The following is a 72,089-nucleotide window of genomic DNA, read 5'->3' as shown; positions in this document are numbered from 1 at the left end:
GGAGCCGCGTGACCGCTACGGTCGCAGGTTCGAATCCTGCCTCGGGCATAGATGTGTGTGATGTCCTTAGGTTAGGTTTAAGTAGTTCTAAGTTCTAGGGGACGATGATCTCAGATGTTAAGTCCCATAGGGCTCAGAGCCAATTTGTTCTATAGATTATTATGGAACGTGTCAGGTTAACATAAGTTTTCTTTACGCAATATAATATTTTTTCTTTCTTTTTACATTTACTATTTCATATCTAAAAAATTCATCTATTCAGACTTTACCTTCCATATGTCGTCAACCATGCATCTACAATCTGTACTCGTATACCCATTACGTATATCCCCGTACACGTGAGAAATTTTACTTGGAAGTGGCTTGCTCGGTGTCAGCGGATAAATACGATATTTCAGTGCCTAAGGAAGTTCGCTTCGTAATGCAGAATAACGCAGGAACTTCTGTATCGTATTTATGCGCCGACAGTGGGCAAGCGTCAGTCAAGCAAAATATCTCACCTGTGCGGGAATATGGATAATGGATGGACTAGTACAAGTTGCATACGCTTGGTAGACAACATAAGGAAGTTTGGGTCTAACAGTGAATCGTGCACGGAAAGGCAAATAGTAAAGCGAGCGCTCACGATTAAGGGGACATCCGGATTCGAGTCGTGGTCTGGCACAAATTGCGTTGTCGTCATTCCATTCTACGGGTGATGGTTGTCCATATGTGCAACTGAAAATACGTTTAATGTATTTCATAACGGCTGTAGTCAACGCTGGACATGCATACGCGCATGTCCAAAGGAATTTTGCAACGTAATTGAGAATGGCACAGGTACTGTTACGGCAGTATCGTAGATGCGACGGTTGCCGCATACATACAGAAGAACTTCATCCATTGTGCGGAACTTGGATGCGAGGTCTGCGTGTGAAACAGTGGACCGAGTTAAAGAGATGCAGGAGAGTGCGGTGGGGACGTTCACGTCAGAGTTGTGCTGGTAGAACTTCGTCAGCAGTCACGTTGCAATAGGTGCTAGTAAACAACAACAAAGCATTTATCCTCTAATGCGCAGTTCCAGAAAGAATCAGCAATATCAGTATGAACACGTTGCCGAGGACCGCCATGTCGAGGCTACTAGAAAAATTCTTGGCGCAGTTCTGCTTGGTTGTCGGCGTATGCGCGACAGCGGGTGCTATATCCAGTCCGAGCATTGTGCAAACGCTGGCGCGTTAACTGCTTTGCTCTAACTATCCCCTATGTAATAGTTTCAGCACATGATGTTGCATAGATGAAACAGTCAGTATTTGAATTTCTTCATTAGTGGTATGCAATGAAATTACAGCATTCCGAAGAGAAAGTCTGTTGTATTGTACATGGTATTTGCGAACTAACAAGGGGAGGCCGCCAATTGTGAAATTCAGATTCGATTCATACTGCGCATAATAAAAGCTCATGGCCAGAGGTGTAATGTGGCAAAGCACCAAGATGCACTTCTCAGCCGTTGTCGAGAAAATCGACAGTTAAAAGAAACCGTTGCGTTGAAATACTCTCTACGCTTAATATTTTTCTACAGCGTCATGGCGCAGCGGTAAGCGCTCGGGATGGAGGTCGCCGGATCGAATCTCGTGCCATGCCACTTTTTTTTATTATTTGTTTTTTTGTAATTCAAATGTGTATACACACACACACACACACACACACACACACACACACACATATATATATATATATATATATATATATATATATATATATATATATATCGGCAGTCAGTTGCAGCAATTATGCATATAATAAGTTGAAAGTCGTTTGTCGTGGAAAAATATTGCCGGCCGCGGTGGTCTAGCGGTTCTAGGCGCTCAGTCCGAAGCCGCGCGACTGCTACGGTCGCAGATTCGAATCCTGCCTCGGGCATGGATGGGTGTGATGTCTTTAGGTTAGGTTAGGTTTAAGTAGTTCTAAGTTCTAGGGGACTGATGACCATAGATGTTAAGTCCCATAGTGCTCAGAGCCATTTGAACCATTCGTGGGAAGATAAAACTTGAAATAAAACACAGTATCACAAATAATATTCAAGTGGATACAATTTATTGATAAGTTCGGTATACACTCGCTCATAATTAAAAATTTGTGACCTGAAGTAGCTAGAGTAGAGCACGAACCAGAATGATAGTTATCATAGAAACATGGAAAGCAGAAAACAGCACGACATCGAGCACATCTGATAAACGAGGCGTTTTTACAAGAACAATTGTTTTTTTTAAATTATCTGTTGGGAAACACACCTGATTGACATTCCGAAAAATTGTTCTATCGTTCGTCAGGTTTGATGAATACCACGCGTATCGTATCATATCGGCAAAAATCGGAGAAGGCAATTGGTGGTGGACGATGGATTGGATTTACTTCATATATTTGAATTACAAAAAAAAAAAACAAATAAAAAATAAGTTGCTTGGCGCGAGATTCGATCCGGCGACCCTCGGATTACGAACCCGAGCGCTTACCGCTGCGCCACGACGCTGTAGAATATTATTAAGCGTAGAGTGTATTTCACGGCAACGGTTTCTTTTAACTGTCGATTTTCTCGACAACGGCTGAGAAGTGCATCTTGGCGCTTTGCCACATTACACCTCTGGCCATGAGCTTTTATTATGCACAGTATGAATCGAATCTGAATTTCATAATTGGCGGCCTCCCCTTGTAAGATTGAGTTCAGATTATTAGGCGAATGACAGTGACTGAATGTGTTAAGTGCCTTTGCGATATGCTGTGAATGAATGGGGAAAGCTTATAGTGTCTGCAAATCAGAATGATCAATTTCAAGACAATAAACTTCTGAACCGTCGATTATGGACTAATTCCCATAGGGATGCGGGACACTGCGTTTGCCTACTGTGCCATAAGCTGATAAAGAATTTCTTATTGACAGTTGGAAAGAAGTACTGACCAACGTTGCAGCTTGTGTGCTGTACGATCAGGTACTTGCTTCACCTGATGACCGTCTGACCAGGACTGTGCTTGCAGTAGTAGTTAACAATCGACACATTATTGACTTATATGGCTCTTAGCACTATGGCACTTAACATCTGAGATCATCGTCCCCTAGAACTTAGAACTACTTAAACCTAACTAACCTAAGGACATCACACACATCCATGCCCGAGGCAGGATTCGAACGTGCGACCGTAGTGGTAATGCGGTTCCAGACTGAAGCGCCTAGAACCGCACGGCCACACCGGCCGGCTATTGACTTTTAATGGGAAGAGTTATGTGCCCAGTACTGATACCTGTGGGTGCCTCATCTAAATTCATCCATTGTGATCTATTTGCTCCGATTATGACACACTATTGTCGGGATGGCGAGGTATGAGTTGACCCACTGTACACCATCAGAAGAAAAATTCTCACATTTGAGCATAACAAGTTGAATATCAAAGTCGACAGTGCCGTAATATTTGCTGAAGTCCAATAAGTGCCCAATCATCACCCTTTGTTTGTCTATAGCTTGTTTCAGTTCATTACTTTTATAATATAATTTTCCGGGAAACCTGACTATTGAACGAAAGTCAGATCAAATCATAAACGAGAAATATGAGCGCGAAATACGGGAGTTGCTACACTCCCATCTCCACGGAGCACAAACCGAAGCACGTGTTACAAAGGCGTGTTTCTACGGAGCCCAACAGTGACCAAAGGAAGCTGCCGTTTCGGCCTCTGTGTGAAAACGAGAAATGAAAGTGTTGGCTCCCCGAACTCTCAGACGCTATTGCACTTAAGAAAATGACTCTCACTGGCGCCAGCTTTAAGCGCATTGTCCTCTTCTATTCAGTAGTGAGCAGGGCGTCGTTTCATTTGTTCGAATTCACTCAGTGATAGGGATTTCTCATCTACAATATCCCGCATTAGTAACCACACAAACAGCGCTCCCGGATCTGAAGGAAGTGGAATAAGATGTTTCACATACGGACTTGAGAGGAAAATTACTCATACACACACGAATCTTCGGTGTGTTTCAAAACCAAATGGAGCTGATGACAGATACATTAGTTAATACACAAACAGCAATAGCATATCCAAAGGAAGTGAACTAAGATTTTCGACATTCAGAGATGAGTGATAAATTACTAGTACAAACACTTAATCTTCAGTACATTTGAAAAGCAAGTGGAAGTGTTGATAGATACGTAAGATATAAAGGGAAGTCAAACGGTAATGATACAGAGTGAAATAAGTAAGGGAACTTTTTTTTAATCCAAAAGTTATCCCACTGTGAGACAAGACGGTCAGGGCCTTCATTGAAAAATATTTGCGCTTGTCTGTAGAACCAGGGTTGTACTCAAAAATTCAACTATTCCTCGGCAGCAGACGGATAGCCACGAAAGTTTTTCCTCAGAGCTCTAAAAATATGGAAATCCCATGGAGAAATATCGCTACTCTATGGAGAATATACAATATCTGCTGCGTAATCGACACATGCCCAAGAATGCCCGCCCACAAGCTGTCGAAGTTGTATCTAGTACGCTGCAGAAATTTCGCTGGATCGCTCTTACGCATCTTCCATACAGTCCCGATCTCTGCCTATCGAGTAGAACAGAAGTGATACATGGCGTTACGCAAGGTGGTGTCATAGGCCCTCTGCTGTTCCTGATATACATAAATGATCTAGGTGATAATCTGAGCAGCCTCCTTAAATTGTTTACAGATGACCCTGTAATGTACCGTCTAGTAAAATCATCAGACGATCAATTCCAATTACAAAATGATCTAGAGAGAATTTCAGTATGGTGCGGAAAGTGGCAGTGGCACTAAAAAAGGAAAGTGCGAGTCATCCACATGGGTACTATAAGAAATCCGACAAATTGCGGGTATACGATAAATCTCACAAATCTAAGTGCTGTCAGTTCGACTGAATGCCTAGGAATTAAAATTGCGAGTAACTTAAATTGGGAAGACCACATAGATAATATTGTGGGGAAGGCGAAACAAAGGCTGCCCTTTGTTGGCAGAGCAGTTAGAATATGCGACAAACCCACTAAGAGAGAGCCTACATTACACTTGTCCGTCCTCTGCTGGAATATTGCTGCGCGGTGGGGGATCCTTATCAGGTAGGATTGACGGAGGACATTGAAAAAGTGCAAAGAAGAGCAGCTAGTTTCGTGTTATAGCGCAATAGGGGGAGAGTGTCACTGATATGATACGCGAGTTGTGGTGGCAGTTACTGTAACAAAGGTGGTTTTCTTTGCGGCGGGATCTATTTACGAAATTTCTATCACCAACTTTCTATTCCGAATGCGAAAATATTTTGTTGACACCCACCTACGATGGGGAGAAATGATCATTATGATAAAATAAGAGAAATCAGGGTTCGAACGGAAAAATTTAGGTGTTCCTTTTTCCCACCCACCATTCGAGATTGGAATGGTAGACAAGTAGTATGAAAATGGTTCGATGAACCCTCTGCCAGGCACTTAACTGTGAATTGCAAAGTAACTATGGAGATGTAGATGCATGTAGATGTAGATGCGATTTCCTTATTTTTAGATATTCATGATCAGCGGTTCTCTTCAAATGAAGACGTGCATGCCTGGATGCAATTGTGGTCTCGTAGCAACAGTAAATATTTTTTTCACCAAGGCTCTGGCTGTCTTCTCTTGGAGTGGAATAAACGTATTAACATTTGTGGTGATTACTTTTTAACTAATATCTGTTTACTTACTTTTATCCGTGTATCTCTTCTTCATTTGACTGCCCCTTACAAAAGGTGCATGCGAAAATACTTGGATTTGTTCATCAAAACGGAAAACGTAGCAGATTATACGTGTTTCGTCAAATCCATTTTATGACAGAAGTTTATCGCGGAATGAGGAGCAGTGGTTAGCAACGTCGCTTCCGTATGTAATGACATTTGTTTTCTGGGTTTCGCTACATAGCTTGAGGCAAATGCCACTAAGGTTCCAAATGGTTCAAATGGCTCTGAGCACTATCGCCTTAACATCTGAGGTCATCAGTCCCCTAGAACTTACAACCACTTCAACCTAAGTAACCTAATGACATCACACACATCCATGCCCGAGGCAGGATTCGAACCTGAGACCGTAGCAGTCGCGCGGTTCCGGACTGAAGCACCTAGAACCGCTCGGCCACCAAGGCCGGCCACTAAGGTTCCATTGTGAAAGTCACGGTTGGTTTCCTTACCCATCCTTTTCTCTGTCTGACGTTGTGTTCAGTCTTTTAATAACTAGTCGTCTACGGAGCATTGTACCTTCATATTGCTTATGAATTTTTGCTAAGACGGAAGGCATGAAAAGTTTGGTGCATCCGTTCTTGGTTTGCTGAATGGAAGGAAAACAGCCGACTTGTGTGTTCAAAAAATGGTTCAAATGGCTCTGAGCACTATGGGACTCAACTGCTGAGGTCATTAGTCCCCTAGAACTTAGAACTAGTTAAACCTAACTAACCTAAGGACATCACAAACATCCATGCCCGAGGCAGGATTCAAACCTGCGACCGTAGCGGTCTTGCGGTTCCAGACTGCAGCGCCTTTAACCGCACGGCAACTTCGGCCGGCCACTTGTGTGTTAAAAGTATATAGAACATCACCAGCCGCAAATTCATCTCCAATTAATTTTACAGGCTATCTGTTTCGATGATACAATACTCCAACGTAAGGCCCTCTATACTAAATAGTGGTTGAACTTTCCGATGACGTATGGATGCCGTGTGTAAAAATAAGCAGTGTTCGCACCAGAATCGAAGCAGTTGAGATGTTGTGCTACAGACGAATTTTTAAATTTACGTGGGCTAATAATGTGAGGAATGAGGAGGTTCTGCGCAGAATCGGAGAGGAAATGAATATGGGGAAAACACTAACAAAGAGAAGAGACGGGATGATAGGGCATGTGTTAACACATCAGGGAATTACTTTTACGGTACTACAGGGAGATACAGAGGGTAAAACTGTAGAGGAAGACAGAAATTGGAATATATCAAGCAAATAATTGAGGACATAGGTTGAAAGTGCTACTCTGACATGAAGAGGTTGGTACAGGAGAGGAATTCGTGGCGGGCTGCACGAAACCTGTCAGATGACGAATGTCTCAAAAAATAAATAAAACTGGCCTGTACAACTTAAATCTTCCACACCGCAGGCGGGATCACTGTTGACGAGAATCGAAGAATCGTGCATGACATAAGCTTCGGGTCAGTCTTATTTTTATAGTTGCTGGTAAACCTTTCGGGACATGAGGTCGTGGTCCACGAAACTCTTCTGTTCCTGATGTTTCGTCCAGGACTGCGTTGGACATCCTCACAGGAGATCCTCCACTGAGGCTTGCCTTCATTCTATGATCAGTCTCATTTTGCCTACCTGGTGTACTGGATAAGAAAATGGAAGCATATGAACAGCCATCATACAAAAAAATGCAAGAAATAGAGAAGTTAATTAAAGAAAAAAGAAATGATGCAAGGCATTAGTGGCCGGCAGTCCACACCTGTGTAGGATCGACTTCCCAGTTGCATGTCTATTTATTTGACGTCGCACTGGGCAACTTGCGTGTCGATGGTGATGAAATAATTCTGAACACAACACAACAGCCTGTCTCGAAGCGGAGAAAATCTCAGACCCGGCTGTGAACCGAACCGGGGCCCTTTGCATGGCAATCACACGCACTCTCCTCTCAGCTTACAGGGCGGACAAAAAATTAATTATTACCAAAAGAGTTTACAAGGAAAACCATTTTCAGACGAATGAAAGTAAGGTTATTAATGCAAAAAATTCGTCAACTTTCTTGCCTCAGCCGGCCGCGGTGGCCGTGCAGTTCTAGGCGCTTCAGTCCGGAACCCCGCGACTGCTACGGTCGCAGGTTCGAATCCTGCCTCGGGCATGGATGACGTCCTTAGGTTAGTTAGGTTTAAGTTATTCTAAGTTCTAGGGGACTGATGACCTCAGATGTTAAGTCCCATAGTGCTCAGAGCCATTTGAACCACTCGAACCATTTCTTGCCTCTACCTGTTACTCTAGTATCAATCATTATAATACTGGATTCTGCGGGTTGTTTACATCTGTGTTCTTCGATGTTGGTTACTGATGTTCATTGCTTCTTTGTAATGGAACATGCATTATAAGTGTTTTCATCCAATTGCCTCGCTCGACTATCAACATGCATTCTTATCGGTGTAATTTGATTTCATTTAACTTTCCTCTCTTACATTACATTATATTCAAACTGACAAGCGCTATCTCGAGCACTTCGTAGGAAACACAAAGACAAGCTGCAGTAACCGAATGACGCTGCATGCCGTTGCCCGTACCATGTTGGAAGTGGCATATCGGCTTTAACAATCTAAAGAGGTTCGAGATAGTTACTTGAAAGAGTTGCGTTAGTGCCATCCGTTCATAGAGATACTTAAACACTGAAGGTGCTTCTTTACTCAGCATTTTAATTTTCCTGACAATGTATCACGTTTTTTGTATATCGCGATACTTGCATTTGCCATATCCGCTACGAATTGCTGTAAACAGATTCAGTCAATCGATGGAATGTCTGTAGCAAACTCTTGCTTTGTCATTGTGACGACCTTCGACCTTTGGGAGTGCGTTTTGCTTTCGGCCAATAGGATTCGCCTGCAGGTCTGAGAAAATGATGTTCTGGCTCTTTAAACGAGAACTTTACGTTACTGTTCTGGAGAAGTCGAAGAGGCACTGTGGGGATCTGTGCCTTTGTTTGGAGGAGGCTGATGCTTTTATGCTGATGCAAATGAGGAATCGAGTGAGATTATTACATTTTATGTGGTACTAGCCTTTTATCGACTGCCTCACCGACAGATGCTATGTCACATATATATCACATATGATTTTCAGCACTTTATGCCGACCAACCCCCTGGATTTGAATTATCTGTTGTATTCAGCCATGAAACTTAATCTTTCATCCTTCCTCGAACTGCCTCATTAGGACCTGTCCCAGATAGCTCCCCACAACTTCTGTCCGTCTTTCAGCTGCTCCCTACATCCCTTTCAAATTCCACTTCTCACATCATCTCCTCTTCCACCTCACACCCTCTGCCTTCTGCCTCTTTGAACCATCTATTTCTACCCATCCACCACCACTCTAAATCCTCCCCCTGACTCCTACACCTCACCCTCCTTCACAGTACTATGGTAATCTCCTACCCCATCTCAGTCCAACCATTGAAGAAATTGAATCTATTCGACACCATCAATTTGTTGTCATTAAACCACCAGCATCCACCCTCATATGAGCAACAGAAGAGAAAGCAGTCAATGACTTTGAATCCACCTGATGAGAACAAATAATTCCATCAATAACCCCTTTTCTTTATCCACTTCTCGCTATTCTCGTGTCCATTTCCTCCTTCACCTCTTTCTGTCCCTCTCCACCTCCTCCCCACCTCTCTCTATCTCTTTCTCCCTATTTCTGTTAATCTCCTGCCTCCTTTCTGTCTCATTCCATCTCCTCCCACCTCTCTCTATCTCCTCACCCTTCTCTGACCGTTTCCTCCTGCCCCTCTCTCTTTTGGACCATCTCATATGCCCAACTCTAACTGTTCATTCCCTCCTTCTATGCTCCCTCCACGTCCTTCTCCTTCCCTTTCCTCTCTGTCCTCCTCCTACTTCCGCCTCTGTCAGTGGATCTCCTCCTCTCCCTGTCTCTGGTTAGCCATGCCCATCTGCACTTACACACACTAGAATAGCCGGCCGCGGTGGTCTCGCGGTTCTAGGCGCGCAGTCCGGAACCGCTCGACTGCTACGGTCGCAGGTTCGAATCCTGCCTCGGGCATGGATGTGTGTGATGTCCTTAGGTTAGTTAGGTTTAACTAGTTCTAAGTCCTAGGGGACTGATGACCTAAGATGTTAAGTCCCATAGTGGTCAGAGCCATTTGAACAACACTAGAATATATTCCGATATTACTCGTAAAGCACGCCTGTAATGCAGGGCAGCATACGTGTCAGGCATCAACAGTTCTTCAGCTGTCCGCCATGATAGCTAAGTGGTCACCTCGACGGAATGCCATGCAAAGGGGCCCAGGCCGATTCCTGGCTGGGTCGTAGATTTTCCCCACTCAGGGACTGGGTGTTGTGTTGTCATCATCATCATCATCATCTCATCCACATCGACGGCCAAGTCACCGAAGTGGGGTCAACTCAAAAGACTTGCACCAGGCGACTGGTCTACCCAACAAGAGGTCCTAGCCACATGGCATTTCATTTCCTTTCAGTTCTTCATTCCTCTCCCATCTATAGGGAAATTAGATGGTTCTTGTAGGAGTTTAACACACTCAGTCATTGATATATATATATATATATATATATATATATATATATATATATATATATATATATATACTCTCCTGGAAATTGAAATAATAACACCGTGAATTCATTGTCCCAGGAAGGGGAAACTTTATTGACACATTCCTGGGGTCAGATACATCACATGATCACACTGACAGAACCACAGGCACATAGACACAGGCAACAGAGCATGCACAATGTCAGCACTAGTACAGTGTATATCCACCTTTCGCAGCAATGCAGGCTGCTATTCTCCCATGGAGACGATCGTAGAGATGCTGGATGTAGTCCTGTGGAACGGCTTGCCATGCCATTTCCACCTGGCGCCTCAGTTGGACCAGCGTTCGTGCTGGACGTGCAGACCGCGTGAGACGACGCTTCATCCAGTCCCAAACATGCTCAATGGGGGACAGATCCGGAGATCTTGCTGGCCAGGGTAGTTGACTTACACCTTCTAGAGTACGTTGGGTGGCACGGGATACATGCGGACGTGCATTGTCCTGTTGGAACAGCAAGTTGCCTTGCCGGTCTAGGAATGGTAGAACGATGGGTTCGATGACGGTTTGGATGTAACGTGCACTATTCAGTGTCCCCTCGACGATCACCAGTGGTGTACGGCCAGTGTAGGAGATCGCTCCCCACACCATGATGCCAGGTGTTGGCCCTGTGTGCCTCGGTCGTATGCAGTCCTGATTGTGGCGCTCACCTGCACGGCGCCAAACACGCATACGACCATCATTGGCACCAAGGCAGAAGCGACTCTCATCGCTGAAGACGACACGTCTCCATTCGTCCCTCCATTCACGCCTGTCGCGACACCACTGGAGGCGGGCTGCACGATGTTGGGGCGTGAGCGGAAGACGGCCTAACGGTGTGCGGGACCGTAGCCCAGCTTCATGGAGACGGTTGCGAATGGTCCTCGCCGATACCCCAGGAGCAACAGTGTCCCTAATTTGCTGGGAAGTGGCGGTGCGGTCCCCTACGGCACTGCGTAGGATCCTACGGTCTTGGCGTGCATCCGTGCGTCGCTGCGGTCCGGTCCCAGGTCGACGGGCACGTGCACCTTCCGCCGACCACTGGCGACAACATCGATGTACTGTGGAGACCTCACGCCCCACGTGTTAAGCAATTCGGCGGTACGTCCACCCGGCCTCCCGCATGCCCACTATACGCCCTTGCTCAAAGTCCGTCAACTGCACATACGGTTCACGTCCACGCTGTCGCGGCATGCTACCAGTGTTAAAGACTGCGATGGAGCTCCGTATGCCACGGCAAACTGGCTGACACTGACGGCGGCGGTGCACAAATGCTGCGCAGCTAGCGCCATTCGACGGCCAACACCGCGGTTCCTGGTGTGTCCGCTGTGCCGTGCGTGGGATCATTGCTTGTACAGCCCTCTCGCAGTGTCCGGAGCAAGTATGGTGGGTCTGACACACCGGTGTCAATGTGTTCTTTTTTCCATTTCCAGGCGTATATATATATATATATATGTGTGTGTGGGTGGGGGGGGGTGTGCCTCATAAACCCACACACTGTAATATTTGGAAGCTGGTTACTGCATCTCACATGCATTATTCTGCTTCATGATACCGTAAATTTAAAGACATTAACCTCCACTGAAATGTATGTGCGCCACAGTGTTTGGTCACCATATTGTTGTGTTATGGGAGATAACTTCACGATCCGTAAGTACTCTTATGAACAGGCACTCATCTGTGAAACTGACACCAAACAATATTAATAACAAGCAGTGTTCTCTGCGTACGATGAGGCTTCAGGAGCTGTTGAAGGAAGGTCGACGTGTACCGCGTTGGTGACGGCTGTTTATGAATAACTGTGCCACGTAAAGTCATTCACTGATGACTTTCTGTAGGAAGGAGGGTCAGGATTTAAAACTTCGTTTGGTGATTGACTACTCTAGTATATGGAAACTATACTCAAAGTCATTAAGAGATACTCTTAATGCACAGCTGGACCCTAAAAGCAAAGGAACACATATTCAATAACATCCATTGCCTTAAAGAGTTAATATGTTCGCCGTGCAATATTAGACATGCAGACCAATTTCTTTCGTTTCTCTAAACGGGCACCAGTGGCCTTTAGGTATCAGTAAACAAATAACAGCTCCTTAAAATAACAACTCCTTAAAAACAATAAGACGTAATGGATGTTACAAATGTATCTATTTAATTAATTTTAAGAAAAATAATTTCTTTAATTAAGGAATATAGCTCAAGAAAGGTAGCCGATGAAGGAAATGTCTCGCGAGTGTAAGGACAGGTTACAGGGATGGATGGATCCCCAAAAAAGAGTGTAAAAAATGGAAAAAGGAAGAAAGGAGGGAAAGAAAGGGGAGTAGCGTTTCTGATTAGTAATTAAAATTTCCTCGGTTAAAATTTTGCATTAAAATCATCATCAATGGCAGCTGAAGACTTCCCGCCTAGCGGACAGAGTTCAGGGCACTCTATTGTCCTTGGGGTATGAAACTGCCAGTAAAGGCTGCAGAATCAGCAGTGATCAACGGCATATAGATGCAGAAGGTAACAGAAACCACTGAATTAGTTACATAATGTGTATCCACAGGGCATGTGGACTGTTACTGACAAGTGTCGTGATAATCTCTGCGCTGTCAAAAACTTCCGAACTAGTCCACTATTCACATCTCCGGGAGGAGACTGCCAAGGGGCAGGTGACTCTGAAGAAAAGACTGAATAAACTACCAAACGATAATGTTCTACGAGTCGCCGAGTGGAATACCAGAAGTTTGAAATTGCTAGAAACGCTAGAGAAAACCAGAAAAGCGAAATTCTAAGGCTCATTCTATAGTTCGGGCCTGTGACGTGAAATGGGAAGAAGCTAAGGATTTCTGGTCAGATGAGTTTAGGGTAATATCAACAGCAGCAGAAAATAATATAACGGTAGTAGGATTCGTTATGAGTAGGAAGTCAGGGAGATAGATTGCTGGGAAGATTCCAGGGATGATTTTGTTCTTATAAAAATCTACAGCAAACCAACTCTGACAACAGTTTTCAGGTATACATGCCGACGTCGCAACCTGAAGATAGATAGATACAGGAAGTATAAGAAGATTTGGAACGGCTAATTCAGTGCGTGAAGGGAGTTGAAACTCTAACAGTCATGGGCGCCTGGAATGCGATTGTGTGGGAAGGAGCAGAAGAACGGGTTACAAGAGAGTATAGTCTTTTCACTGGGAATGAGGAAGTAGAAAGACTGATTATTGCATTAAATTTCAGCTAGTAAAAGCGAATACTCTGTTAAGGACTCACAAGAGGAGATCAGCTAAACAGCTCATGCAGTGTAGTTACTGACAAGAATAATACACAGAAGGACGAAAGAGAAGATTCAGGATGTGTTAGACGACGGTCAGTTTGGCTTTAGGAAAGCAATTCTGATGCTGCTGCCTATGATGGAAACAAGACTAAAGAAAAATTTTGAAACGTTCATAGGATTTTTCGACCTGGAAAAAGCGTTCGACACTGTCAAATGGTGCAAGCTGTTCGAGATTCTGAGAAAATGGGGGTAAGCTATAGGCAAAGACGTATGATAAACAGTATGTACAAGAACCAAGAGGGGATAATAAGAGTGGAAGACCAAAAAGCGTGTAAGATAGGAAGTAGTCCTTCGTCCCTTCCGTTCAATCCACACATCGAAGAATCAATGACGGATTTAGAGAAAAGGTTAGAGAGTGGATTTAAAATTCAAGGTGAAAGGATATAAATAATAAGATTCGCTAATGACACTGCTATCCGCATTGAAAATGGAGACGAATTACAGGATCTGCTGAATCGGATGAACATTCTAATGAGGACAGAATGCGGATTTAGAGTAAATCGAAGAAAAGAGATCAGCGAGATATTTAAGTTCAGGATTGGTGATCACGAAGTAGATGACGTTGCGGAATCCTGATACCTAGGCAGCAAAATATCCGTTGACGGTCGTGGTAAGGAGAACGTAAAAAGCACTATAGTACTGGTAAAAAGAACATTCCGGGGCAAGAGGAGTCTACTAATATCAAACATAGGCCAGAACGTGAGGAGAAATTTTCTGAGAAAGTGCGTTTGGAGTACAGCATTGTACGACAGTGAAACCAGGACTATAGAAAAACAAGAAGAGAATCGTAGAACTGGAGATGTACTGCTAAAAAACAATGTTGAAAATTAAATTGACTGAAGAGGCAAGGAATGAGGAAGTTCTCCAGAGGAGAAGAAAGGAATTTATTGAAAACACTGACAAGAAGAATGGATACGATAGTAGGACATCTGTTAACACATCACAGAGTAACGTCAGCAGTACTAGAGGGAGCGGCAGAGCGTAAAATCTGTAGAGGAAACCAGTGACTGGAATACATCTAGCAAGTAGTTGAGGACGTAAGTTGCAAGTGCTGCTCTGAAACGAAGAGATTGGTAAACGAGTGGAGTTGGTGGTGGGCCACATCAAACTAATCGGAAAATTGATGACTAAAAAAAAAAAAAGTAAAATAAACGGAAAAACTAGAAAATATGCATGAAATATGTGAGTTTTGAGAATATTTTCTGTTCGACACATAAGTCAGAGTGCGTTTCAAAATTGTTTCCGGGTAATCAGATTTACATATTCCGCCTGAAAGTGTCAGGACTTGATTATCCCAACTTTTCTGAATATTCTATGCTTTGCAATTCATATTTACAACTTTCAACGGTAAAGATAGACCAATTCAGTGGTTGCTGCTCACAGTCAGTTATGGAACTGGCTATTGGAGTCTATGCTCGATGAAAAGGCTGATACTGAAGTATTATTTTCTTTGTGTTGAACGTGGCTGCATGAGCTCGCAGAACATTCGATGTTCATGGACCTTTGCATGAAGTAAAACCAAGGGTTTGGAGTGCATTCAATGCAACACGATTTACTGGACCAATCGTTTGACACCAATCCCTTAATTCTGATGGGTATGTGAAGAACTTACTGCTATAAATTATGTGAACGAAATTTCTTTCATGTTGAACCATTTTTTCTAGTCGTGCACTTTCATTATTTGGTCAGTGTTGTTGAAAGAAGTGCACGTAAAGCCTTTAGGGAAAGAGTGGACAGAAAAATGATCATATGTTATTAGATAGCAAGAACAATGAACTTGTCCATGTAAGAAGGCATCTGACTGAATTAGTATGCCCCGCCATGTCTTTCTCTTTTTTGTCAATCACTTTACCACAGTGTAGCGGTTATACCCATTGTCTTCAATTGTATATGTTTGTTTCTCCTCCATAATTTTCATACTCTACCATTTCCTTCAGTACCGTGGAGATAATTCCCTGATGCGACATCTACAACAATATCTACCGCTCGCCCGGGGAAACAACCGTACCCGAAGACTGGAAAGTAGCACAGGTCACATCAATATTCAAGAACGGTAGTAGGAGTAATCCACTAAATTACAGCCCCATATCTTTAACGTCGATATGCAGCAGGATTCTGGGACATGTGTTGGAACATTACAAATTATCTCGAAGAGAACAATCTATTGACACATAGTAAACACGGATACAGAAAACATCGTTCTTGTGAAACACAACGACCTATTTACTCACACGAACTGTTGAGTGTTACTGACAAGGGATTTCTAATTCATTCTGTATTTCTAGATTTCTAGAAGGCTTTTCACACTGCCACACAAGCTGCTTGTAGTGAAATTGCGTCCTTACGGAATATCTTCTCAGTTATGTGATTTACTGTCAGAGAGGTCACAGTTCGTAGTAATTGAAGGAAAGTCGTCGAGTAAAACAGAAATGATTTTGGCGTTCCCCAAGGTAGTGATATAGGCTCTTCGCTGTCCCTTATCTATATAAACGATTTATGAGAGAATCTGAGCAGCCATCTTAGGCTGTTGGCAGATGATGATGTCGTTTATCGATTAGTAAATTCATCAGAAGATCAAAACAAACTGCAATACGATTTAGAAAAGGTATCTGTATGGTGCAAAACTCGGCAAATAAGAAAAAGTGTGAGGTCATCCACATGCTTGCTAAAACGAATCCGTTAAACTTCGGTTACATGATAAATCAGTCAAATCTAAAGACCGTAACATCAAACAAATACCTAGGAATTACAATTACGAACAAAAATTGGAAGAAACACATAGAAAAATTTGTGGTGAATGCTACATCTGCATCTACATCGACACTCTGCAAATCACATTTAAGTGCCTGCCAGAGGGTTCATCGAACCACCTTCACAATTCTCCGTTATTTCAATCTTGTACTGCGCGCGGAAAGAACGAACACCTATATCTTTCCGTACGCGCTCTGATTACCCTTATTTTATCGTGGTGATCGTTTCTCCCTATAAAGGTCGGTGTCAACAAAATATTTTCGCATTCGGAGGAGAAATTTGGCGATTGGTATTTCATGAGAAGATTCCATCGCAACGAAAAACGTCTTTCTTTTCATGATGTCCATCCCAAATCCTGAGTTATTTCATTCTCTCCCATATTTCGCGATAATACAAAACGTGCTGCCCTTCTTTGAACTTTTTCGATGAACTCCGTCAGTCCTATCTGGTAAGGATCTCACAACGCGCAGCAGTGTTTTAAAAGAGGACGGAGAAGCGTAATGGGAGTCTCCTTAGCAGATCTGCTACATTTTCTAAGTGTCCTGCAAATAACCGAAGACTGCATTTTATCGGCAGGACACTTAGAAAATGTAACGGATCTACTGAAGAGAGAGCTTACACTATTCTTGTCCATCCAATTTTAGAATACATCTGCGTGGTGTGGGATCCTTATCAGACAGGATTGACGGATTACTTTGAAAGAGTTCAATGAAGTACAGCATGTTTTGTACTATCGCGAAATATGCGAGAGAGCTCCACTGAAATGATACAGCATTTGGGCTGGACATCGTTAAAAGAAAGGCGTTTTTCGTTGCGGCCGAATCTTCTACGAAATTTCAAACACCAATCTTCTCCTCTGAATGCGAAAATATTTTGTCGACTCCGACCTACATAGGGAGAAACGATCATCTTAATGAAATACGGGAAATAAGAGCTAGCACGGAATGATATAGGTGTTCGTCCTTGCCGCGCGCTGTACGGGATTGGAATAATAGATAAATGTTGTGAAGGTGGTTCAATGAACCCTCTGCCAGGCAGTTAAATGTGATTTGCAGAGTATCCATGTAGATGCAGATCTATCTTACTATCCTGCCCCAACCTCAGGTCAATGACTTCCTGATAGTCCTTACGTAGCCGAATCCCCTTAGAATTTCCTCGATCCTCACTTTACCAGTCCACCCACTTGCAACACCCTTCCGTTTCTTCTCTTTCGGTATTCTCATAGTTCAGGATTAACTTACATGCAATGCCGTGTTCCAAACGTGCAATTTCTGAAACTTGTCCCTCAAATTAATTCCAGTGTTTGATGCAAATGAACGTCTTTTAGCAAGTAAACAGTGAAACATGAAATATGACAGGTTGTCGTAGGAATACCATGCGTCTTACGGAAGGAAGATCGATTCTTTCTATGCATTTTTCATACTGTATCTTTTTTCAGACTTCACCACACCAAATTCTTCTCTGGTCTGTCCTTTTATCCTCCATCCTACATATTATCCATTTATGTTTATTTAGAATGCCGATTACTTCTGATTGAATTCAATCTTCTTCGAGTATGGAATTGAGCATTCTGTCATCTGTAGTCTTCTCCATGTATCCCAATCCAAAGATACTCTGAGTTTCCGTAAATTAACTCTATTTCGCTTGTAATATATTAATTTTTTTCTTGTAATTTATGCACCAAGGCACCTCTCCGCCGGCCGGAGTGGCCGTGCGGTTAAAGGCGCTTCAGTCTGGAACCGCGTGACCGCTACGGTCGCAGGTTCGAATCCTGCCTCGGGCATGAATGTGTGTGATGTCCTTAGGTTAGTTAGGTTTAATTAGTTCTAAGTTCTAGGCGACTGATGACCTCAGAAGTTAAGTCGCATAGTGCTCAGAGCCAGCACCTCTCCACTTTTTTAACAAGGCTTCTCTCACAACGGTAGAGCGACTAATTTATTGTTTGAAAACCATGCACCTTTTCTTCGGGTGAAAAACCGTTTGAAAGCCTTTTTCTTACAGTCAGTATGGTTTAGGGACATTACAGTTCAGTTATCTATTTCGATGAGCAGAGTGTTGTTTGCTTCTGTACGAGCTGCCAACGTTCCCATTTGTATATTTTTTGTCTGACTGAATGTGCATCGACGTAAGCGTGCATACCCAATGTGTGTGTGTGTGTGTGTGTGTGTGTGTGTGTGTGTGTGTGTTTGTGTTTGTGTGTTTGTCTGAGAATATATCTTTCTTTTATACTGAATGGTGGAATGGGATTTGTGATAACCTTTAGTGATGGATGTTTCTTACATAACTGATCTGTGTAAACAGTGAGACATTAGTTATATTCAGCCGTTGGTCATTTAATAGCAGTTTCCTTTCTGTCTGTTATGTCTGTGTCATAATTTTCTTGTAATGTTAGCAGGTGCCTTTTCGTATCTTTCTCTCTTGTTGGCTTGTGATTCTTTTCTCTCAAATTTCCTATAAAAGTTGAATAGCTCGTCCCTTATTTCCAGGATCTGAAATGTTCTTTGTATCGGGAGTCAAATGTTATTCCAGTATGTCCTTCTTACCTACCATTACATGTGGCTTATAGTAGTTCGTATGTTCCTGCCTTCTGGTTGGTAACTATTTATTTTATGAAACTTCCTGGCAGTTTAAAACTGTGTGCCCGACCGAGACTCGAACTCGGGACCTTTGCCTTTCGCGGGCAAGTGCTCTACCAACTGAGCTACCGAAGCACGACTCACGCCCGGTACTCACAGCTTATTACTGGGAGAAGTAAAGCTGTGAGTACCGGCCGTGAGTCGTGCTTCGGTAGCTCAGTTGGTAGAGCACTTGCCCGCGAAAGGCAAAGGTCCCGAGTTCGAGTCTCGGTCGGGCACACAGTTTTAATCTGCCAGGAAGTTTCATATCAGCGCACACTCCGCTGCAGAGTGAAAATCTCATTCTGGAAATATTATTTTATGATAACTATTTATTTTATTGTTTCTGCAATGTTTTTTATGGACCTAGTTGTCTATTTTGAAAGTAATACTTATTCCTCATCTTTTCAGATTATTTTATTTTTATTGGTACTTTAGTCTTGTATGTCACTGTGTACCACGTTGAATGTTCTTTCCGCTTGTCATGTCATATATACTTTGTGTGGTTATTGTTCTCTCTTTGTGTGTGCTTGTGTGCGTGTGTGCGTGTGTGCGTGTGTGTGTGTGTGTGTGTGTGTGGAGTTTTGTTTTGTTTGTGGCTTTGTATGTATTGTGTTTTCTGACTGTATTTGTTGCTAGATTTTTTGTTTAATCTTGTGAAAATACTACTAGTGTACCCATTGTTTGTTGCTGTTTGTGTATGGATGTCTAGTTGTTTCTGCCATTTTTGTTTTCTGTGATGTAGCCAGTGTGTGACTGCAATTTGTTTCTGTGAGAGTGGCTCTCTTGATGTCTGATTTGCCATAGCTTTATGATAAATTTCAAAGTAATGGTGGTTGTTTCGTTTATTAATTCTTATATGGAAGACATACATTTGGTTTCAAGTACTTTTCCCTCTGTAAATCTTAAATTTCTCTTTCTTGTATTTAAGTCTGCACGAATTGTTTTTTTTTTTTTTTTTTTTTTTTTTTTTTTGGTTCATCGATTAAACAAAGGATATAATCCATGTATCGCACTCGGTATAATATGTTATATCAGTTTATTATAAAGCTTTTAAAAATAGTATTTTACCCACGGATTATGGGAATGTTTGATAGGGCACCTGACAATGGGAAGCCCACTGGTAGCCCACATTAGTTGTGTATAATATATCGTGTATACCTTTATCTCACTTGACTGTTATAAGTAATTCTCCAACCCCTTGCGTCCCTCGAATGCTCATACATTTATCGCCGGTATTTAAGTTCGAAGGCTGGTTATATTACTTTATACATTCGTTTGTGCTTCTGACCCATGTATACCAAATTTTCTTTGTTACTCTTCTGTTCCTTCAATATCCTTCAATATGCAAAATACGCACTATTTCTTGCTTTTCTACCTACTTTGATAATATCTTTCCTTTGTTTGAAAGGACCCCTAAATAACTGCTGCAGGCGACACCGTTAAATTATTTTCATTAGAGACCTGCTGGTCACATAGTTCTTCTAGCCTTGGAACTGAATACTGTGTTTCGTATCATTTTGAATTAATGTCCACTTTTTTCTCCATATGTTTGCATTATTTCATATGTTTCATAGTTTCTTACTTACATTTTTTCTTATATCTTTGTGTTCAAATTTTTTTGGAAATTTGGTAGTTTCTTACTTACAATGTTTTTAGAGTATTAACTAATGAAGTACAAGATTATAGCAACCAAATAAGGAAACTAGAAGAAAATAAGGAAGAAAAAAAGAAAACCCAGTTTTTAAAGGAGTCACTGTGGACGATAACAAATTTCTTATTGTTTTAAGCGCACCCACTTCTCGGAGGGCCGCGGTTCAGCAGCGGAGACCTCCCGGCAGGCAGCAGGCAACGCCGGCCCGCCGTGTATTGGATTACGGCGTTTCATCAGCCCATTGTCTGGGTCGCCATTAGCGTCGGCCGCGATTGAAGCCCAACTTTCCGTGTCCCGCGGCATTCAATTTATTTCCTCTCCGCTTTCCCGCCTCCGCCCCCGCCGCCGCCACTGCCGCCGCCTCCGCGCCTGCCCCCAGCCCACGCAAACGATCTCTGCAGGAGCGCAGCACAGTAGCAAAGTGGGTTTAGGCAGTGGCCCGCACCGCTTGAATCCCTTCTTTGATGTCAGGAAATACGCAGATCTCTGCGAATCTAACAGCAGTTTTGCTGCCGAACCGGCTGGTTGTTTAGCGGCGTACACTGTCTATCGCAGGCGTCTCCGCCTGCTTCTACCATGAGGCGTTCAGAAAAGAAATGTTCTTTTACTAACAATTTGGTGCCGTGATCGGGGGCTGTCGTAAGCTCGTTAGCATTTACACAGAAGATTATACAGATTTTCTTTATTATTACGGCTTCTTACTGCATTCAACAGTCAATTTGATTAATATCATCATTACATAGTTTTTTATTGTCATACGCTCACCCACACGCAAGTTAATTAGCCTCTGCTAACCCATAAGTAGAAAACCGAAGAGCCGCGCGGGATTAGCCGAGCGGTTTAGGGCGCTGCAGTCGTGGACTGTGCGGCTGGTCCCGGCCGAGGTTCGAGTCCTCCCTCGGGCATGGGTGTGTGTGTTTGTCTTTAGGATAATTTAGGTTAAGTAGTGTGTAAGCTTAGGGACTGATGACCTTAGCAGTTAAGTCCCATAAGATTCCACACTCATTTGAACATTTGAACAAAAACGAAGAAAGGGCCAGTAAGCCTGGAAGACCAAGAACGAAGTGCTCGGATTAATAAAGGTGTAAGACTGGAATGTCGTCTTTCGCCCCCAACTGCTCAGTCTACACATCTAAGAAGCAATAACCTAAGTAAAAGAAAGGTGCAATAGTTCCAAGGTGAAAGGATCTCTATCATAATAATCGCTGATGACATTGCTGTCCTCAGTGAAAGTCGGTAAGAATTGCAGTTAATCGAAGAAAATCGCAAATAATGAGAAGTAGCAGAAATGAGAACAGTGAGAAACTTAACATCAAATTTGGGGAATACGAAGCATACGAAGTTAACGAATTTTGCTGCCTAGACAGCAATATAACGCTTGATGGACGGAGCAAGGAGGACGTAAAAAACAGATAATCACGTGCAGAAATGACTTTCCTGGCAAAGAGAGGTCTACTAGTATCAAACATACGCCTTAATTTGAAGAAAAAATTTCCGAGAACGTACATTTGGAGCACAACTTTCTATGGTAGTGAAGCACGAGCAGTGGGGAAATCAGAACAGAAGGGAATCCAAGCATTTTAGATGTAGTGCTACAGAATAATATAGAAAAATAAGTGGACTGATTAGGTAAGAATGAGGTTCCCCTGCGAATCAGTGAGGAAGAAATATATGGAAAACACAGAAGGAAAGGACAGCATGATAGGACATCTGTCAAGACATCAGGGAATATCTTCTGTGCTACTAAATGGAACCGTAGAGGGGAAAGTCTGTAGAGGAAGACAGAGATTGTAATACATCCAGCAAATAATTGAGGATATAGGTTGCAAGTGCTTCGCTGAGATGAAAAATTTGGAGCAGGAGAGGAATTTGTTGGGACTGCACCAAACTGTACAGGGTATTATTGCTTCAAATTGCCTTAACGTCTCAGATATGAAATACAACGAAGGTTACTCCAGATTTTATAGTAGCTAGAGTGCTACTGGAAGAGTAGAAGGAGACACTTTTGAATGAAGGAGAGAGACAGGGTTCCACCCTGTGCGCTCCTTGCTTAACACCCACATAGAGCAAGTAGTAAAGGAAACAAGGAATAAATTAGGAAGAGGAATTATAACTCAAGGAAATAAATAAAGACTCTAAGGTTTTCAAGTGGCATGGAACTTGTCTTAGAGTCAGCGAATTAGTTGGAAGATCAACTGAACGGCATTAATGATGTTTCGAAACGAGGCTACAACATGTACAATAGCATAAGTATTTGCAAACTGCCTTGCGATGAAGCTTTAAAATATAGTTGCAATACATCTACACCTAATTCTGCATTAATACTGCGTAAGCCATCTGACGGGCATAGGGTTCTTCTGGTACCACTAAGTGACCACCGTTCGTTGTTCCAATCACGAATCTCGCGTAGAATGATTAATTGTTGGGAAGCCTCTGTACTGGCTCTAATTTTTAGAAATTTCTCGGAGTGGTCGAGATGTATGTGGGAGGAAGTGATATGTTTTCCGACCCTTCCAGGAAATTACTCACTCTAAATTTCAGTGGTAAACCTCTCCGTGATGCACACCACCTCTCTCTCGGCCTCTGCCATTGTAGTTTGTTGAGCATCTCTGTAACCCTCTCAAGCCGACCGAACCATACTCTGAAAAACGCGCCACGCTTAGATGGATCTTCTCCAACACTTCTGTCATTCCTACCGGGTACGGGTCCCATACTGACGAACGGAGTCGCTCGAACAAGTGCCTTGGAATCCACTTATTGTGAGGATGATTTGCGTTTCCTTACGATTCTTCCTATTAATCTGCCTGGCATCTGGTTGTTCTACAGTTTTTTCATGCGGGCATTCCATTTAAGATCGCTACAGATAGTTAATTTTATATATTTTACGATGGTTGCTGTTTGCAGCAACTAGTCATCAATAGTGTAGTGCCTTGTATCACGATAGGTGTGGCGCCGCCGATACCTGTCGATATCAAGAACGATACTTACATCGGACTGATTACTCTGACCAAATATGAAAATTAACTAAACGGCCACCCGGTAAAGTAGTGAGGGGGTATCAAAAGAACATATGTCAGAACTCGGTCACTTATTTCGGAAGTTCTTGTCTTTAAGGATCTACATAACTACGTGTCTGATCGGGTGCTGCAACATACATCTGTATTCGGTGGTGGTGGTGGTTAGTGTTTAACGTCTCGTCGACAACGAGGTCATTAGAGACGAAGCGCAAGCTCGGGTTAGGGAAGGATTGGGAAGGAAATCGGCCGTGCCCTTTCAAAGGAACCATCCCGGCATTTGCCTGAAACGATTTAGGGAAATCACGGAAAACCTAAATCAGGATGGCCGGAGACGGGATTGAACCGTCGTCCTCCCGAATGCGAGTCCAGTGTGCTAACCACTGCGCCACCTCGCTCGGTATCTGTATTCGAAGAGGATACCTTGTCAAACCAAAAATTAAGTAATGCAACTGAATATTTATACAGTGTGCATTTGTAGGTATCGTCAGTCCCTTTCTATCCTTATTACCTAAACCTTAAGTATGAATATGTAATGTAAATTATCTTTTGCGGTACGCCACGCGTCGTTGCCTGAATCCAGAATGGGCTCCCGCCAAAGAGGCCTCATCTAATTGCGTTTCCGGGCTTGTAGCCGCGTTGCCCAAAGAGCTTCAGCGTTTCTTGTACGAAGATACAAGTCTGAGTCTTTGGCGCCAGAGATCACAACAAAATCGTTCTATCATGTTAGTGGCTAACTTATTTTGTAACCGGGTGATAAGAGGTGACACTATCGTCAAGTAGGTCGACATGGACGACTTTCAAAGTGTAATGGAGCGCAACCCAGTTAAATCTCGTGGTAAAGAGGGAAACAAATTAAAAAATGTGTCACTAAAATTAACCGCTGAGTTTAGCTCTTTGGGTCGCAAGCTGATGTCAGCTGGAACAGACAGGATACGAAACGCAGATTGGTAACAACTAGTATTACGGTCCGGCTGGCTTTCCTCACGTCCTTGTGGTGTCAGTATTATCGATATAGGTTGGACTAAACGATAGTAACCGCTCGCCATGAGCTCATATGCATTTAATAAAACGTGTTACGAAAAAAATCGTTCAAATGGCTCAGAGCACTGTGGGACTTGGCATCTGAGGTAATCAGTCCCCTAGAACTTAGAACTACTTAAACTTAGCTAACCTAAGGACATCACACACATCCATGCCCGAATCAGAATTCGAACCTGCGACCGTAGCGGTCACGTGGTTCCAGACTGAAGCGCCTAGAACCGCTCTGCCACATCGGCCGGCAAAACGTGTTACGCAATGGATAACTAATAGGAGAGGGTGAGAGGGTTGGCCATAGCAAAATCGAGTCACAGGTGTTGCAATAGAGAAACGAGAACAAAGAGGGTGATAATCTATCTGTAAAATGGAACAATGGTCCACAGTTATCCATGTTCATTTCAGAGTGACTAGCCAGAACACAATAACCACCGACCTACTATCGATATAAACCCGTTCAGATGACTACTGCGTCACTTGCCGAAGAATGACTCCTAAGTCAGATACACACACAATGCATATATTCGTAGTGTCAGTGAGTATGTTGTCCGTGGTAGCAAGGGGAAATCGCGCGATCTGTCTGACCGACAGCAGGTTGTGATAGCCCGGAGGCTCGACACGAGCCTTTCGGAAACTGCGCTACTTGTCAGGTGCTTGAGGAGTGCTGTGGTGAGTGTCTTCAACGCTTGGTGAAACCACATCCAGACGTCGGGGGGTTGGTCGGCCGCAGCTCATTACAGATGGGCTTAGTAGGTTGGACAGACTGGTAAAACAGAACAGGCGGCGAACTGTGGCGGAACTATCAGACTTTAATTCTTGGCAGAGCACATGTGAGCCTGAACACACAGTGCACCTAACACTGCTAACAATGGGCTTCTGCAGCCAACGACCAATGGATGTGCCATTGTTAACACCACGATATCGGAAATGAGTGACCACCGGTACTTGATGTTGGCGCACTGGCAGAGCGTTGCATGGTCTAATGAATTCCAATACCTTCATAATCATGCTGATGGGAGGGTGCGAATGCGTCGTCTTCCAGAGAAGCAACTCCTTCACACCTGTACTGCGGGACGTAAACAAGAAGCAGCAACTCCATTATGCTCTGCTGAACATTCACGTGGGCATCTGTGGGTCCAGTGGAGCTCGTGCAAGGTACTTGTACAATGACGGTCAAGGAGTATCGTAAAATCGTTGCAGACCACGTAAACCCCGTCATGACGATCATGTTTCCCGGTGGCAGCGACATTTTTCAGCAAGATAATGCGCCGTGGCACAAGGCCAGGAGTGTGATGGAGTGGTTCGAGGAAAACAGTGACGAGTTCCAGTTGATGCGATGGGCCCCAAACTCGGCCGGACTGAACCCAGTCGAACACATCTGCGATGTGATTGAACTTGGCGTCGGAACTCATCGCCCCCTCCTCGTAATTTACGGGAATTAGGTGACGTGTTTGCGCAGAGGTGGTGTCAACTCCCTCCAGTGACCCACCAAGGCCTCATTGCTACCATGTCAAGACGCGTCGCCGCTGTAATCCATCCCACAAGTAATAGACGGCAAATCATCGAGTAAAACTGAAGTGATATCAGGTGTTCCCCAGGGAAGCGTCCTGGGACCTCTGCTGTTCCTGATCTATATAAATGACCTGGGTGACAATCTGAGTTGTTCTCTTAGGTTGTTCACTGATGGTGCTGTAATTTACCGTCTAGTAAGGTCATCCGAAGACCAGTATCAGTTGCAAAGCGATTTAGAAAAGATTGCTGTATGGTGTGGCAGGTGGCAGTTGACGCTAAATAACGAAAAGTGTGAGGTGATCCACATGAGTTCCAAAAGAAATCCGTTGGAATTCGATTACTCGATAAATAGTACAATTCTCAAGGCAGTCAATGCAACTAAGTACCTGGGTGTTAAAATTACGAACAACTTCAGTTGGAAAGACCACATAGATAATATTGTTGGGAAGGCGAGCCAAAGGTTGCGTTTCATTGGCAGGAAGTCCACTAAAGAGACAGCTTACACTAAACTCGTTCGTCCTCTGTTAGAATATTGCTGCGCGGTGTGGGATCCTCACCAGGTGGGATTGACGGAGGACATCGAAAGTGTGCAACAAAGGGCAGCTCGTTTTGTATTATCACGTTGTAGGGGAGAGAGTGTGGCAGATATGATACGCGAATTGGGATGGAAGTCATTACAGCAAAGACGTTTTTCGTCGCGACGAGATCTATTTACGAAATTTCAGTCACCAACTTTCTCTTCCGAATACGAAAATATTTTGTTGAGCCCAACCTACATAGGTAGGAATGATCATCAAAATAAAATAAGAGAAATCAGAGCTCGAACAGAAAGGTTTAGGTGTTCGTTTTTCCCGCGCGCTGTTCGGGAGTGGAATGGTAGAGAGATAGTATGATTGTGGTTCGACGAACCCTCTGCCAAGCACTTAAATGTGAATTGCAGAGTAGTCATGTAGATGTAGATGAACATTCCGGTTATGAAGCTGGTGGTCATAATGTTCTGACTGATCAGTGTACGTCAATAAGAAATTGTTATAAGTTCCATTCGATCCTAAGAAATACAGAGAATACGAAAACTGATAATCATTAACATGGAACAGTACTAGTTAACACTTGCGTGTCTCGCAAAAACTGGGTAGTGTAGGTGGTAAAAACTCTTAATATTTACATAATGATTTGTTTCAGAATGCTGTGATTTTTTTCTACTGGACGATATTATTTTCATTTATGTAGATGTATAAGTAAATAAGGGATCGCAAACAGCATGTGTGTAAGGTGTTAATCATTGAAATTGTAACTAGCATGGGCATCAGATTGTGGTGCCCGTATGAGAGGTACATAAATGGGGGTAAATTATAATTGTAAAGCAGCCAGCTTACAATATTTTAGAGACGTAAGACTTACTTAAGTCCTCCAGACGATGGAAGATGGATTGAATTCGTTGTTATTTGCTTTTTAGTAACGTGTGAATGAGCTGCAGGAAGATAAATCCGCGGTGGGTATATTGGTACAAAGCGACTGCCTGAAAAGAATGAAAACTAGGACCTGCATATAAGAATCCTGACCGAGACATAAATGAGCTTTCAGAAACTCGAAAAAAGCATTAGATTCGCAGACCATACTTGGTCCTAAAATGGCTTTAAACGCGTCATGGTTAGCACACCTACATTCAGCACTTTGTGATATGGATATTTGTGATCATCATGATCTGCTGCAGGCTGCAACACATCAGCTTCCGATTGCTAGAACATCTCTTTTCAACGTTTTCCAAAGCTGGTGTCTCTCGGATGTCACCAGTCCAAGTGTCTCATGCGTGTCTCCTGCCGAAGTCGTACTCTTCATAATCCCCACACGAAGCGTCTGGTGCCGTGCATACTGACGCAGTGTTGTTTACCAAGACACAGTTCCGTTTCCTGTCTGCCGGTCTGTGCAATTTCCACGTGCCAATGAAAAATGCCATAAAAAATACTGGCCATGAATATTTTTGTTACCAAGACAACAATCTCCCCTCTTACAAGAAATTTCACAATATTACGCAGTCGTTTCACTCGGACTTCTGCATTCGCCAGTATGTTCATATTCATAGAATGAAATTTTCACTCTACAGCGGAGTGTGCGCTGATATGAAACTTCCTGGCAGATTAAAACTATGTCCCGGACCGAGACTCGAACTCGGGACCTTTGCCTTTCGCGGGCACGTGCTCTACGGACTGAGCTACCCAATCACGACTCACGCCCCCTCCTCACAGCTTCAATTCCGTCAGTACCCTGTCTCCTACCTTCGAAACTTCACTGAAGCTCTCTTGCGAACCTTGCATAACTAATCCATGTCTCCGCAATATCCTTTCTTCCAGCTTGGTTCGCAGGAGAGCTTCTGTGAAGTTTGGAATGTAGGAGACGAGGTACTGGCGGAATTAAAGCTGTGAGGACGTGGCGTGAGTCGTGCTTGGGTAGCTCAGCCGGTAGAGCACTTGCCCGCGAAAGGCAAAGGTCCCGGGTTCGAGTCTCGGTCCGGCACACAGTTTTAATCTGCCAGGAAGTTTCATGTTCATATTCATCTCTGCATTTGTTGGAGACTGGCGTCCTGGCTTCCTCTTCTGTGCCATTTTTTTCAAGACTAACCAATGAGGTGCCCTCTTACAACTTTTTAGAGAAGACCTTGTTCACTTCATGGACGGTGGTGCTTTACGAACAAAAAAGAATTCATGTCCACAATTCAGCTCTATCACCTCTTACTGGGCACAGAGACTGCTGTTATTGACTCCCCCTGCACACTATTGTTGGAAGGAGACTATCGAAACGAAACAATATCCTTTGAAATGTGTTTTGGCCAGATGCCACTGCTTTTAAAAACTAAGACACTGTGTGAGTCTTTGTCACAGTATGTTAGACGGCTTCTGTGAACATAGGCCTGGACTCCACATTGCACAGGTTGCTAAAAACTTCTGATATGTGGCAACCATGATTACAGTACCTGGGCCACTGTCCAGTACCTGCTGTTTGCAGCCACTTCACCTACTCCTCTCACACTCTCCTCTGAAAGCTGAGCCGCAACTTCCATGTTAACCAGACGAGACATCAAGTCACATACCTGGACTTGTATGCTCAGCCTAGCGCATTACAGATCCAGATAAACTACAGAGAACATTACGTCCAGAACAGACACTGGGAAAGAGAAAGTATTAGTATAGACGTTCATGGCTAAATCTTGGCAATTACTGATGTTATTTGGTTGGTTGGTTGGTTGGTTTTGGGGAAGGAGACCAGACAGCGTGGTCATCGGTCTCATCGGATTAGGTAAGGATGGGGAAGGAAGTCGGCCGTGCCCTTTCAGAGGAGCCATCCCGGCATTTGCCTGGAGTGATTTAGGGAAATCACACTGATGTTATTTATTACAATCGTTAAATATGTAATTAATTGCTGGGAACTTAATTCAGATAGTTGTGATCTTCAGTCTGAAATTGCTTTGTCGCAGTTCCCCATGACACTCTATCACGTGCAAGCCTCTTTATCTCCCAATGTCTGCTGCAACCTATATCCGTCTGAATCTACCTACTGTATTCATCTCTTGGTCTCCTCACACATTCCCCTACAAAACTAAATAAATAATATTAATAAACCCAAAAATTCAATACGCCCTCATCAGTTACCTAATGTACCTCTCTAGTCTTCAGTATTCTTCTCTAGAACCACATTTCAAAAGCTTCTAGTCTCTTGTCGTCGAAACTGTTTATTCTGTTACTTTCCGTGTCTCGTTTTCAAATTTCCTTAGTGTTGCTTGATTTAATTAGACTACATTCCATTATCCTTGTTTTGCGTTTGTTGATGTTCATCTCAAAACAACCTTGCAAGACGCCGTCCATACCGTTCGACAGCTCTATCAAGTCCTTTGCAGAGTCTGAAAGAATTGCAATGTCGCCTGCAAACATCAATAATTTTATATCTTCCCCCTTCCTACTCCAAATTTGTCTTTGTTTTCGTTCACTGCTTTCCCAATCCACACATTGCCCATCTTATAACTGGCATCAGGTTTCTGTACATGTTGTAAAGACCTTTTCACTCCGTGTATTTTATCCCTGCTGCCTTCAGAATTTCAAAGAGAGTATTTCAATCAACAATCTCAAAAGCTTTCTCTAAGTATACAAAAGCTATAACCATACGTTTGTCTATCATTAATCTATCTTCTAAGACAAGTCGAAAGATCAGTATTGCCTAGCGTGTTCCCATATTTCTCCGAGGTCGGTTTCTACCAGTTTTTCAGTTCTTCTGTATAGAATTCGTGTAAGTATTTTCTAACCATGACTTATTAAACTGTTGGTTCGATAATATTCATACCCCGCAGCAACAGCTTTCTTTGGAACTGGAATTATTACATTCTTCTTGAAGTCTGAGGGTACTTACTCTGTATCATACATCTTGCACACCAGATGGAAAAGTTATGTAATGGCTGGCGCGCCAACGGCTATCAGTAATTGTGACAAATGTCGTCTACTGCCGGTGCCTGGTTTCGACTTAGGTGTTTGTGTTCTGTCAAATTTTTCTCGCAATATCTTATTTCCCATCTCATCTTCATCTAAATCCTCATCCATATGTATAACATTGCCTTCATCACCCTTCTAAAGATTCTCTATATGCTCCTTCCACCGTTCAGCTCACCATTCTTTGCTTAGGACTGGTTTTCTAACTGAGCTCTTGATGTTCATACAGCTCCTTGTTTTTTCCCCCTTTGGCCTCTTGAGCTTTCTTTTAGGTGATATGCATCTTTTCTCTAGTGAATTATGCTTCTAAATCCTTACATATGTTCTCTAGCTACTGCTGTTCAGCTATTTAGCAAGTCCTGTGTTTGCATTCCCTTTCGCCTTCTTTATTTGCTGCATTTTTATATTTTCTCCTTGTTAATATAGCAATGACTTTATATCAAATATAAATAAGACGTGATTCGCGACATTCCATCAACGCACTAATGCGTATCACAAGGAAAAAAATTCCTCATAAAGAGAAATCTGTTAACACTTAACAAAATTTTTTGCGTTAGGGTGTCTTTTCTGGAAGTTTTTGTGTGGAGTGTATATTTATAGAGATTTGAATCCTGAATGATAACTACGACGGACAAGAAGCGAAGCTTTTGTAGGTGGTGCTACATAATAGTGCTGAAGTACGTAGATCGGGTAACTGATGAAGAGGTGATGAATGGAATGCTACAGATGTTTATGGTATGATGTTACTAAGGATCGGACTGGTCCATATTAAACACCGTAAGGCACCAATAAATGCAATGAATTGATAAAGAAAGTGGTATAGGTGTGCATATTCAAATACAGAGATGCGAGAGCAGGTAGAATACGGCGCTGCGATCGGCAATGCCTACATAAGACAACAAGTGTCTAGCGCAGTTGGCTGCTGCTACAATGGCAGGAAAGATATAAGTGAGTTGAATGTGCTGTTATAGTCGGCGCACGAGCGATGGGACACAGGAACTCCAAGGTAATAGAGAAGCTGGGACTTTCCAGCACGACCATTTCACGAGTGTACGGTGAAGATCAGGAATACGGTAAAACATCAGATCTTCGACATCAATGCAGCCGGAAAGATATGCTGCAGGAACGGGACCAACGACGACAGAAGAGAATCGTTCAACGTGACGAAAGTGCAACCCTTCCGCAGGTTGCTGTAGATGCCAGTAGGCCATCGACAAGGGTCAGCGTGCAAACCATTCGCGAAACATCGTCAATTTGTGTTCTCGGAGCCGAAGGCGCACTGGTGTACCGTTGATTACTGCACGACACAAAGCTTTACGCCTTGTCTGAGCCCGTCAACACCGACATTGGACTGATGATGACTGAAAGCATGTTGCCTGGTCGAACGAGTCTCGTTTCAAATTGTATCGAGCGGATGGACGTGTACGGGTACGGAGACAACGTCATGAATCCGTGGACCCTGCATGTTAGCAGGGGACGGTTCAAGCTCGTGGAGGCTCTGTAATGGCGTGGGGCGTGTGCAGTTGGAGTGATTTTGGACCCCTGATACGTCTGAATACGACTCTGACAGGTGTCGCGTACGTGAGCGTCTTGTCTGATCACCTGCATCCATTCATGTCCATTGTTGATTGCGACGGACTTCGGCAGTACCCGCAGGACAATTCGACACCCCACACGTCCAGAATTACTACAGATTGGCTGCAGGAATCCTCTTCTGAGTTTAAACACGTCCGCTGGCCGCCAAATTCCCCATACATCAACATTATTGAGCATACCTGGGATGCCTTGCAACATGCTGTTCAGAAGAGATCTCCACCTCCTCGTACTCTTGCCAATTTATGGACAGACCTGCAGGATTCACGTTATCAGTTCGCTCCAGCACTGCCTCAGACATTAGTTGATTCCACGTCACTTCCTCGTATTCGCGGGGGCCATACACGGTATTAGGCAGGTGTACCAGTTTCTTTGGCCCTTCAATGTAGTTAATTTGATAATGAAGGGGGTTAAAGGTGTGGATTTTGGGGGATAGCCAGTTTTGAACGAAGGAAAAAGGTCAAACAAATGAATACTGGATCAGTTACGCGCGTTTTGCGAGGCTTATTGAGGATAGGCTGGTATGGACTTTTACATAAAACAAAACTCTAACCGGAAAACCATGAAAACAACATGGTAACATGGCTTGAGAACATGTATAGGGATACGCATTTACAACATAGAATATATAGGGATTTTTATGGCAGCTAGGCGCCACACAATATTCAGACTACAAACACGCTCTTTAACGATAAATTAAAATCTATTAATCACAAGGTAATTAGAATTGGCGTGTTGGCAACCGTTCGAAAGATATATCGTCATAGAATATAGTATTACAGAGATCTTTCAAGAGTCAAACAGGAATTAACGTCCTGAAATTTCTTAGAACTTCATAATCTTTTGCATTCATCAGGACTTTGCACTATTAAAATGCTTAAACATGGTATTAGTGAAGTAGTTTTACACGATGGGTTAGTAAAGAAAATGTGAAAACATAGTAAAAGGTCGCTTCCACGATAAGTGTTACTTCTTATCATTGCTGCAGACATCTTTACTGACAACTGAATAAGTGGTTGCTTGTGAGGTAATTATCACACATTACTGTCGTACATGTCGTGTCAATTGATATCCTGGCGTTGAGGGACATTCAGTAGACTATAGAGATTCCTAAAAAGCTACCTTGTTCATACTTTGATCTTCAATATCTTGAAATGATGATAGTTTGGGGTGGGTATTAAATACTTGAGTTTCCAGGTCTCGGATATATAAATTTTTATGTGGGTCAACTTGTGTTTGAGGTGTGTGTCACCTGTCCATTTGGAACTGTTGAAGCGTTACAAGCCTCTTAACTTTTCCTGCCCGCATCTCGTGGTCGTGCGGTAGCGTTCTCGCTTCCCACGCCCGGGTTCCCGGGTTCGATTCCCGGCGGGGTCAGGGATTTTCTCTGCCTCGTGATGGCTGGGTGTTGTGTGCTGTCCTTAGGTTAGTTAGGTTTAAGTAGTTCTAAGTTCTAGGGGACTTATGACCACAGCAGTTGAGTCCCATAGTGCTCAGAGCCATTTGAACCATTTTTTAACTTTTCCTGAGAGGCAGGTTCGTCGGTTCCTCATGTTACACCTAATGTAAAACTGTTTCCTATATAATCCTAACAGGCAAGCAAACACGCCGCCCCTTGGTAAGACAACAAGAGAGTTAAGTATGAACTTGCACCCTCAGTAATTCGTTACTTTTCTGCACTTGTTGCTTCAGGATTGATGCACTGACTCTCCCATCCGTTTATACGACACCAAGTACTGTAACGAGGGCTACCTAGTTCTAAGATACCACCTGTTTGAAATTACTAAGTTCTGAATTCCGCGATAAGCTGCCTTCTATGCTTCCCGATGGTATTCCAACACATTATCAAAAAGTAGTGAGGAACCTAAGTGTAACCTTCTACCAGCATCTCAACAGGGCAGAGAATATAGTCGCCACATGCTCTTAAAAAGTCTCGCAACATATTTCCACAGGATGTGAAGCAGAAACTTTTGCAATAATTCCTTCTATGGGACCTCCTATACGGTGGCGTAAACAAGAATAGCAAGAGTCATAAGAACCGAGGTCGGCTGAACCTAACGACGAATGTTTGTGTTCATTACACTGCAACATCGATGGTATAGCCATAGCAATGTTTCATAAGCCCAGTTCCATTCTTTGTGGCCAGACAACTGACGTGTTAATTTCGCCGACTATTCAGTGCACATGAAACCCAGGGACGTATATCACTGACACAGTACCTGTCACTAGGTTTCGTAACTGACACCATGCTCCCAGATTCATTACCTCAGTTGTTATATAGGATAAATGAATTAGTTTTCTTAGGCCTGGCTCTCCCAAGGCTGTCAGTAGTTCTAATGGAATGTTGTTTACTGCCGGGGCCTTGTTTTGACTTAGGTCTTTCGGTGCTCTGTCAAACATTTCACGCAGTATCATATCTCCTATTTCATCTTCATCTACACTCTCTTCCATTTCTATAATACTGTCCTCAAGAACATCGCCCTTATATACACCCTCCTTATACTCCTTCCTCCTTTCTGCTTTCGCTTCTTTGCTTAGAACTGGGTTTCCATCTGAGCTCTTGATATTCATGCACGTGGTTCTCTTTTCTCCAAAGGTCTCTTTAATTTTCCTGTATGCAGTATCTATCTTCCCCCAATGATATGCGCCTCTACATCCTTACATTTGTCCTCCAGCCATCCCTGCTTAGCCATTTGGCACTTCCTGTCCATCTCATTTTTGAGACGTTTGTATTCCTTTTTGCCTGCTTCATTTACTGCATTTATATATTTTCTACTTGCATCAATTAAATTCACTATCTCTTCTGTTACCCTAGGATTTCAATTAGCCCTCGTCTTTTTACCTACTTGATCCCCTGCTACCTTTCCATCTCTCAAAGCTAGCTATTCTTTTTCTACTGTATTTCTTTCCTCCATTCTTGTCAAACGTTCCCTAACGCTTTCCCTGAAGCTCTGTACAACCTCTGGTTCTTTCAGTTTATCCAGGTCTCATCTCCTCAAATTCCCAGGTTTTTGCAGTTTCTTCAGTTTTAATCCACAGTTCATAACCAATAGATTGTGGTCAGAGTCCACATCTGCCCCTAGAAATGTCTTACAATTTAAAACCTGGGTCCTAAATCCCTGTCTTACCATTACATAATCTGTCAGTATCTCCAGGCTTCTTCCATGTATACGGCCTTCTTTTATGATTCTTGAACCAAGTGTTAGCTATGATTAAGATGTGCTCTGTGCAAAATTCTACCAGGCGGCTTCCTCTTTCATTCCTTACTCCCATTCCATATTCATCTACTACGTTTCCCTCTCTTCCTTTTTCTATCACCGAGTTCCAGTCACCCATGACTATTAAATTTTCGTCTCCCTTCACCATCTGAATAATTTCTTTTATCTCATCATATATTTCATCAATCTCTTCGTCATCTGCAGAGCTAGTTGGCATATAAACTTGTACTACTGTGGTAGGCGTGGGCTTCGTATCTATTTTGGGCACAATAATGTGTTCACTACGCTGTTTGTAGTAGCTTACTCGCATTCCTATTTTCCTATTCATTATTAAACCCCTCCTGCATTACCCCTATTTGATTTAGTATTTATAACCCTGTATTCACCTGACCAAAAGTCTTGTTCCTCCTGCCACCGAACTTCACTAATTCCCACTACATCTTACTTTAACCTATCCATTTCCCTTTTTAAATTTTCTAACCTACCTGCCCGATTAATGGATCTGACATTCCACGCTCCGATCCGTAGAACGCCAGTTTTCTTTCTCCTGATAACGACGTCCTCTTGAGTAGTCCCCGCCCGGAGATCCGAATGGGGGACTATTTTACCTCCGGAATATTTTACCCAAGAGGACGCCATCATCATTTAATCATACAGTAAAGCTGCATGTCCTCGGGAAAAATTACGGCTGTAGTTTCCCCTTGCTTTCAGCCGTTCGCAGTACCAGCACAGCAAGGCTGTTTTGGTTAATGTTACAAGGCCAGATCAAACATCCAGACTGTTTCCCCTGCAACTACTGAAAAGGCTGCTGCCCCTCTTCAGGAACCACACGTTTGTCTGGCCTCTCAACAGATACCCCTCCGTTGTGGTTGTACCTACGGTACGGCTATCTGTATCCCTGAGGCATGCCCACCAACGGTCAGGTCCATGGTTCGTGGGGGGGGGGGGGGGGGGGGGCAGAATGTTATAAAATAATTTACTAGTGACCTTCGGCAGATACAAACTTTACCCACTTTTAGGGTGGCAAATTTCACGATATACTTGTTCAGGATCTTTCGAGATGATCAACTCATGAATGCAGTTTTTCATACCATAAAAAGACATTTTGTTCATAAAGACCATGATACAGTGAGGGAAAAAATGGTAACAGGAAGATGCTATGTCTGGTGAACGTTGTGGGTGGGGTAAGACATCTCAAGGACGTCTCCTCAAGGTTCGTTCATTCAGTTTGCAGCACGTTATTTGGCATTGGGGAATGACTGTCATGTCTCTGAGCATATTCCTGCGTTTGCCTTTCAGAACGAGATTCAGGTTTAGTAATTGTGTTTCGTGGCGTTTAGTATTCATCATCTGAAGTGATTGCAGAAGCTCATAGTAAACCACATCTACCGGGATGCAATTCGCCATTTCTCTAAACTGCTGCTTTTAGTCATCGAAACCTATCTGTGCAAAACAGCTTCAGATGCTGTTTTGTAGCTTCAAAACCTACATGTTCGAGTCAATAAATCGGTATGTCCCTTCCACTCCAGATGTGACACACACAAAGACCTCCCAACCTAATATTTCTACCGTTCAATAAGTCTCGTGTTGTTTTCCGCTATGCTGCGCAGGTGCAACTACTGCCCCACTTCGTTAGCCGCGAGTATTAATTCAAGCTCAAATTAGTAAATGAACAAAGACGGTGTGGATCAAATATTTCCTTTACTGGCGACTACCGGGACGATCTACTCTGCAGCACATCGTCATATCTGGCTCCGCAGAGCTTTAGTTTGGACAAACTGCACCTTGAGATGCCAGATCGGATGACCTGAACGGAGGGTAAAAAGCGGCAGTCGCTAATGAAACTAGTCGTGATACTATCTTTTTTGATTCATTCTCCTGTCAACATAAACGAGACACACGGTCTCATTTATCACGTAGCCTGGTTGTGTCCATCCACACTTCTTTCTTTTTACGTTTCTCAGTGTATCACGTTCCTATATTCACATTCTCTTACGCTATCTTCATGTATTGTGTTGTTTCAGGTTCCTTTGTGTCTGCCACTTCGATCCCTTGTCTCATAATCTTGCTCTAACTTCCCTATTTACAATCTACTATCCTGTAACTTTATTTTATAGTTGTCCTTTTCGAGAGCGATTATAAATTGTTTCTTTCTTCTTCTGCTCTACATTAATTACTATATTTTAGTAATACTGTATATTAGATGCATCTTGTCCTACGGTTGTCGTGAGGAACACAACGAAAAATACACTCTGAGACAAAAGAAGATGATGATGAAGAAGAAGAAGAAAGACGCATCACGAAGGAAGTATTAATCATCCTACCCTGAGTGCTCCAGACGTTCTCAACTAGAAGAGGTCCGCTGACCTTACCTGCCATGGTTGGGTTTGGCAAGCAAGAAGACAAGCAGTAAAAATTTTGGCAGTGTTCGGGTGGGAATTAACCTTGATGAAATGTAAGCTCTGGGTGGCTGGCCATGAAGGGCAACAAAACGGGGCGTAAAGTATATTCGACTTAGCGTTGTGATGTAAGGGTGCCATGGATTACAATCAGAGGGGTTTTGCAGTGAAAAGAAATGACAACCCAGACGATCACTCCTGGTTGCCGGGCTATATGATGTACCACAGTCAGGCTGGTATACCATCACTATCCAGGGCTTCTCCAGCCACGTCCTCGCTGGACATCGGGGCTGAGTTCGAAGAGTGTCTCAAGCAGGTATACTCCATTTAATGAGATTCGAGGCCGAAGAAGTGTCTGGAGACGTCCTGGGGAGCGGTGGGATACAAAACTGACTGTCGTCCGACAACTAGGAGGCAACGGTCTGGGTGCCATTTCTTTTCATGGTTGTCATCCATGACGCCCTTACAGCACAGTGTTGAGCCGACGACGTTCTACGCTCTATGTTGTTGCCCTTCATGGCAAGCCACCCTGGGCTTACATTTCAGAGCATAGTCCCCGCCTACACACAAGGAGAGAGTTTCTACTGTTTGTCTTCGTGCTTGCGACGCCCTATCTTGGCTAGCGAAGTCGTCGGATCTCTCCCCAACTGAGAACGTTTGGAGCATTTTGTGGAGGGCCTTCCAAGCATCTCCGCATTCTGAATGTCTAGCCCGCCAATTTGTCATAATATTTCTCACTCAGGAGGACATCCAACAACTGTATCAATCAATGCCAGGTCGAATGACTGATTGCATAAGTGACAGAGGTCGGTTAACGCGTTATTGACTTGCTCACCTTGTGAAGCTCTTTCTGTAGGATAAATCACCAAAATTTCTGAAGCTGTAATCATTTCCTGAATGAGATTTTCACTCTGCAGCGGAGTGCTCGCTGATATGAAACTTCCTATCATATTAAAACTGTGTGCCAGACCGAGACACGAACACCAGACTTTGCCTTTCGAGGCTCAATAGAAGCTGTGAGGTCTGCTCGATAGTCATGCTTGGGTAGCTCAGTTGTCAGGGCACTTGCCCGCGAAAGGCTAAGATCCTGAATTCGAGTGTCGGTCCGGTCCACAGACTCAATCTGCGTGGAAGTTTCTGTAATCATTTGTTTGTCTGTACATGTTGGCCACATTCTAAGAAAACCGTCGTGGTGGGTCGATTTTTTTGTTTTGTTTCTTTGTTTCATTGTGTGTGTATAGACTGCCTTATTAGATGTAAGAGACGGCCTTTTTGTTCCTCACCTTGCCAGATTAATTTAAACATAAAATAATAACATAACAAGATAAATAAAATACGTAGTTTCTATATTAAAAATATGGTAATACTGTAATTGTAAACACTATTTTCTGAGGCGTTCGTATCGCTAAGGCGCCACCCAACATCGCTGGTGCGATAGCTGCGATTCTGTCTTTGGTGGCGACAGGGCACGCGCTGCAGCAAGAGACTAAAGCTCTGTGTAGGGAAAGTACAGCCAACTTGCCAGTGGCCGCCATTTTGGGCCCACTGCGAAACAGGTGGTACATGGACTTCTGCAGTATATTTAGCCATGCGTATTAAAGAAGTGCACTCGACCGTTTTATGCACTGTTGAAACTGATCAGTGGCTTTAAACGGAACATGTCGGATATTTAGCAACAGAAAATCTCAACAAATTGATACAGAGCTTTACAAGAGACAACCTGAAGGCGGCGCACGAGTGTGAAGAGGAGTTGTTGGCTCTCGGAGGACATAGGATAAGGATCTCTGGTAGCATCCGTGGCGGCGCGATAGATGCCACGCCCATGTTGACGTTGACGGATATGGGCAGACGACGAGGCTAACAGCCTGGAACCGGCCAGAGGTGGGCACAAGTTACACAGGAGGACGCAGCGCTTCTTTGGTGCCCTGCAAGGTCGTGACGCGGGGATGCAAGTACCGCATCGTGCTGTGAATCTGTGGCGGCTACTTCATCCTCTCGATCTCTTAGGATAAATAGTGATCTTTCGTTTCTGGCTGTTTTACCATAAACGCAGCTATGTTACACTGAGCTCAAAGGATTCATTGGGCATCAGCGTAATATTGACTTTCAGTGTGTAATGGTACTTGAATTACGTAACCATTATGGTACCTCACCTGAACCTCTCGATACCAGTAATATTCTAGAGTATTTCTGTTAACTACTTAACATATTTCTGAGACAACATTCAGATTTGATTTCACTTTTGATACATCGATATGTTTATATTGCAATGATATTATTCTTATGTGTATTCTTTCTTTTGTCACTATGATCTTTGACGTACTTGTAACTCTGATTTTTGGGCACGTAAGCGATAGTTACTTCGTTGTTGAGTTGTTAGAGGGTCGGACCTTGAGAAAGTCAAGTGTTGGACGTCATGTTGGAAAGACGCATAACGTAGTCAGCTTATAAAATGTGAACTTTAATAGTGACTGTGATGAAGATTTTTTCAAGTATGTTTTGTATTGTGAAGAGATGTTTTGTGTTTACGTGATATTGCAAATAAAAGGAAGTATAACTTAAATTCGGAGTGCTGATTGCTTTCTTTACATCACCATTGTCCTGCAAAAGTGTAATCTTCAAGAATTATTTGTGAAGCGCATCTACAAAACTTTTGAATATAGCAGGATAAAACCTAGGCCTCTTTGCATCCGAGCTTGGAATCATAACCACCTAGATTTTCAATGATTGAGCCATGATTGTACGACGAGACACGCGTGGGAAACACAAAAAGATGAGTGCCTAGTTTTTTGATTATTACATGAAATGACTTTATTAACTGTGCTCTAATAACACCTGCCACATAATAACTTAGTTGTTGCCCGAAAATGCAGTATTTAGCAGCGTGAGCAACACCACAATCGTTATTAAATGCTGACCTTTGTTGTGGTAGGGTTGTTAGAAGTGGTACTTTATTTTTTAACTATACTGAATTGTGCTGTTTGACCCTTAGCACTCCCTTGCGGAATTAAGTGATGATGTCTGCCCTGCTAATGTATCAGTGTGTGGTTTTAATTATACGTACTGTGAATATTGGCCTGTTGGCACACGGCCGGCCGAAGTGGCCGTGCGGTTAAAGGCGCTGCAGTCTGGAACCGCAAGACCGCTACGGTCGCAGGTTCGAATCCTGCCTCGGGCATGGATGTTTGTAATGTCCTTAGGTTAGTTAGGTTTAACTAGTTCTAAGTTCTAGGGGACTAATGACCTCAGAAGTTGAGTCCCATAGTGCTCAGAGCCATTTGTTGGCACACGTCCTGTGACTTGCGGGCTTTTAGTGCGAGCAGGCCAAGACGGCCGCGTTCTCTGTTAAAGATTTATCATTCCGCGGTCTGTTGCGGAGTTAATTCAAGAGTCAGTTACTTAAAAGTTAGAGTGCGGTAAATTGCCACAGGTATGCACCTTTTGATACATACATGACTGCTTTTCCATCCGACGGCCCGTGTGTTTATACTTGTTTCTTTTGTTGTAGATTTCTGAATGGTTCGAATGGCTCTAAATACTATGGGACTTAACATCTGAGGTCATCAGTGCCCTAGATTTATAACTACTTAGACCTAACTAACCTAAGGACATCACACACATCCATGCCCTAGGCAGGATTCGAATCTGCGACCGTAGCAGCAGCGCGGTTCCGGACTCAAGCGCGTAGAACCGCTCGGCCACAGCGACCGGCTGTAGAGATCTTAGCTGTTATTTGTGTGTACTAAGATAAGCTCGCAAGGAACCTGAGTGGACCAATGGATTCTGAACCAATTCCTGTTCCTAAATATGTTGTATGCGTGAGGGGCCACTGGTCAGGGGCTGTTAATGTAAACAACATTCCGTGAGACAATTTGCTTTGCCAGCTGTTAAAAGTTTCCTACAATAAGAAATTATTTTGATTTAAATTTTTATTTTCTTCATTTTTTTGATTTTTTCTGTAACAGACTGCTGCAAGATTTTTTTAATGCCTTGATCATATTTATTTTGCCAAATGTGATATAATTTAGTAAAACATGGCCGGGTTCAGTTAAATTAATTTAGCGCATTGATCGTGTACTATTTTTGTTGAACATTACATAGGGTCACATATCAACCGTTACACGAGGAAATTCAAATGATACACAAATACGAGTCGATCTCGTTTGTTTCCCGTAAATTTCCATTGGACCTTTTACCGTATTAACTTTATTTAATTAAGCTAACTAACTTTCCATTTTCCGCCACCTGTGTTCAAGTTCCTTGGGTAACTACCGCTTTTTCTCCTTTGTAATAAAGTTTTAAGAACATTTGGGTGTTGTTCAACACCCTTTCTTTTATAACTCAGTGAACGTGTAAAAGCTATCAATGCTTGTTTAAATTGTACTTCTTTTTGTGACAAAATTTTGAAGGTCAGTGGTTGTTGCTGTCTTTAATATTTTAATTATAAAACATTATATACAAAGACAGTAACTTGTTCTCGAAAGAACAGTTATTGTTGATGACCGTGCAGCTTTTCCCTGAAATAAATGATGACTAACTGACAACCTCAGCTGCTGACAGGTGTTGTTGTTATACCTCGATGTGGACAGCTGAAAATGTGTGCCCCGACCGGGACTCGAACCCGGGACCTCCTGCTTACATGGCAGACGCTCTATCCATCTGAGCCACCGAGGACACAGATGAATAGCGCGACTGCAGGGACTTATCCCTTGCACGCCTCCCGTGAGACTCACATTCCCAACTGTCCACAATTCTACATATGTATTGTACCTTATAGACATTTGCCCACCCACTCATTACTCGCGCACGCGCTGGCGATTCCCGTAAGAGTTTGGGCAACCTGTGCGTATTCGCACAGACAAAGGTCAAATGGCTGGGTAGCCTTCAACTATATATACAAAGACAGTAACTTGTTCTCGAAAGAACAGTTATTGTTGATGACCGTGCAGCTTTTCCCTGAAATAAATGATGACTAACTGACAACCTCAGCTGCTGACAGGTGTTGTTGTTATACCTCGATGTGGACAGCTGAAAATGTGTGCCCCGACCGGGACTCGAACCCGGGACCTCCTGCTTACATGGCATACGCTCTATCCATGTGAGCCACCGAGGACACAGATGAATAGCGCGACTGCAGGGACTTATCCCTTGCACGCCTCCCGTGAGACTCACATTCCCAACTGTCCACAATTCTACATATGTATTGTACCTTATAGACATTTGCCCACCCACTCATTACTCGCGCACGCGCTGGCGATTCCCGTAAGAGTTTGGGCAACCTGTGCGTATTCGCACAGACAAAGGTCAAATGGCTGGGTAGCCTTTAACTATATATACAAAGACAGTAACTTGTTCTCGAAAGAACAGTTATTGTTGATGACCGTGCAGCTTTTCCCTGAAATAAATGATGACTAACTGACAACCTCAGCTGCTGACAGGTGTTGTTGTTATACCTCGATGTGGACAGCTGAAAATGTGTGCCCCGACCGGGACTCGAACCCGGGACCTCCTGCTTACATGGCAGACGCTCTATCCATCTGAGCCACCGAGGACACAGATGAATAGCGCGACTGCAGGGACTTATCCCTTGCACGCCTCCCGTGAGACTCACATTCCCAACTGTCCACAATTCTACATATGTATTGTACCTTATAGACATTTGCCCACCCACTCATTACTCGCGCACGCGCTGGCGATTCCCGTAAGAGTTTGGGCAACCTGTGCGTATTCGCACAGACAAAGGTCAAATGGCTGGGTAGCCTTTAACTATATATACAAAGACAGTAACTTGTTCTCGAAAGAACAGTTATTGTTGATGACAATGCAGCTTTTCCCTGAAATAAATGATGACTAACTGACAACCTCAGCTGCTGACAGGTGTTGTTGTTATACCTCGATGTGGACAGCTGAAAATGTGTGCCCCGACCGGGACTCGAACCCGGGACCTCCTGCTTACATGGCAGACGCTCTATCCATCTGAGCCACCGAGGACACAGATGAATAGCGCGACTGCAGGGACTTATCCCTTGCACGCCTCCCGTGAGACTCACATTCCCAACTGTCCACAATTCTACATATGTATTGTACCTTATAGACATTTGCCCACCCACTCATTACTCGCGCACGCGCTGGCGATTCCCGTAAGAGTTTGGGCAACCTGTGCGTATTCGCACAGACAAAGGTCAAATGGCTGGGTAGCCTTTAACTATATATACAAAGACAGTAACTTGTTCTCGAAAGAACAGTTATTGTTGATGACCGTGCAGCTTTTCCCTGAAATAAATGATGACTAACTGACAACCTCAGCTGCTGACAGGTGTTGTTGTTATACCTCGGTGTGGACAGCTGAAAATGTGTGCCCCGACCGGGACTCGAACCCGGGACCTCCTGCTTACATGGCAGACGCTCTATCCATCTGAGCCACCGAGGACACAGATGAATAGCGCGACTGCAGGGACTTATCCCTTGCACGCCTCCCGTGAGACTCACATTCCCAACTGTCCACAATTCTACATATGTATTGTACCTTATAGACATTTGCCCACCCACTCATTACTCGCGCACGCGCTGGCGATTCCCGTAAGAGTTTGGGCAACCTGTGCGTATTCGCACAGACAAAGGTCAAATGGCTGGGTAGCCTTTAACTATATATACAAAGACAGTAACTTGTTCTCGAAAGAACAGTTATTGTTGATGACCGTGCAGCTTTTCCCTGAAATAAATGATGACTAACTGACAACCTCAGCTGCTGACAGGTGTTGTTGTTATACCTCGATGTGGACAGCTGAAAATGTGTGCCCCGACCGGGACTCGAACCCGGGACCTCCAGCCATTTGACCTTTGTGTGTGCGAATACGCACAGGTTGCCCAAACTCTTACGGGAATCGCCAGCGCGTGCGCGAGTAATGAGTGGGTGGGCAAATGTCTATAAGGTACAATACATATGTAGAATTGTGGACAGTTGGGAATGTGAGTCTCACGGGAGGCGTGCAAGGGATAAGTCCCTGCAGTCGCGCTATTCATCTGTGTCCTCGGTGGCTCAGATGGATAGAGCGTCTGCCATGTAAGCAGGAGGTCCCGGGTTCGAGTCCCGGTCGGGGCACACATTTTCAGCTGTCCACACCGAGGTATAACAACAACACCTGTCAGCAGCTGAGGTTGTCAGTTAGTCATCATTTATTTCAGGGAAAAGCTGCACGGTCATCAACAATAACTGTTCTTTCGAGAACAAGTTACTGTCTTTGTATATATAGTTAAAGGCTACCCAGCCATTTGACCTTTGTCTGTGCGAATACGCACAGGTTGCCCAAACTCTTACGGGAATCGCCAGCGCGTGCGCGAGTAATGAGTGGGTGGGCAAATGTCTATAAGGTACAATACATATGTAGAATTGTGGACAGTTGGGAATGTGAGTCTCACGGGAGGCGTGCAAGGGATAAGTCCCTGCAGTCGCGCTATTCATCTGTGTCCTCGGTGGCTCAGATGGATAGAGCGTCTGCCATGTAAGCAGGAGGTCCCGGGTTCGAGTCCCGGTCGGGGCGCACATTTTCAGCTGTCCACACCGAGGTATAACAACAACACCTGTCAGCAGCTGAGGTTGTCAGTTAGTCATCATTTATTTCAGGGAAAAGCTGCACGGTCATCAACAATAACTGTTCTTTCGAGAACAAGTTACTGTCTTTGTATATATAGTTAAAGGCTACCCAGCCATTTGACCTTTGTCTGTGCGAATACGCACAGGTTGCCCAAACTCTTACGGGAATCGCCAGCGCGTGCGCGAGTAATGAGTGGGTGGGCAAATGTCTATAAGGTACAATACATATGTAGAATTGTGGACAGTTGGGAATGTGAGTCTCACGGGAGGCGTGCAAGGGATAAGTCCCTGCAGTCGCGCTATTCATCTGTGTCCTCGGTGGCTCACATGGATAGAGCGTATGCCATGTAAGCAGGAGGTCCCGGGTTCGAGTCCCGGTCGGGGCACACATTTTCAGCTGTCCACATCGAGGTATAACAACAACACCTGTCAGCAGCTGAGGTTGTCAGTTAGTCATCATTTATTTCAGGGAAAAGCTGCACGGTCATCAACAATAACTGTTCTTTCGAGAACAAGTTACTGTCTTTGTATATATAGTTGAAGGCTACCCAGCCATTTGACCTTTGTCTGTGCGAATACGCACAGGTTGCCCAAACTCTTACGGGAATCGCCAGCGCGTGCGCGAGTAATGAGTGGGTGGGCAAATGTCTATAAGGTACAATACATATGTAGAATTGTGGACAGTTGGGAATGTGAGTCTCACGGGAGGCGTGCAAGGGATAAGTCCCTGCAGTCGCGCTATTCATCTGTGTCCTCGGTGGCTCAGATGGATAGAGCGTCTGCCATGTAAGCAGGAGGTCCCGGGTTCGAGTCCCGGTCGGGGCACACATTTTCAGCTGTCCACACCGAGGTATAACAACAACACCTGTCAGCAGCTGAGGTTGTCAGTTAGTCATCATTTATTTCAGGGAAAAGCTGCACGGTCATCAACAATAACTGTTCTTTCGAGAACAAGTTACTGTCTTTGTATATATAGTTAAAGGCTACCCAGCCATTTGACCTTTGTCTGTGCGAATACGCACAGGTTGCCCAAACTCTTACGGGAATCGCCAGCGCGTGCGCGAGTAATGAGTGGGTGGGCAAATGTCTATAAGGTACAATACATATGTAGAATTGTGGACAGTTGGGAATGTGAGTCTCACGGGAGGCGTGCAAGGGATAAGTCCCTGCAGTCGCGCTATTCATCTGTGTCCTCGGTGGCTCACATGGATAGAGCGTATGCCATGTAAGCAGGAGGTCCCGGGTTCGAGTCCCGGTCGGGGCACACATTTTCAGCTGTCCACATCGAGGTATAACAACAACACCTGTCAGCAGCTGAGGTTGTCAGTTAGTCATCATTTATTTCAGGGAAAAGCTGCACGGTCATCAACAATAACTGTTCTTTCGAGAACAAGTTACTGTCTTTGTATATATAGTTAAAGGCTACCCAGCCATTTGACCTTTGTCTGTGCGAATACGCACAGGTTGCCCAAACTCTTACGGGAATCGCCAGCGCGTGCGCGAGTAATGAGTGGGTGGGCAAATGTCTATAAGGTACAATACATATGTAGAATTGTGGACAGTTGGGAATGTGAGTCTCACGGGAGGCGTGCAAGGGATAAGTCCCTACAGTCGCGCTATTCATCTGTGTCCTCGGTGGCTCAGATGGATAGAGCGTCTGCCATGTAAGCAGGAGGTCCCGGGTTCGAGTCCCGGTCGGGGCACACATTTTCAGCTGTCCACATCGAGGTATAACAACAACACCTGTCAGCAGCTGAGGTTGTCAGTTAGTCATCATTTATAAAACATTAGTCGACATTGCCTCGATTTGTGCTCAGAGTAGAAGAGTGTGTTCATGTTATTTGATGAGTGCAACCCAGTGGCTTTCCGCAAACAGATCCTTCTATTCTTCCTGTACTTATCATTGATATGGTAAAGAAGTTCTTTTGGCATTCTGTTTCCTAGCATCGTGTGCACTTCCTTCAGCTCTTCCTTGATTGCGAAGTCGTAAGTTCAATCTTTAGTAAAGCACATTTGAAAGTGTTGTATCGTAGGGTGTAGAGTAGCTCCAACTTCTCGCAGCACAATAAACAACCTTCCAGGCAATTTAACATTCACATTAACTGTCGGCATAATTGTATACGAATGCGTTACGGTATTGATGTCAGTTGATCTTGATACGACTTTCTTGGTACCTGTAACATCCAGCGTTCCTTTCGTTTGTATTTCCTCTTCAAATCCCGATAGGTCGGAGTTGAAAACAAATTCCTTACTGAACGTTGGGATACGTTTGTTTATCTCATCTAAAAATATTCGGACCGATTCTACCGTTTGTCGTGCATCGTCAAATTGACGCTTTGTTTGAAATTTTGTTACCTTACGTCATCCAACTGTGTAGTTGATGTTGTTGTGGTCCTCAGTCCTGAGACTGGTTCGCCCAGCTCTCCATGCTACTCTATCCTGGCAAGCTTCTTCATCTCCCAGTACCTACTGCAACCTACATCCTTCTGAATCTGCTTAGTGTATTCATCTCTTGGTCTCCCTCTACGATTTTTACCCTCCACGCTGCCCTCCAATGCTAAATTTGTGATCCCTTGATGCCTCAAAACATGTCCTACCAACCGATCCCTTCTTCTAGTCAAGTTGTGCCACAAACTTCTCTTCTCCCCAATCCTATTCAGTACCTCCTCATTAGTTACGTGATCTACCCACCTCATCTTCAGCATTCTTCTGTAGCACCACATTTCAAAAGCTTCTATTCTCTTCTTGTCCAAACTGGTTATCGTCCATGTTTCACTTCCATACATGGCTACACTCCATACAAATACTTTCAGAAACGAATTCCTGACACTTAAATCTATACTAGATGTTAACAAATTTCTCTTTTTCAGAAACGATTTCCTTGCCATTGCCAGTCTACATTTTATATCCTCTCTACTTCGACCATCATCAGTTATTTTACTCCCTAAATAGCAAAACTCCTTTACTACTTTCAGTGTCTCATTTCCTAATCTAATCCCCTCAGCATCACCCGATTTAATTTGACTACATTCCATTATCCTCGTTTTGCTTTTGTTGATGTTCATCTTATATCCTCCTTTCAAGACACTGTCCATTCCGTTCAACTGCTCTTCCAAGTCCTTTGCTGTCTCTGACAGAATTACAATGGCATCGGTGAACCTCAAAGTTTATATTTTTTCTCCATGGATTTTAATACCTACTCCGAATTTTTCTTTTGTTTCCTTTACTGCTTGCTCAATATACAGATTGAATAACATCGGGGAGAGGCTACATCCCTGTCTCACTCCTTTCCCAACCACTGCTTCCCTTTCATGCCCCTCGACTCTTATAACTGCCATCTGGTTTCTGTACAAATTGTAAATAGCCTTTCGCTCCTTGTATTTTACCCCTGCCACCTTCAGAATTTGAAAGAGAGTATTCCAGTTAACGTTGTCAAAAGCTTTCTCTAAGTCTACAAATGCTAGAAACGTAGGTTTGCCTTTTCTTAATCTTTCTTCTAAGATAAGTCGTAAGGTTAATATTGCCTCACGTGTTCCAACATTTCTACGGAATCCAAACTGATCTTCCCCGAGGTCCGCTTCTACCAGTTTTTCCATTCGTCTGTAAAGAATTCGCGTTAGTATTTTGCAACTGTGTAGAACTGTTTGAAATTATGCAACTATGCACTGCTTCCCCTCAAATCACTGTAATCTATGTCGCACACAATTTGATGTGCATGACGTAGTAGGTCATTATTATGCACATCCTGTAAATTGTATCAAGCACCGTTGAAACACGCAAACTCCAATTTTTGTATGAAGTGCGTCTTGTCCTGCCTTTAATATCCATAGTTTCTCTTATGCACTACAGAGTCATACTGCTGCAGACTTATTCGAAATCTGCTAATAAATGAATTTTTACTGCAGATGATCTTCGATGTATGTAATTTTGTTTTTACCCTCTCCTTGGACAAAGATTGTCCTTCACTATGTTTCACTGTCTGACAAGGATTGTGAACTACATGACTCGACACCTGTTTCAGTATCACTTTCACTTAAGCACATATGATCATCATTGTATTCCTCATGTACGTTGTCCACACAGTCGAGCTTCTACGGCACCACACATTCCAGTGACTCATGCTGCAGAAACGCTAATATTTCAGCTGCCACCTCTTTCGTACACTGCGAAATTATTGGGTTTCTTTCTGACGAAATGTCAACTTGGGCAACTGTTGTCATAGATATAACGCAGTGTTAGCTTATTTTATCGCTGCCAATCTGCTTCGTGTGAACACCACTATAACACTGTTGTGGGTCACACGTCGAGTAAGCTCCATAGCCACATGTTGTGTTCCAATTTCTACCCCCACCCATTGTCATTAGCAGCCAATATTGTGGTTGCTTGATATACAATATAAATGTGATTCTTGATCTGTGGAACACCGGTCTGGGTTGTACCTGGCCGCACTTTGGCGATATAAAAAGTATTTCTGTAGAACATTGTTAGCTTTCCAGAATGAGATTTTCACTCTGCAGCGGAGTGTGCGCTGATATGAAACTTCCTGTCAGATTAAAACTGTGTGCCCGACCGAGACTCGAACTCGGGACCTTTGCCTTTCGCGGGCAAGTGAAAGGTAGGAGACGAGGTACTGGCAGAAGTAAAGCTGTGGGTACCGGGCGTGAGTCGTGCTTCGGTAGCTCAGTTGGTAGAGCACGTGCCCGCGAAAGGCAAAGGTCCCGAGTTCGAGTCTCGGTCGGGCACACAGTTTTAATCTGCCAGGAAGATTCATTGTTAGCTTTTCTTGTGGTGAAACCAGATTTTATTCTGGTTGGTTTCCAGAAGTCCAGTAACGTAAATTACATGCAAATTATTCACTGATGTTACATAAACTGGCGACATTTATGTCTTCCAATTAGTAAATGCAGTGTAGTCTGCCCGGCTAGCTGCAGAGTCTAACACACTGCTTCCCGAGCGGGAAGGCGTGCCGGTCCCAGTCACGAATCCGCCTGGCGGATTAAAGTAGAGGTCCGGTGTGCCGACCAGCCTGTGGATGGTTTTTAAGGCGACTTTCCATCTACCACGGCGAATGCGAGCTGGTCCCCCTTATTCCGCCTCAGCTACACTATGTCGGCAATTGCTGCGCAAACAGTCTCCAAATACACATACTCCATAATTACTCTGCCACGCAAACAATTGGGGTTACACTCGTCTGGTATGACCGTTCCCAGGGGCTCCACTGGGGGACAAACCGCACAATAACCCTGCGTTCGATGTGGGGCGGCGGTGTGATGGGTGGACTGTTGTGGCCTGTTTTGGGGTTGTGAACCACTGAGGTTTACGGCAGGACGAAGCCTCTTCGTCGTTTCTAGGTCCCCAGTTTAATACACAATAGACAATACAATTCCAGTGTACTGCCAAGCGCATCTTAACTAGTTACTGTTCTTGGCACGCATTTTATGTTTTATTGTCCATATTGAGATTACTTTCTTAAGTATTGAGGTGTTGGCATGTGAGTAGCTTTCCTTGTATCGTGGTATTCATAAGTTGTAAGACGCGCGCGCGCACACACACACCCACACACCCACACACCCACACACCCACCCACCCACCCACACACCCACCCACCCACCCACCCACCCACACACCCACACACCCACACACACACACACACACACACACACACACACACACACACACACAACCTGTATTTAGCAAAACTTATTTGATGTGTTTGTTAGGCGCCCCTGCAACAAAGTAGATGATTATAAATTTTGCCTGTCAGTCTTTTTAATAACCGAGGATTAAATTTGTGGTCCAAGTGTTATTAATTCATGACTTGGTTTTAAAACTGCTTAATCTTAATGGTCACAGTCTTTAAAATAACTGTATTAATTTCCATTGATGGTTGTTTCAGATCGTTTTATTTAAACTGTGTTACATTAACTTGGATATGTCTACTAAAATATTGTTCCAATCTCCCTCATGGAGACCTCTGGAAAATAACAAGCAATTATTGTATTAAACCCTTACTATACAGGAGACCAGTACCTACCACTAAACTACTCCATACAATTGCTACCATGGTAAATAGTCTTAGCTATTTCATAAACTATTTCGTGGGGGACGTCTAACCCTTTCAAAAATAACTTAAGGTTATAAATTATAATTAAAATTCTTCCTCTTCTTCTTCTTTCTCGGGGCCATTGTCCCGCTTCAACGTGGGGCAGCCTTGTTACTATTGATTTGGCAGTCTTAGCTACCGCCCCCCCCCCCCCTCGGGCGGAATTCGTGTACCCCAGCTGTCTGCGTCCAGTATAAGCTACGTAATAGTGCGAAAGTGTTCAAACGTTTGTGAGTCGTGTAACTGAGGCGAAACGTGGGGACTATCCCATTATTCACCTAGCAGGATGTGGAAAACCACCTGAAAACCACATCCAAGCTGGCTGGCATGCCGGCCTACGTCGTTAATCCACCGGGTGTAATCGATCCAGGGCCAGCACGCCTGTCCGATATAGGACGATATTAGGCTTTCCATGCTAATTGTTCTATGAAAGTTTAAAATATTGAATTATGACCTCAGCAACGTCCCTTGCAAGATCTAGATTCCATCATAAACGATCATTCTCAGTGAGATAAATTGTAACAGCAACACTTCATAGCGTGAACTGTTATTACATAGAAAACAACCAGGGGTGTAATCAAATATACTTAACACTGTTTTGTTTTTTTTTAATTATAAGACTTCTTCATATCTGTGAGGCAGTCATACTGTCTCCCCACTGCCAAATATATTAACCATTTGCTTAAACTGAACAATTAAGTCCCAAAGTACGTGCTATGAGTATAAACGATGCCTTGGCTGCCGAGTGTCTTTTATTTGCTACCTCCTGCCAATGAAATCGAAAGCAGCATTCATTTCAATCTGTACGTAAGGCCCTCTGATTTGCCATGACGGTTCTTACGCTGGGAAAGTCCCCCCACGAATATTTTTTTTCTTTCCTTGAGTTTACAACGACAGTATCTCGCTGCAGAAGCTTTAATTTAGCTGCGACACCCTCCTCCACCCCTAACCCCGCTCCTCCCTCTCCGCCCACAATTTTCCGTGTCCTTGAAACGGGCGTCGCCTGCGATGAAGAAACTAAATTTGCTCGCCGTGCGCTCCGGAGTGTATGAGCCAATTACCGAACATTTTAAGACGCTTGTCTGGATGGTCCCCGCCGAACAGCGCAGATGTGGGTGGGGTGGGACCTCCCGCACTCTGGCACTCACGCCCCCCACTTCAAAACCCCCACCTCCCAAATCCCACCCCTAAGAACTGCCTCGCCTTCTTACGACCAGGGGCCCTTCTCAGTTTTAATTTCCTGGTGCGACCCGCTGCTAAAAATTTCTTTCTGCACCTCGTCTGGCGGCGGAAAGTTGCCCACTGCCGTTTGGGGAAACGGATCATTGCCCTAGAGGGGGGGCAGGACCCCGTAGCATTCGCCCATCGCTGGGCAAACTTCCTCATCTCGGGGCCGCAGACTGCAGCTCTCATTAAGGGCGAGTGTTGCTACCCTACAATAACAGTAAGTTTATCTGGGAGAGAGAGAAAATATCTTGGCACGAATTTTCCACGAAATAGCTTCGGCAGCCCTCTCGGTATTAGCATTCTGGATAAAGAAGTAAGGGCCTTGGTTAGTTCTCATATGACGCTAAAAGGTACACCCGTAAAAGCTGTTTATTGCACGATGAGGTAGTGCTTACGTCGTGTTTCACAAACTGTTTATTGACACTCTTCCCATCGGTGAATGAAATATACATTCGAAATTTATGTCCAATTTAATAAAAGTCAGTATCTTTTGCGTCCCGTGGAATATAAATCGTGAATTGATATTAAGAATTCTTGCATTTTAGTGATATTTAAAACACCACAGTGTTTTTTGCGTGTACTTACCACATTCGTGACGATATGTGCACAGTAAAAAGGATACAATCTCCCCAAATTTCGTCATGGACCACTAAGTGAAGCAGTTCCTCAGAACATGCACGTGTAACTACTTTACCGGTTCAAGATGGAGAGCCTCATGCAAATGTTTCAAAACCTGATGATGGAGTATACGTATCGGACTCAAAAATACAGATAATCGACGGACTTTACTACGTAAAAGATACAAAGAGAGGAAATGGAAAAGTAATGATTACCATTTCTTTCAGATAACGCATTTCCAGTGCTGTTCTGTTGTCGGTACTGTGTTGCAAGTTCCCAGACCCAATAGAGGAATGGAATCATGGGGAGAGTCAAGTGTGCGTTAACAGATGGCTCAGGTCTTCGTACCAAGTTGAGCTCCCTCTACATTTCAAACACACAAAATATACGACAAACATTATTTTCAGGCTACAGTTCCACTGTTAAAAATTTTGTATTTTCTTACTTGGGTGATCACAAATACAACGTAGTGTTTCAGTATTAATGGAATGAGAAACAAAAACTTGTCGAAAATGTACGTTTTGAGACCTTGGCTGTGTGTAACACATAAGTTGATTCTTCAGTTGAAGACAACAGCTAACGTCCACAGTTGATAATACTGTTTATTTACTCTAATAACACGGTTATCGGTTTCTAAACAACAAGCTCATCTTCAGACGGATTGTTCTCGTTTACGTCAGATGTTTCAGAAATAAGTACAGAATTTTTGTGGGATGATAGGTTGGGTATAGGCCATCATTTTAAGTACGTGAACACGGGGTTGATGACGCATACTGTTGAGTGGTACTTACGATAGGTAAATAAATTAGTGAAATCAATGTGAAGTAGATATTAGAAAATAAATGAAAAACTTAATTTAGTTTAGAAAATTACACACTGGCAAACAGCGGGCAAAGCAGCAGTGGCAACGGCCGGCGCTTGCAAGTCAGCACGTTCAAGAGAAGCCATCGTCCTCCCCACATAAGCGGAAGCTGTCGATTCAGCCGTCAGGGCATCGCCCGACCGGCTCACATGTTTCTCAATTGTCACATGTGATCAAAGGCCCTCGCCTACATTCCAAGAGCCAATGACCAACGTTAAGAAGATTCTTCGAGAAGCTTTTCAACGTGACAGAAGAGGCAATGACCGTGAAGTCGTTCACCTCCAGGGAACTGAAGTAAATAAATACGCGAGACCCAGTGGGCCCAACAGTAGTAGTTTTCAGTTCAGTTCCAGTACAGTCGGTGCTGAAGACCGTCATGCAGGAAGAGACTACATCGTACACAGAAGTACCAAGCCCGCCGCTGTATTGGAATAGCAAGCAGCAGCCTCGCCGCCAGAAGATAGAAGTTAGAAGGTATTTGAAGAATGATTTTTACGTACCCGGGTGACTCGTGAGGACGGGAAGGAGACGGCCTCACATCAGCAGTCACCTGTGAGCTGGGATGAAGATCTGACATCCGAAGACTGGCGAGCTGGAGACCGTTGTTCGAGTCCAGGACACTGGCCTTCCCCCGCCGCGCCGCGCCGCTCCGCTGGCCGACGCACAACACATGCGGCCACACAGAAAAGAGAAACACTGGGACGCCACATCCAAGATATCACCATCCGATTCACGACTTCGTTCTCAATAATTAAACGGGCCACCTAACGATGCGCGTCTCCAGTCAACTGGGCGAAACAGCGACACGAGGTACACACTGCCAAGCGTAATCAGACGCCGCCGCTCACGCCGCAAAAGGCTTCGCAAACGACACAGCTGCCACTCTCCCAGCTAGAACAATCCAGTAAGGAAACCATTGTACAAATCTTTCAATAAAAGTTATGTAAAAATGCTGTTTCATTCTACCTCATACCCGAGCCAAGGAAGAACCCACCCTGCCCACATGTTTTTAAGAGAGAAAAAGTAATTTATTTAGTGTTTCTCACCCTGACATAATGCTTTAGAATCAAATACCTTTTGCAGTAATGCTCATCCTGACAATTGACTAACATCAAAAGAGAAAACCCAGTTACAATACCACAAAGTCATCGGTTCATCTGGTGGTACCATAACCAGTGGGCCGCATTCGTAAGTTCGTATGTCTAGTGTCTTTTGTTTTCATTGGTGCCCGCCCCCTGAAGAACAAACGCTCTACTAGTTACCTCTTGTGCTCATTCGTTGCTGCGGTCCTGAAATGAGCTGTTGTTTGTGTACCTGGCTTCCACCTCAACGTCATTCGTAAAGATGTGTTGTATCGTAGGTAAAGCAGTGTGTTATGCAACAATGGTATGCAACTGCAAACGTAAAAAAATTGTTTACTCTGTATTCTCGTGTGTAGGACATGGACCGTTTCACTTGGAATGAACTAGCAGACATGCACTTGGTCTTTGGTGCTGCAGGGACTATGGAAGGAGCATGGCGTTTGTACGCAGAACGTTATCCAAACAGACGAATGCCAAATGAGAGAACATTTACTGCTCTCGTTCATCGTCTCCGTGAAACGGGCACATTAGAGGCGGATTTCCATTCTCGACACCGACCACGCAGTATATACAACCCTGGTTTCCAGGAACGAATACTATAAATTTCCGACAACAATCCTGCAGACAGTGTAGGCTGCGTTACTTATGCTCTAAATGCTAGTTCTAGCTGTGTCTGGAGAACTGTGAGTGATCACCGTCATCCCTACAAGTTGAGCAGGGTACAGGACCGTCCAACCATTGACATTCCATTTTTGAACGACTTTGACGTACGTTTTGGCACCAAAGAATGCTAACTACCGTCTTCGCAAACATTGTTCTGTGTACTAATGAAACGACTTTCACCGGCGAACTAATGTTCAACAGCCGAAACTCCCATGTACTATCTCGTGAAAATCCTCTAGTTACAGGCTGTCCACCAGTTCCAGAGACGATTTTCAGATAATATTTGGGTGGAATTATTCACAATCAAGTAGTGGGGCCTTACGTTCTTCCACACCGTCAAAACTGGACGTGCTTGTATTTCTCGAACACATACTCCCCGGTATTTTAGAAGATGTGGCGCTTCAAACCAGAGGACGAATGTTCTTCCAGTATGATGGGGCACCTTCACATTTCACAAATCTAGTGAGAAGATTCTTGGACAAACAGTGCCCTGGACGCTGGATTGGGCGTAATAGACCTCTTCACTGACCTATAAGATACCAAGATTTCACACCACTTGATTTTTATCTTTGGAGCCATCAGAAGGCTCTTGTGTATCAAACTCCTATAAACACTGTGAGAGAACTCGCAACTCGAATTGCGCAGGCCAGCGAAACACTGTCCACTGTCCGCTGTTCCGTAGTTCGACGGCTTGAGTTATGGTATCAGGTCAGTGCCGCACACTTCGAGTATTTACTGCTGTAATCATAATGTACAGTGATGTTTCCTCCAAGCAAAGCGAATGCGCTTTGGTGTTGCCTATGAGTCAGCGATCTCATGTTCCTATACTTAACGTGATTGCCCATACCCAACATATCATCCCACAAAAATTCTGTACTTATTTCTGAAAAACGCGGTATTATATCTATTTTAGTTTACGTTTTGTTCGAAACCTAGAATTGCGCCATTTCTGCACACAAATAGCATTATTGGTTAACGTTTTCTTCTTTGCAAGAAGCAAATTGTATATATTTCTTATTGGCAGTTTCCTTGTGTATTATTTACAAGTTCATAGCAAAGAATTTATTTCCAAATTTGTCTAACTATTTTTGTGGTGGTAAGGTGAGCAGCACAATCCTGTGTTAAAAGAATACCCTTGGCTAAAAATAAATTTTCTACAAACAGGGAGAGATCGTTTCCTTCCTTTCTCCCGTTATATATCAGCTATGGCACTTGCACTCTTTATATACATTGCGTAGTCCGTGCGCCACATGAATCCATTATGTAATCTGTAAATCCACGTCAGCTGCTTTTATGAAGTGCCCTCATATCTTCAACTGGTTACCTTAACCGAATATCTTCAGATGATAGATGTCTACAATGCCGACCAGTGCTTTAGTACCATGAAAACAGTTTCAGTTGATGTAGACTTACTTCAAGTCTCAGTTGCTAACGAAACTGCTTCCATCGTAGCCGTTCATCACCTGAAGATCTCCGATGAACGAAACCGGTAGCAGAAATCACAGAATTTCTTCAAAGCACCATACACCTGCAGCAGAAACGTACGGAAAATGTATTCAATTCACCATCACTATTAGGAGAAGCTGACAGAGCTACTTTGCAGGTAATTCGTCTACAGAGTACTGTGTATTACGGATTTCTACTTGACAAATTGAACAGAACATTAGTAAACAATAGTTCAAAAAATGGTTCAAATGGCTCTGAGCACTATGGGACTCAACTGCTGAGGTCATTAGTCCCCTAGAACTTAGAACTAGTTAAACCTAACTAACCTAAGGACATCACAAACATCCATGCCCGAGGCAGGATTCGAACCTGCGACCGTAGCGGTCTTGCGGTTCCAGACTGCAGCGCCTTTAACCGCACGGCCACTTCGGCCGGCAAACAATAGTTCTGGGGAAAGTCACAAGTATATAAAACCTATTCAGTTCCATGGTGGATGATCAGTATAGCATCGTTATTGTAAGCTGCAGATTTATAATGTATGTACTATCCGTTTTGTCTGGGTAGAATTTCAGCAGATAGTGTTAAAATTAATGCCTTGGGCATATGTTACGTTAAAACTAATGCTAGCACACCGAAAGGAACACCATAACGGAATGTGCTTAGGTACCTCAGTACATTCCGTTATGAAGCCCGTGGCATTAATTTTAATGTTATATGATGAAGCCCTAATCGGGCAAAAGCGTGGAAAGTAAGTTACATATTTGAGACTTACGACTGTTTTTGAAGCACAAGTCTGTGTTTGTCGACTGTTCTTAGTAAATGGTTGTAGTTATGGAAGTGTCTGGAGATAAACACTGCTCCTTTACACCTATGAGCATCTGTATCAGTATTTATACTTTACGAGCCACATCTCGGTGCATGGCGAAGGTTGTGCCCGGGACGACTTTGATTAATCCAATTGCCTGTTTCAATTGCAAATGGTTCGTGGGAAGATAGACTGTTCTTAAAACTCCGTACGAGCCCGAATACTTCTTTCGTTTCTTGAGACGTACTTCTGTGATTCGTAGTGTGTCTCTTGAAGCATGTCACTGGGGTCTGGTAAGGATAACAGCGACCACATCTCCCTTACTGCAAGAAAAAGGATAAGTGCCGCTCTTTCGTTTTCCTCCTTGTACTAGATTCATGACACTTGCTAAGGAACCAGCACTTGACGAGGAGCACTCAACAGTCGAATCAGGATTTCCAATGTGAATTGCATTTCGAGTGGAATTACGTTTATTTATAATTATTCTCATACATCTGAGCCCAGCACCTCATTTTTCTACCACTAATTTTATATTCCTCTTCCCATTTACGTCACCTGATACGGTTACTACAAGTAATGCAGGATTTAAAAAGTTGTGTATACAAAATTTTTGAATATTTGGAGGAGATTTAAACATTTTAACATGACAAAAATGTAACATCTACGTCTACATCTACGTGGATAGTATGCAATTCACACTTACGTGCTTGACAGAGGGCTCGTGGATCGAATTCCACACAATTTCTCTACCGTGATTAATCTCGGTTTTCAAACCGCGTCAATTCGAATAAAATTCTCGATTTTTCGATGCCTATTTCCAGCACCGTCAGGAGCAAAACCACTGACTGGCGGGACTGGCACGGTTCTCAGCTTAATATAGCAACGATTGCGGCCTCTGGCTCGAATCACGGAGGTCGGAAGCGCCGTGTGCGAGGTAATGTCGACGATGGTTCTCTTATCCTGTCGACAACAATTTGTGTGACAACATCCTCCAGAAATGAGTCACGGGAATAGTCTCGTAAAAATCTTGGATTAACCAGTATCCTCCACAACTACAAAACCTTTGGCCGACCCATTCTTTACTATACAAATGTTGTATGGATATCTGCCTCGCCATAGTTCTGTAAACCCCTCCACATCTACGAACGCCGTGTACTCCGTCTCGCCTTCCACTTCCATATGCCCTTCCTGATGTGGACCCTCTACCATTACGTCAAATTCCCATCTCTCCTCACCCACATCGAACACCTTCGCATCTCCTACACGATGCGAAAGAAGATTCTAATAACCGCATTGTTTCTCCACTGCTCAGCAACGCTAGCATGCTGCCTCTCCTTTACAAAATCATCCCACCATCCCTACGCCTATACACACTGATATGCTATCCCAACGTAGCTTAAGCCGATTCCCTCTTCCAGACAATGAGGACCGCTCCGATATTTATATTTCATACCTTCTCCACCTATTTCCGCTCCACACCTGGACCCCCCCCCCCCCAGCCCTTCCCTCTCCAATTCACTCTATCCCATCCTGATACCACAGCCTTCGTTTCCGTCTATCCCAGTGTCCATTTTATCACCTACCCTCTTTCTACAGATACCACCCACCGGCTTATAAATTTACATCCACAGCCATGCTAACGTTTAATCTCCCCACAACTACTTCATGCAGCACATGTTCGCCAACGTTTTAGTGAAAGTTAGTGCTTCTTTTTACCATACCTCGGCGTTGTTTTTAAAGATTTAAGTGACTTTTCTGTCCTTTTATTTTTACCTGTCAAACTTTTTTATTTCCTCTATATATTTTAAATGAAGCTAACTACTGTGTACATTTGTAATCATTTCTACATTACATTTTTAAACCTTTTTAAAGTCCATGTCCGTAAATATCATTTCTCATAACTTCATTTATATTCTGTAAATGCACTAGGCTGGAGAGAGGGATATTGTACCGTTGACAGAAAGAAAAGAAAAACAAGAAGAACAGAAAAAAACCTTAGAAGGGGAGGAAGCCTTAAAGGTGAAATACTACCCACTGACGAAGTATGATTACGGATGAATTCAAGTCATTTTATGAATTATCTGTTCCATGTCATATTTCCACATTATTTTCCTTACATGGCATAACTTTTGATTATCAGTCCTTGTGCTGAGTATAACTGAGACTAGTTTCTGTTACTCATCGTAAAGTTTATGTGTTTCTAACAAAGAGAAATCACAAACTTCAAATTTACTTCATACTAGTGGGAGGTAGAGGTCAGTGACAGGACATCACTTTTGTAGAGCAATTCGAAGCTCCTCTCGTAACCAAGAATGAAAAACCTCGAAAAATCACTTTTGCAGAATTGGTTATTTGACCTGTAACTGTTTGCATTGAAGTCATTGTATTTTTGTACGATGATTGTAGGTAAGTGTAGCTGTTCAGGGTGTACTGCTACATTAATGGAGCAGAAGATTGTGCTCAGATCTGAAGCCTCGGTGTCTCTATGCCCGCCTTCGCGTAGGTCTGCTGGCTCTCCGTCTGCCCGTAGGACGACAGAGTCTCCGCTTCAATCGCCGCCATTTAGTTTTTAATTACAGAGGGGCTCGGAGGGCCATCTGTCCCCGGCCCGGGGCGCCGCGCCCCGTAACGAGGGAGGGAGGGAGGAGGCTGGAGGAGTGGGGGTGGGGGTGCCACCCCTCTCGCAACTTATCTCCCAAGACGGATCCCCGCACCCCTTCGTACCGAGCGGAGCACAGGGGGTCCTTTTGTAGCGGCTGCCATAACGGGCTACCGAGCACTGCTTTAAAAAGGTCTCTCGCTCCCTCATATTTGTCCTCAGAGTCCGTATTTATCTTCGCCTCCTTTCTCCCCGAGCCCCGCGCTTGTTTTCCTTTCATTAAAATGTATGTTCACGCTTTTCATCAGCGAGGGGGCCCGCTCATTTGAGACGTTGCGGGTAAGGAATGTGTCGTTTCACATCCCGCTGAACAGTGCTCACCGCCAGCTGACTTCGTCACTGCGAGCGATCACGAGTAACTTCCACCGTTTTCACCCAGCACGTTCTTTTTTCCACACACAGAGAGAGAGAGAGAGAGAGGAAGAGAAAGAGAAAGAGAGAGAGAGAGAGAGAGAGAGAGAGAGAAAGAAGTACAGGACGTTTCAAAAATAAAATGATTCTTCTCATTCTTGTCTTTATAGCTCTTGTGGTCTGAAAGCAAAAAATCCCTGTTCTACGAGGGTACCCTTCTTAATCCTTTAGCAAGCGAGGTGTCACAGTAGTAATGCACTGTGCGTATTCGGGAAGACGATGAGTGATCCGTCCGGATTTACTTTTTCCGTGATTTCTTTAAATCTTGTAAGGCGAAAGGGTACGACCGATTTTTTAAAAATAATTTTCCAAATCGATATTGTTCTGTGTGTTTAATAACACTGTTGCCGACAGTAAGTTAAGCCCCCTACATTCTTTCCTTCTTTCCTAAACTCAGAATACTTCCTAATACATTTAAAATATCTAAAACCACTACCACTGATGCTTTTGGTAGGCTGGGAAGCTCATCGTGAGAGAAAACTAGAGAGATTTTCACAACTACAGGGAGTGAAAGAACTAATAATGATGTTACACTTGGTCTCAAAAATAGTTTCTCTTTTTATGGAAATGCATCCGGAACTCACCACATTGAAGTCTGTATTGCGATATACTTTGTTGTGACGCATTTCTGCAGCGGTCATAATGAGATTTAGGTGTGTTTTTAGGCAACGCATAAGGAGCAGTTCACCCTGAGCCAATACAAAACCTTATTAGCACAGAACTTCGAAACACGATTACACATATAACAGAATGAAACATTAAGTATTTACAGAGTGTAATGTATATAGGTGCAGATATTTCTATTGCCGACTGGGGATTGTGTATTGAGCAGTATTCTATAAGTATTTATGTCATTTGGAGGCTAATAATTGTAGCTATTACAAGTTGTATGTTTTTAGGTAGCTGAGTACTTCCAGGAATATGAGCAAGCGCAAGCCATTAATGCTTGCTTTCCCCTCAGTAGCAGATCGGGTATTAAAATGTGAACGCGCGGATGCAAAATGGTTAGGTTATACTGACAGGCGTAATCCACTTAGTGGTGCAGTTACGTCCAAGCAGAAAATATCAGGTCTTAAGGTTTTTGACACGTTTGTGGCAAGACTGTGCAATGCAGGGAAAAAGCAATCATCACATTGATGTGTAAACATACCAAGGTATCACTTATAAAAGCATCTGCGCGCAATTTCAACGGGCCCGCCAGAGATGGTGTTGCCTAACAAGTTCTTCGTTGCGTTTCCTAAAACTGAACAAGAGAGCCATACAAATATTTTTCATGGGACGGTAGTAACGATCCAACCTTTGCCAAAGCGCAAACGGTGCAATGAAAGGATTTTTTTTCTTAAGAACTATTTTTCAACACAACCTACCTAGCATCAACCTTAGAAGATTTTTAGGTTGTTTCTGACAACCATGTTTAAGGTACCGTCAGCACTACACTGTCCATTATGTCGCGGTGAGGATAGTGGCGGCGGTGGAAGTGCCAACAAAAATTAGCCACAAGGGAGCTGAACAGCGGAATACGGATAAAACATCCGTCTGAACATTGACCACAACAGCTTTAGTTATAGGATTTTATCAGTCTTCTAACTGGTCTGCTACTGATCACTACGAGTTTCTGTCCCTTGCAAGTACATTAAACGACAAGAAGAAACAATCAACACAAAAAAATACGCTGAAGAGGAAAAGAAACTGGTACACATGCCTGATATCGGGCAGGGCCTTAGAGAGCACGCAGAAATAGTGCAGCACGTTGTGGCATGGACACTAAATGGCGGCGTTGTGGCATGTCTGAAGTGGTGCTGGAGGGAATGACTCCATGAATCCTGCAGGGCGGTCCATAAATACGAGGCTGTGGATAGTTCTTCCGAACACCACGTTGCAAGGCAATAATGTTCATGTATGGGGAGTATTCCTGGAGCCACTCAGCAGCAATTCTTTATGTGTGGGGTGTTGCATTGTCCTGCTGGAATGACCGTCGGAATGCACAATAGGCATGAATGGATGCAGGTGATCAGACAGGATGCTTACGTAAGCGTCACCTGCTAGAGTCGTATCCATACGTGTAAGGAGTCCCATATCACTCCGGTGACATTCGCCCCACCCCATTACAGAGCCTCCACCAGCTTGAATAGTCGCTAGTTACATGTAGGGCCCGTGGGTTCAGGAGATTATCTCCATACCCGTAAACGTCCATCAGCTCGATACATTTTGAAACCAGATCATTCGATTAGGAAACATATTTCCAGTCATCAACAGTCCAACGTCGGCGTTGACGGGCCTATGTGAGGCTTAAAGCTTTGTGTCGTGCAGTCATCAAGGGTACACGAGTGGGCCTTCGGCTCCGAAAGCCCAGATCGATGATTGAATGGTTCGCACGCTGACACTTGTTGATAGCCCAGCGTTGAAATCTGCAGCAATTTGCGGAAGGGTTGCACTTCTTTCACGTTGAACGATTCTCTTCAGTCGTCATTGTTCCCGTTCTTGCGGGATCTTTTTCCGGCCGTAGCGATGTCGGAGACTTGACGTTTTATCGGATTCCTGATATTCGCAATATACTCGTGAGATGGTCGTGCGGGTAAATCCCAACTTCATCGCTACCTCGGAGATGCTATATCCCATCGCCCGTGCGTCGACTTTAACACCAAGTTCAGACTCACTTAAATCTCTATATCCTGCCAAAGTTGCAGCAGTAGCCGATCTAACAACTGCGCCAGACATTTGTTGACTTACACAGGCGTCGCCGACAGCAGCGCCGTACGCTGCCTGTTTACGAATATTTGTATTTGAATACGCATGCATAACCCAGTTTCAGTGTATAAAGAACTCTGTGATTACGTAGTTAAGGCTTTCATTGTTCTTTTTACACATTTTTAACTGTGAAATACAATAAGATAGAGTAATAAAGGCACAGTCATACGTTAAAATTATAAAAGGAGAAAAGGAGGAAACAGATATGTTTTTTATTAGCATTATTTTAAAACTCCATACGCGAATTAAATTATGAAGAAAATGGAATAACTAAGCCTTCAACCACAAAAATTTTACAACATCAAACCTCGTTGTTTCACTAATGAAGATATTGATACTGTGACAAAATAATATTTTCTTTGTTCCTTTAACATAATTAGCTTCATTTACAATACGAGCGTAATGGACAAATATAAAAAATAGTATTTACAGCCAGAGAACTTGCAATAAACATTGCCACAGTGTCTTAGTGATGGCGACAAGAGGAGCTTTAAAAATTTAACCTGTTGCCATGAGGGCAAACAATATCTGGAGGTGCTCTCGTTTGAAGAACGAAACCAATGATAAATAATATTACTTGACTGGTTTCGTTTTGTCTGTGTATTCATATGAATGTTGAGTAAAAATATTTAATTTTCTAGGTATTTGCTTTTGATAAAGGAACGTAGATAAGATACTGGAGTTACGCAAATAATTAGTAAATTATTCTTTCATTGTCGCACAAATCATAGTACTTAGTGCGTAATTAACATTGGTCTAATGGAAAATTAACTACCGTTGAATGTTAGATATACATCTTAACAGGAAGCTGCTTCGTTGTTCCCTTTCATGTCAACTTCCTTGCCTGTTGCTTTAGTGAGCCGGCTGGTGTGGCCGTGCGGTTCTAGGCGCTTCAGTCTGGAACCGCGTGACCGCTACTGTCGCAGGTTCGAATCCTGCCTCGGGCATGGATGTGTGTGATGTCCTTAGGTTAGTTAGGTTTAATTAGTTCTAAGTTCTAGGGGACTGATGACCACAGATGTTAAGTCCCATAGTGCTCAGAGCCATTTGCTTTAGTGAATAAGACGGAACGAGTCATTCACGGCGCAGTACAAAATAATCTAATATCGCGAAACTGAAGAACGACATACTGGCAAACTGGTGTCGGAAAGTGACTCGGTGGACCACATATCGCATCCTGATATGTTGCACATACTGGGTAGATTCAACACTGAGAGACCCTCTTATATATTTTCATTATTCAACTTGTGCTATACTGTAATCCTCGGGCAAGCTAGAGATCTCTTTGCAGTAATGGTGAAATGCTTCCACAATTTAAAAAGACAATATTTCGTTTCTCAAGACATAATTAAGTTGATCAATACGCTCTGTACAATCACAACCATTGCATTACAGCAACAGCGAGCTGTTGTCTGACACGCAGTCTTTTGGGATGGATCTGAGGTAATCCTATGGATAAAAGAACAAATTTTATTCTTTCGCATTGCCCATAGAAAAACATGGAATACAGGATAAAGGGAATTAAAATAGCACCCACAGGAAGGAAGGAAATAATATACCTAGCTCAGTTTACCTTCTCCCCATATATATAGTGGGGTCAGTCTTGTCACGGTAAGAACTTAGCATGGGAAAGTCGACACGGCGCAACAAACATAACGAGCAAGTGACCAGCTAAATGAAGCTATATGAAACAAACCGACAGCCACATTTCAAAATCTGACTTATTCATTAGACACTGGCACATGCTACGCAGTTTATACGACAATGCTTCTTTTTCCTGTGTACTGAATACTGGATATACTGGGGCATTCAAGAAGTAAAGTAACACTTTTTTTTTTTTCTCGGCACATTTCTGTGCGGAATTTGTTGAGCGACATCTTGGAATATTTCAGCTTCAGCCCCTGTAGTATCGTAAGCTCCGAGCGGCAGCAGCTCTTTAAGTAGCCTTCAAATTGGCGCCAGTAACGGAGGTGCGTTCCAACCAGAAAGCTGTCACTGAGTTTCTTTTCGCGGAAGTCAAGAGTATCGCAGATATCGATAGGTGCTCGCAGAGTGTCTACGGAGACATGGCAGTGAACAAAAGCACGGTGAGTCGTTAAGCAAGGCGTACGTAATTATCGAAAGAAGGTCGTGCAGACCTGTCCGATCTCCCGCGTGCCGGCCGGCCGCACACAGCTGTGACAACGGCTGTGCTGGAAAGTGCGAAAACTCTCATTCGATATTTTATTTATTCGTATGGCTAGGGCCCCCCGTCGGACAGACCGTTCGCCGGGTGCCGGTATTTCAATTTGACGCCACTTCGGCGACCTGCAGTCGATGAGGATGATAGGATGATGATGAGGACAGCACAACACCCAGTCCCTGGGCGGAGAAAATTCCACGACCAAGCTGGGAATCGAACCTGGGCCCGGAGGATTGACAATCCGCCACGCTCACCATTCATCTACCAGGGGCTGACTCATTCGAGATGATCGACGGATGACAGACGCCTCGCTGCACAACTGATCGTCTCTGTTGATACGGCTGACACACTCGTCCACCAGGCTGGGTTACTCAAAGGAGTGTGAGCGCTGGGTTCCTCACAACGTAACAGAAGACCATAAAGAGCAACGAAGGACCATTTGTGTGGAGATTTTTGCGCTTTACGAGACTGATCGTGACAATGTTTTGTCGAACATCATTAGAGACAATGAAACGTGGGTTCATTACTTCGAACCAGAAACAAAACTGCAATCCATGCAGTGGCTCCATACCATCTCTCCGCGAAGGAAAAAAAAAAAGTCAGATTCACAGCCTCAGCCGGTAAAGTCATGGCGATACTCTTCTGGGATTATGAAGGTGTTAATCCTTGATGTCCTTCGTCACGGTGCAACGACCAACCCTAAAGTGAGTTGTGCTACCCTCAGAGAACTGAAGAACGACTGCAGCGTGTTCTTCGGCATTAAAAAGGTAAACGAAGTTCTCGTACATGACAAGGGAACACCTCAGACAAGTCTGCCCACCCGACAGAAGCTCGGAAAACACCATTAGACTGTTCTACCTCACCTACTCTACACCCGGATACGTACCTTCCACCTCTTGGGCCGTATGAAGGATGCATTCTACGGGAAGCCATACGTGGAATATGGGTGGATTACTGATGCAGCAAGACGTTGGCTCCGCCGTCGACCAGTAGCGTGGTAGCATATGGGCATACAAGTTCTCCCAGCAAGGTGGAATAACCCTCTCTCATTGAAATAAGATTATGTTGAAAAATAGGGTTTCGTAGCCTAAGGAGTGGGAAATAATAAGGTGTATTGGAATCCTTAATCAAACCAATCTGATTTCAGAAAAAAATGTTGCATTCCTTATTGGACGCCCCTCGTATTTTTGATCACCCTAACATAGTAGAAGCCTATATCTCTGACATCTATCTGTTGTAGTATTTTAGAATATGTTTTTTGCTCGCGTATCATGTCATTTTTGGAAATGCAGAATCTACTCTGTAGGAATCAAGATGGATTCCGGAAACAGCGATCGTGTGAGACCCAACTCGCTTTATTTGTTCATGAGACCCAGAAAATATTAGATACAGGCTCCCAGGTAGATGCCATTTTCCTTGACTTCCGGAAGGCGTTCGATACAGTTCCGCACTGTCGCCTGATAAATAAAGTAAGAGCCTACGGAATATCAGACCAACTGTGTGGCTGGATTGAAGAGTTTTTAGCAAACAGAACACAGCATGTTGTTATCAATGGAGAGACGTCTACAGACGTTAAAGTAACCTCTGGCGTGTCACAGGGGAGTGTTATGGGACCATTGCTTTTCACAATATATACAAATGACCTAGTAGATAGTGTCGGAAGTTCCATGCGGCTTTTCGCGGATGATGCTGTAGTTTGCAGAGAAGTTGCAGCATTAGAAAATTGCAGCGAAATGCAGGAAGATCGGCAGCGGATAGGCACTTGGTGCAGGGAGTGGCAACTGACCCTTAACATAAACAAATGTAATATATTGCGAATACATAGAAAGAAGGATCCTTTATTATATGATTGTATGATTATATGATAGCGGAACAAACACTGGTAGCAGTTACTTCTGTAAAATATCTGGGAGTATGCGTACGGAACGATTTGAAGTGGAATGATCATATAAAATTAGTTGTTGGTAAGGCGGGTGGCAGGTTGAGTTTCATTGGGATCGTCCTTAGAAAATGTAGTCCATCAACAGAGCAGGTGGCTTACAAAACACTCGTTCGACCTATACTTGAGTATTGCGCATCAATGTGGGATCCGTACCAGGTCGGGTTGAAAGAGGAGATAGAGAATATCCAAAGAAGAGCGGCGCGTTTCGTCACAGGGTTATTTGGTAACCGTGATAGCGTTACGGAGATGTTTAGCAAACTCAAGTGGCAGACTGCAAGAGAGGCGCTGTGCATCGCGGTGTAGCTTGCTGTTCAGGTTTCGAGAGGGTGCGTTTCTAGATGAGGTGTCGAATATATTGCTTGCCCCTATTTATACCTCCCGAGGAGATCACGAATGTAAAATTAGTGAGATTCGAGCGGGCACGGAGGCTCTCCGGCAGTCGTTCTTCCCGCGAACCATACGCGACTGGAACAAGAAAGGGAGGTAAGAAGAGTGGCACGTAAAGTGCCCTCCGCCACACACCGTTGGGTGACTTGCGGAGTATAAATGTAGATGCAGATGTAGTGAAAGGTTATTTTAACCAAAAAATATTAGCTTTGCCCATAATTATACACGTACTTCTTCCGAGACAAAGAAATTATCGAATACTTGCAAAAGATACAATTAAGACATACCTGTAGTAAAAGAAGGGCAGGTATTTACTAACGTCACATCGAGACGTCTGCTGGTCGTCCCTATCCTGTGCTTTTGCGGCAAGCAGTCCCTAGCTTTTTGCCGCGGCCATTTCGCAATCAGAACGCCGCCACACTCAGTGCCCACCAGGGAGCGTTCTAAACGGAGTGCGGTCAGCCTGCAGCGCGCTCTCTTTATGGATCGTAAAAGCTGGCTTCTGAATTTCATTTTCCCCGGGAGGCGAACGGCGATGACGCTCCCGTGTTTCCCACCCCTGCCGTTGGATACCTCAGCCGCTGTAGGAAGACTCCCAAGCGCAACAAAGCCGCCCCACAGATATCTTTGCTTCATTCTGTAGACACACATACACTGCCTTTTGTCTATCAGAGTTTGCTGACTTTATGTTGCCCTCTGTATATTTAACTCATCTTGCGAAATAGCTTTTAGGCTACACCTATTCAATTTTTACCCCAAAAAGTACGATCACTAACTGAGAATTTGATTATAACCTTAATAAATTCCGTTAACTATTTTAAACAATCTAACAATATATTCTTTAGGTTTTGAAAAGTAATGTCTTCTCCCGGAACGTATCAATGATGTTGTAGCGTATCTTTAAAGGAACGTCAACACAGTCAGTGAAAGGAGGACTCAAAAGATTATAAAATAATTGAAAAGCCACGATCGCTTCAATATCGCTTACTAGATGACCGGTTTCAGCACTCTGAAGGTGCCATCATGGGATCTGAAACGTGGATTAACAGATCCAATAATGGGATCTTCAGAGTGCTGAAACTGGTCATCCAGTAAACGATATTGAAGCGATCGTGGTGTTTCAATTATTTTAAAACCAGAGTGATCGCCCCACTACACACGATGTGTTGACTTCAAAAGATTGTATTGTTGCAAGTGTCTTGCACAAGGGTGTTTAAGTTAAGGGGTTGGAGATGACAGTATAATGACTTTACAAGGTTTGTGAGCTAATGAGGCGTGAAGGTATTTTTTTCCCATTTCGACAAACAAGACGATTTCAGAGTTTAACCGTTTTGAGAAGTATGTTCTACTATTAGCATAGGAACAAAAATTCTCACTCAACAGCTCTATTCTGAATATGACGAATGGTTTTAAGTGAACGACAACGCTGGATCATGCTGGCACGGTAGTTCAGTGTGTTCGGTTAGAGGGTTAGATGTCCTCTGCAATAAACAATTACATCAACTGCTCAACAGTGAACTTGAACGGGTGTTATGAGACATCCGCACCGAACAAATGCAACGAACAATATCGAACAAAATGAGTAAACCAAAAAAAAGTGGTCATCGCGACGGATGTCATACCTAACGGCTCGGGTTCGATTCCCTGCTGGTTCGGAGATTTTGTCCGCTTGGGGACTGGGTATTGTGTTGTGTTCTTATCATCATCATTTCATCCCATCGACACGCAAGTCGCCGAAGTGTCGTCATCTTGAAAGACTTGCACCAGGTGAATGGCCTACCCGACGGGAGGCTCTAGCCAAACGGCACCGAGCGAGGTGGCGCAGTGGTTAGACACTGGACTCGCATTCGGGAGGACGACGGTTCAATCCCGCGTCCGGCCATCCTGATTTAGGTTTTCCGTGATTTCCCTAAATCACTCCAGGCAAATGCCGGGATGGTTCCTCTGAAAGGGCACGGCCGACTTCCTTCCCTAATCCGATGAGACCGATGACCACGCTGTCTGGTCTCCTTCCCCAAACCAACCAACCAACCAACCAAACGGCATTTCCATGTACAGTTGTTTTTATTAACGACTAGAACTAATAAACTGCAATAAAAGACCACAGCCAATATTCTTTTTGTCTGGATGTAATACTGAATTATCTGAAAAGAAACACTATGATACAGGTTAAGTACGCAAACAAAGAACTTATTATTGTTGTCTTTTTAATTTTAGTGTGGTGGAAATAATTTCATTTACAGTTAGTTTTGGACTGGGTAGCCATTTAATTTACCTATGGTTCAAAACAAATATCTCTTACAAAAACAAAATAATTAAAAGTACTTTGTTAACATTCCTTTAATTGGAGTAGGAAATCCTTTTACTTGCTAGTGATTTAAAATTGCATCCTCCAAAACCTATTATTAGCTTGAGTAAGTACAATTAGAATCAAAATGCTTCTCAAGTAGAAGAAGGACTAAATGCATCACATTAATTACCTTCGAGAGAGTCTTAAAAATTAACGCATCATTTTGCCCTGCATGGGTGACGCAAAAGACAACCCTGTGCAGCACAGTACTTGTATATTCCTCTGTTGTATGGACTGGTAACACGACCGTATGCGCCACCATGTGCGCCTTATTTTTCTGTATTTCTATCTTGAAGACTTCGGTCCCACTTTTCATCATTAACAACTGAAGGAGGATGAAGTGTTCTTGGAATTAATACATCAATCCTACAATTGCATTTCAGTAGACACCCCTCTCACAGTGGCTTCGATGGTAATGAAAAGATAGCTTCTCTATCCAAAAGAGGCTCAAATATGAAATAGGTTTCTTCCAGTGAAACGCATTAACAAAAAAAAAATTGTGAAGAATTAAAACGTTGCAATAAAATTTCACATGAGTGAATGACATGGCAACTCTCAAACGCGTCGCAGTTGTGCCTGTGGATCAAAACTAGAAGCACTAGTCATATTCCGCTTCAGTATTGGACATGACTGTTCGGCGGCCCATCTGCGTAAGATCTCCAACCTGCCGTCCCCAGAATATGTTCTCCGTCACAAGACTGGAAATTGGAAATTTGTGGTAAGATCTTATGGGACCAAACTGCTGAGGTCATCGGTGCCTAAGCTTACACACTACTTCATCTAATTTAAACTAACTCACACTAAGGACAACACACGCACTCATGCCCGAGAGAGGACTCAAACCTCCGATGGAGGGAGCCGCACGGACCGTGGCAAGACGCCTAAGACCATACGGCTACCTCGCGCGGTCACAATATTGGTTCGACCACGAACAAAGAAAATTTATAAGAGTGTATAAGATTAAGTGATTGTAATTCTGACTTAACAGCACTGTATTGGGAAGCAAGAAAGTGACTCACAATAAAAGCCAGAACATTAAAATAATAATCATACACTCCTGGAAATTGAAATAAGAACACCGTGAATTC

At 43.6% G+C, this 72,089-nt stretch overlaps 8 non-coding genes across 8 annotated transcripts; 4 read left to right on the top strand and 4 right to left on the bottom strand.

Annotated features, from left to right (window-relative positions):
- Positions 1–42,522: 42,522 nt before the first annotated feature.
- Trnat-ugu (transfer RNA threonine (anticodon UGU)) lies at positions 42,523–42,596 on the bottom strand. Its single transcript has one exon. It is a non-coding gene; the product is annotated as a tRNA-Thr (tRNA).
- Positions 42,597–43,400: 804 nt separating this feature from the next.
- Positions 43,401–43,474, bottom strand: Trnat-ugu (transfer RNA threonine (anticodon UGU)). Its single transcript has one exon. It is a non-coding gene; the product is annotated as a tRNA-Thr (tRNA).
- A 365-nt stretch (positions 43,475–43,839) lies between these two features.
- Trnat-ugu (transfer RNA threonine (anticodon UGU)) lies at positions 43,840–43,913 on the bottom strand. Its single transcript has one exon. It is a non-coding gene; the product is annotated as a tRNA-Thr (tRNA).
- A 365-nt stretch (positions 43,914–44,278) lies between these two features.
- On the bottom strand, positions 44,279–44,352 carry Trnat-ugu (transfer RNA threonine (anticodon UGU)). The gene has a single exon. It is a non-coding gene; the product is annotated as a tRNA-Thr (tRNA).
- Positions 44,353–44,950: 598 nt separating this feature from the next.
- Positions 44,951–45,024, top strand: Trnat-ugu (transfer RNA threonine (anticodon UGU)). Its single transcript has one exon. It is a non-coding gene; the product is annotated as a tRNA-Thr (tRNA).
- Positions 45,025–45,389: 365 nt separating this feature from the next.
- On the top strand, positions 45,390–45,463 carry Trnat-ugu (transfer RNA threonine (anticodon UGU)). The gene has a single exon. It is a non-coding gene; the product is annotated as a tRNA-Thr (tRNA).
- An 804-nt stretch (positions 45,464–46,267) lies between these two features.
- Trnat-ugu (transfer RNA threonine (anticodon UGU)) lies at positions 46,268–46,341 on the top strand. The gene has a single exon. It is a non-coding gene; the product is annotated as a tRNA-Thr (tRNA).
- Positions 46,342–47,145: 804 nt separating this feature from the next.
- Positions 47,146–47,219, top strand: Trnat-ugu (transfer RNA threonine (anticodon UGU)). Its single transcript has one exon. It is a non-coding gene; the product is annotated as a tRNA-Thr (tRNA).
- The last annotated feature ends 24,870 nt before the right edge of the window (positions 47,220–72,089 follow it).

Source organism: Schistocerca nitens, chromosome 5, assembly GCF_023898315.1.
Source record: "Schistocerca nitens isolate TAMUIC-IGC-003100 chromosome 5, iqSchNite1.1, whole genome shotgun sequence".
Classification (NCBI taxonomy): Eukaryota; Metazoa; Arthropoda; class Insecta; order Orthoptera; family Acrididae; genus Schistocerca; species Schistocerca nitens.
The sequence above is the reverse complement of the archived record's forward strand: the minus strand, read 5'-3'. Positions and strand labels throughout refer to the sequence as shown.